Source organism: Ailuropoda melanoleuca, chromosome 4 (assembly GCF_002007445.2).
Source record: "Ailuropoda melanoleuca isolate Jingjing chromosome 4, ASM200744v2, whole genome shotgun sequence".
Taxonomy (NCBI): Eukaryota; Metazoa; Chordata; class Mammalia; order Carnivora; family Ursidae; genus Ailuropoda; species Ailuropoda melanoleuca.
Window position 1 is genome coordinate 37,693,538 of NC_048221.1, and position 72,089 is coordinate 37,765,626.

Genomic DNA, 72,089 nt, shown 5'->3' on the forward strand with positions numbered 1-72,089 from the left:
GCGGCGCGCGCCGCCTCCTCGTGCTCGAGGAGTTCAAGACGGAGAAGAGGCTGTGCAAGATGTTCTACGCCGTCACCCTGCTCTTCCTGCTGCTCTGGGGGCCCTACGTCGTGGCCAGTTACCTGCGGGTTTTGGTGCGACCCGGCGCCGTCCCCCAGGCCTACCTGACGGCCTCCGTGTGGCTGACCTTCGCCCAGGCTGGCATCAACCCTGTCGTGTGCTTCCTCTTCAACAGGGAGCTGAGGGACTGCTTCAGGGCCCAGTTCCCCTGCTGCCAGAGCCCCCAGACCACCCAGGCCTCCCTCCCCTGCGACTTGAAAGGCATTGGCTTATGAGGGGCTCTCCAGCCACGTACGCCCCACCCAGCCTTTCCCTTCGGCTCGGACAGTGACGTGGTCTCTCCCCTTTCTGCCCCCTTATTAATTTTCTAAGCTGCCTTCGACATGACTCTCAAAGTGGATAAGCACTTGGATTGTACAGACAGACTACTTTTTTCGGGGGGGGGATGGGTTTCGATGTTCCAGCCCCACCCCGGCTCCGTGCATTTGTCCTACTAAGTATATTTTCATCCTGACAATAGGCCTTGGAGTCTTTGTACTGGTACTGACGTCTTTTATCCCATGTGTTCCTTTTCCTTCCTTCTTTTTTTTTTTAAATAAAGGCTAAACTAATTTTCTTCATGCAACGTTTCCTAAAGACCATGGCCAGTTTTCTACAGAAGCTATTTTTGACAACCTCAAGTGGCATTACATTTTGCAGTGAACTAGAGGAACCTAGGGGGACCTCACAGGTTTGATATCTTGAGGGTCTTCTGTTGGAAGCAGGAGAAAGGGGGGCAGTTGTCTTCAGTTCCCTCTGAATTGCCGGCCGGGGGGTCAGTTGTGCTGCCCTGGTTTGTTGAAAGTGTTGAAAACTTTGTTCGGTGTTGATAATGAATTTAAAGAGCAGAAATGGGAGGGTAAAGTAGCAAGGCAGTGTTTTTAAAGCAGTAACAAGTAACGAGATGTGTCTCCTACCTTACTTTCTACTACTAGAAAATGCACATCAGCAACAACTGCTCTCTGTATTATACCAATCTCGAGTGGAAACATTTCTGTAAAATTGTAACTTTTAAAAGAGTAAAAGTGTTTTGGTTAGTGATGGTGTGGAGAAAATACAGTATTGCATGTTATTGTACTGATTGTGGTTCATGGATTGGGAAGGCTCTGAGAAGCAGAGTATGAAATCAGAATTGCTTAGGTATTTTTTGCCAATAAAAATTAAAATGCGTTTATGGAAGCAGCTTGTGCTTTGAGAAGCCCAGTTTTATTCCGTCTTACGAAACTAATTTCCACTTTGAAAATTGTTCTTTTGTTCATGGTTGGAATATAATGATACCCTACTTCTACAAGACAAAGCATTTCCTTACAATGTTTGCTAGGTTAAGCTGTGCTGTTCATCTGATGGATATTTTAAATTAATAATGACAACCATAATTTTAAATACTTGTTAGACACATTGTAATCTTAAATGGAAAGACTAAATTCTGCAAGTACTGTATAATATTTTTTGCTTATAATGCTACATTTTTATTAATGTACCTTCTGTTTTGAGGATTTATATCTGTATTTCTCTTTGCATTATACAAATATACCAGTATTTTCATTCTGGAGTGGTTTTTTGTTGCTGTTGTTTGAGGCTGTGACTGGTACTAAGACACTTCTAAATATGGTATTCATGTTTCATTATCCTTTTAGTGCATGCCTGTTTAATTTAGTTGACCATCATCATATTTAAGACTTTTGGAGTCTTGTTAACTTAAAATGCAAGATAAAAATCTGCAAATCTTCTCTTTAAAGGAAAGAAACAGTAGATGTATATACTGCTTTTATAACTTTTTTTTATGAACATACAAAACGTGTGAGCATTTTGATAAAACTAAATAAGGGTGCCGTAAATATACTGAAATTTCCTATAGTTGAGCATAATCTGAACTATTAAGTGTTCAGTCCCAGAGGCTTAAGTCATAATAAGAGGGTGTGGCCAATTTATCTCTGACAAATGCATTATTTTGTCTATAGAAGACAGTCTGTGAAGATGGTCTCATATTTGGAAAATATGAGTAAATATTACCCTATTTCTCCCCAGGTCACGAGACCAGACAGATGCTAATTATCCAAGGGCGACTTGTCAGAAATCTTAGCTAACTCAAAGACAGAGAGGCCCAGGAAGTAAACCTCATCTAACCCCCCACCCACCCTAGTGATCCAAGTTAAAAAAAAATGGAAGTCACAAAGCCCATGTGATTTTCAGAATATTTAGCACCTGGCATGGCTCAGGGACCGAGTCATCTGACTCCTGAACACATCCAGCCTTACACAGCAGCCCACCTGTGGAAACAACCTGCTGGCCCTGTATATATGGCTTTGCGTTCATGGATATTTTTTTTCATAAGAGAATTGATAAGCTGGTGATTCTCAAATTTTAATGTTCATTAGAATTAAATGAAGTGCTTGCAGAGTCCAGAGATTCTTATTAGGAGGGGTTGAGGTTGGACCCAAGAAAGCACATCTTTAAGAAGTGCACCAGTTGGCTGGAGATATATCAATGGCCTTCGCATTCAGATTTACTTTAGATGCCATGTCTACAAACTCGGTTATCTGGTTTTGCTTTTGTTGTGTTTCATTCTGATTAGATGGATGATTTCTAATGAGAGTTCAGGTGAAGAGTAATGAGAAATGACAGCCAACTGTAAAGGGAACAGCAGAACAAAGAGAGGCAGAGAAACGAGCTGTCTATGGGACTAGTGTGTAGAGGCAAAAGCCTCTCACACCTCAACAGCTTTTTGGATCAATGAATCTATTAACATGTACTTTGATTGCCAATTATATTAATAAAACATCATCAAGAAAAAGTTTAGCTGTGTTTCAGAAGACTCTACTCATTGTACCAGCACAGGTACAAGGTCTTTGGGGAAGACTTCCATTAAAATAGCTCATTTGCTTATTTGGTAAGTTAATTTAGCACATCTCCACCCTGCGCCCCGCCCCCAATGAAGTAAACAAGTTGTCACTGCACTTGAAGCAATAGAAAATAGATTTCTTGTATATAAATCTTCATCAGCATGGGCTGGCATGGAACTATGGGTCAAAAATAAGAATTTTTAGGTGTTTTGATATATGTCTAAAAGCTTTGCAGAAAAAGGATTATCTATTTACATTTCCACCTGTTTTTTTTAAAAAATGAAATACCTCAAGTGGGAAAGCATGTCACAAATCAATAACCATAATGACAATAATCCCTATATCCATTATCCAGCATTGACAAATCTTGTCAGTTTTGCCATATTGGTTTCCACTGCCCTTTTCCTTCCTTGACTCTTTTTTTCTTTTCTTTCTTCCTTTGTTCCTCTTCTCTTTTATCCTTTCTCCATCCTTCCCTCCCTCCCTTTCCTTTCTTTCTCTTTTTAAGAGAAATAAAACACAATTATTTTTGCCAAGGCTTTGGTCTCACCACCACCCCCTACCTTCTCAAATGCCTGCCTGCTAAGAGATAAAAGGATCCTGGGTCCTAGGGCTGAGTTAGGGGTTCCTTTTGCAGGGAGATGATTGGATGGGCAGGATCGGGTCTACCCTTTCTGGTCTTTCTAAGGACTACAGGATAGCATGCAAACTTCTTTGCCTACCACAGAAGGCCTTTCATCATCTGGCCCCTCCATGCCCCTGGCCTCATCCTCTCTGTGCATTTCCATCTCTTCCTTTTCTGATGACCTTTGTATAAGCTCTCCTTAGAAAGCCCATGTCCCCATCTCTGTCCGGGAATCCTTCACCAACCCCTCCAGAGTAGAGGCAATATTCACAATATTTATAGCTGGCCTATACATCCACACCCCTGGGTCCTGGCTGACCATCACGTTTGTGTTGGCCCCAGATCTAAGATTTCCACTGCCCTTCTTGGCCCAGCCACCCTTCCTCTGGGCTCTCCTGGCACACTGTGTTTACCTGCATGAATCCTCCTGTGTGCCCATGGCTCCCAGCCGCCTTAGGTCTCACCTTTTCCCATTCCTTTCCCGAGCCCTGTCTTCCAGCCGTTCATCAGTGCCAGTGCCCTGAACAGATCGTACTGTGTCATACCAACATGGCTTTACATGTATTGTTCCTTGTGTCCAAAGTCCTCACTCCCTCATTGCCAACTCAATTGCTACTAAGCCTTCAGATGTAAGGGGTGAATTCCTAGACATAAGGGGTGAACTAGCCTCCGCAGAGAGGAGGAGATCATTCTAGGGCAGACCCTGCAAAATTTCCAAGTCTCCAAACCCACACATTAGATCCAAGTGTCGTGGTGGGTGGAGTAGCAAACATATTGTCTTCCTGGCATTTTGAGTTGTCTTCGCACCGAGGTGGCTGATGTTATAAAATGTAGCGGATGCAAAATACCGTTCTCTAGCAGAAGTGTCATTCTTTGTCACCTGCCAAGACTGCTGAGTTTCAGGATCCCCCCCCATGACGGGTAAAGGAGGTAATGGGAAACCTTCTCTACCCACCCACATTCTAGACCACTGTTGCACTATTATTTAGCTGATTCTGGAGTAAATGGAAGTTAAAGCAAACTTGATCTGAGTCCAGGGGGTTATGCCTTTTGTCCAACTTTGGCAAGACTTTTGGGGTCCAACCCAGACCATGAATAGAGCTCTCTTTTTTTCCCCCCATCCCCACCGCTTCCTTTCTTTTTGGGATGCTTTTGGTGAGGATTAGATGCTTGGAGCCACAGCAGCCATCCTGCAACCATGAGAAAAGATACTGTCAACACAGTGAAGGTAGCCGACCAGAAAGATTAAAAGAGCAGGCATCTATTTTACCACTGTTGAGTTGCTTTACCAAACAAGCAACCTCATATCTATAGACTTCTGGTCTTGAAATAAAAACTACTATGCTTCAGGCACTAATATTGTTGCTTTCTGAAGTAACAATTAACTGCACCAATACTTAAAATAGTCAATTCCCTCCACTCCTTTGACAGGTATGCTAGATATCCTGGAGCTGTATTTACAAAGTTAAAAAAAAAGTTAGACTTATTTAATTCACTCTTTCCAACTATGAGGTCATTCAGCCTGCTGTTAACTGTTAAATTAACCTGCCTCTGGAAAAAGTAGATTTGACTTGATTTCTTAGAATTAGATAAATCTGGAAGATTAAAAAGATACTTATTACTAGGCTGGCTTTGATCAGTGTCTGTTTCAGATTTTGATTTCACAAATCTAGTTACAAGAAAATGGAAAAGCACTTGCATGAATCCATCTTCAATAATCAGTAGGTATCTTAAGCTAGTAAGAAGCCAGTTTCTGTGTTGGGCAGTGCAGGAGGACACAGGTGTATGGAAGGTCCAGTTATCTTGCTAATGAGTTAGCACGCCAAGTGGAGAAGCCTGGCAAACGTGCCCCAAACCACAAATCAAGTCAGAACATAATATATGCCAAAGCGAGATCTAGATAGAGAGCTTGGGGATAATAAGGAGCTCAGACACCACGATCAATTGTCTGAGACAGGCCATAGACGTTCTATCTCTGGTTACCCAAGTGAGGAAAGCAGGACAAAACAGAAGACTGAAGCAAAAATTGTCCAGTTTCCATCTTCCCCTCCACCCAGGTTCTTAAGTTACCTTCTGACTCCCACATCCTCCCCACTCTGGTGTCCATTTTTAAAATAAATCCCTCTAGGGGCGCCTGGGTGGCTCAGTCGGTTAAGCACTTGCCTCATTAAGTGTCTGCCTTCAGCTCAGGTCAAGATCTCAGGGTCCTGGGATCAAGCCCTGGTCCTGGAATTGAGCCCCAAGCCAGGCTCCCTGCTCAGTGGGGAGTTTGCTTCTCCCTCTCCCACTCCCTCTGATCTTCCTCCCTGCTTGTGCTCTCTCTCTGTGTGTCTCAAATAAATAAAATCTTTAAAAAATAAAAAATTAAAGTAAATCCCTCTAAGTAAAAAAAAAACTACCTAATTCTCCCCTCAGCATTTTCTGTTCCACTTCTCTCTGAAAGTTCAAGTGCCAGTAAAGAATGTGGTCATTTTAATGGAGGAAGTTCGTTACACAAAATCTTGCCTCAAGGAGAGCCAGCAAAGACATAATATTGATTAGAAGGTCAGAACTTAATAGAAATCAAACAGGTAGTCTTTAAGAAGACCATTCTACTTACCCCCCCAAAAGAAGAACGAGAAGCAGGTTTACCCTACCGGAAAGGGTTATTTTGTGCTTTTGGTCAAGGAAAAGTGAGGGAGAGAGACTTAGTAGGTATTTAACTCACTCTGTGGCCTGGTTGCAGTCACGTCAGATAAGGAAACAGCCTGAAGTGTATATCTACAAGTCCCAAGTCTTGAAGTCACTTCAAATTACAGTGAAAACAAGCAAAACTATTTTAAGTTGCAATGTCAAGGCATAAATGCAATTCTCTTACATTAGGGAGACAGGTACATTAAAGCTATTATTATTTGGATTCTAGGAGGAATAATTTAGTCATTTATAAATTAAGATTTAAGTGGCCAGTCTACACTAGGTAGAGAAAATGTAAACTGTTGGTTAAGTGTATGTTTTAAAATTTCCCTGATTCATTTCTATTACCTGAATTATGCCAGTCTGTGTAGCTTTCTAGGATGGGAAACCTTATTTTCTGCCAGGCTATGATATCTGAGAAGCACACACTGTTTTTCAGTTAGGACCTGTGTTGGAATCTGGAGAGTGCAATAAATGGTTGCATTTTCTGGAAATACAGATGTGCTGCAATTTCAAAAGGCTTTGAAAAATTATTAAAATTTCAAAGCTGACTTAATACATGCCTTATTAGAATATTCTCTAGAGATCATGAAATGTAAAATGCATGAGGCGGAAATTTTCCTTGTCTTTTCATGTAACGTATTTATTTTTTTTCCCTTTTATTTCTCCATATAGTTCCCTCATGTGTTTCCTGAGCACTGACCAGTTTGCATGGCAGTGTGCTTCGTAGGAGAGGAAGAAGGAGAGGAACTGGGAGGAACCCCTGTCACAGGTATTCTTTCGGCAAAGTGACATCAAGAGTGAAACTGTACAGTGTATAATTCTTCCAACCCCCAGTCACTTTAATTAGCATATCTATCTTGAGGAATTATGGGATACCCAGAGCTATTTCTAGAATTTGATTTGCATAATTGTTCTAATCCTTTATGAGTATGGTGACATGTGGTCTGACAAAAGATTTTTTTTAATTTCTAAGTTACCTTATAAGTTTTATAAAGATATTAGAATTAAACACCTTTAGATATATATTTAATAACCTGCCTCTATTGAAAGAAACACAATTATACAAAGGCATAATTAGTCTTCCACTAATGGCATATTACTTTACTTTTTGCTACTTGAAAAAACAGCTTTGTTCACTGAAAGTTTGTCATTTAAAGTTTTTACCCTGCACCTCTTGGTGAGATTAAAATTCACTTAAACATCCTAAGAAAATTTATAGTTGTAATGGACCTCAGTGACATTCCCTGTCTCCAAAATTTCTTAATCCACAAATAGACAACATATTTGAGTTTAAAACAGCGACAGCAAGAAATGGATTTACACGGTTTCTTGGGTTTGGAATATTAATATTCTCATGACCAAAGTATCTAAGTAACTTTAACCATTTCTGATTTGGGAATTCCTCCTCCATTTGGTTATCGTGTTCTCATTAAGATATTATTTCAGGACTGTGATGAAGAGGAAAACCCCAATTCAGATGTTTGAACACTGACCACTTTTAAGCCTCACATTCCCCTTTATTTTTTCACCGCAGCTGGACTAGCCAGGCCCAGCAGGTAGGAATTCTCATGTTGGCCCTGCCTCTTGGCCACAATAAAAGCTAAAACCAACCAAATGGCCTGCCTATTGTCACCTGGACTGACTTGCACCTGCTCTACTCTCGCCAGAAAAATCCCATAATATGAGTAATAAATCTTGCCATATCCTTCAGGTGTGTGCCATCAAATCAGTTTTGGGTAGGGGCTTTATCCCACTCTCTGCAGGACAGTCACTAAAGGAAAACACAGAAACAATGTTTTTAAGATCACAGAATCAAGTATAAAGTACAACAGAACAATGCGTTTTTAAAAAGAACGACTCTATTCACATTGGTTAGGGCAGAGGTGTTTTACAGAGACCCGAAATAAGAGTGGCTTAATTGTGCCTCTGGGGCTCTGGATGACTGTTTCAGGACATCATCCAGTGACCCGGCTAGTGGGCCAGCTCTACTCTCTTCCCCAAACGCCTTCCACTCTTTGGGCCCAAAGCAGTCAGATTCATCGTTGCATTTCCCTATTGGGGAGGAAGTGGAAGGCAATATCCTTTTAAGCAAGTGAGGCAGAGGACTTCTGCTCACATTCCGTTGCTGAACTCAGTCATATGGTTACACCTGGCCAAGGGCTACTGGTGAATGAATCTCTAGATGTCTAGATGAGTGGCCATGTGCCTAGCTAAAACTTTTGGGGATGAGGAGGAAGAAGAGGAGAGTGGGGGAGAGAGAGAGAGAGACAGAGAAAGAGAAAAAGAAAGAGAGAGAAAGAGAGAAAGGAAGGAAGGGAAGGAGGAAAAGAAAGAAGAGAGAGAGACTGTGAGAATGAAGGACTGAATTATGGAAGACAGAGAGACAGAGTCCACCAGCCACATCTTCCATTCAAGGATTTTCCCCCTCCTAACCAAATCCAGGAAAATTAACAGAGAATATTAACATTTGCTGTCCAACGAACTATTGGTTGCAGACAACATTCAACTCCCCAGAACCCAATCACAACACCATAGTTCACAATATTCTTCTGTGAATCTTTTACTTTGAGCAGCAAATATTTTCTTTTAAAATTTTATACAGGAGCAAATATTCTTTCACATATTCACATTCCTGGCCCTGAAATATTTTGCTCCTCCATTCTGAACTCCAACTTGGGATTTCAAAAATGCATCTCAAGAGTAAGTATTTCGGGCACAGGCTGGTCAGCGAAAGAACCTTAGCAAGATCCAAGCAGAGAGGGGTCATGAAAAGAAAAAGGATTGCTATCCTCGGTAACATACAAGACTGTGGCTGTCTTCATCTAACAGGAACCAAACTTATGTGCTTCAAGACAACACAGGAGAGTCGGAGGTCCTGGCGGAAGGGGCGGTAGAGTAGAGCTGGCACTGAGATGGGAACCGTGGATAAGATACTGGAGGTGAATATATGAGGCTGTCTTATACAATTTTGTTTACTTTTATGTTTAAAAATGTCCATTATAAAAAGTTCTTGTTTTGCTTGGATGAGCCACATACACTCAGACCGGCCTCAGCCCTGCGGATAGGGAACAGGTCCATTCCCAGGCACGCTGAGAAAACTCAATTTGTGAAGCCTCTCAGTAGCTATTCAGATCTAACTTAATATAAAAACACCATCTCCTCCAACTTTTTCTTATAAAGCTTTTGAGTTTCTGCAACAAAAATGTTTTTCATAAATTATATCACATTTTAATCGAGCTGGTGAAAATCTGGATTTAAACAATGTGGAAATTTGCCCCGCAGTGCACTCTAAAGATGTGAGATCTTTCACTTCCGACCGAGGTTATTTTATCTGAGCCCTTTGCCTTCAGCTTTCAGAAGGGTGGCTTATAAAAAAATGGCTTCCTTGAAACAGTAAACTACAGAGCTGATGTACAACTGATAGTTCTTTGGTCGGCTCTTAAGACGTATCCAATGTTGGGGCGCCTGGGTGGCACAGCAGTTAAGCGTCTGCCTTTGGCTCAGGGCGTGATCCCGGCGTTATGGGATCGAGCCCCACATCAGGCTCCTCCACTGTGAGCCTGCTTCTTCCTCTCCCACTCCCCCTGCTTGTGTTCCCTCTCTTGCTGGCTGTCTCTATCTCTGTCGAATGAATAAATAAATAAAATCTTTTAAAAAAAATGTATCCAATGTTTACCTTTTCACAACTTTGAATACAAACGATAGTTTCTTATTTATCTTATTTTCAGAATACCGATTTTGTAGAGCCCGGTTTGGAGGTTTAACTTCTAATACTGTCATCTCAAATTTTGTTTGATACTGAAACAGAATTTATACAAGCAGACGGAAAATATCTTCAGACTAAACCAGTGGCTCTCGCAGGGGGACAGTCTACCCCTACCCATTCACTTGGTAACGTCTAGAGACATTTTTTGGGTGTGACAGCTCAGGGGATCTACTGGCATCTAGTGGGGAGGGGACAGGGTGCTGCTCGACTGCCTAGAAAACACGGGACCGTCCCTCACAACGAAAAACGGCCTGGCCCGACCTGGCCCAGAATGTCTGTGGTGTCGCTATTGAGAAATCCTCCACTAAAGTGAGTGAATGCCTGGAAACACCCCCACAGCTGCCATGCTGGGGGCAGACCCTGGTTTTGCCTGGCAGGCACAACTCATGAGTAGGGGTCCCAGGAGCCTTCATAAGGATGAATTCGCCGTAGACACGAGGGTGGATGCTATGTAGACGGTATGGATTAGACCGTGCCTTCTATCGTCAGAAATCATGCTCACACTGTGCTTTTCCACTTTCTGGCTTTTACTCTCTTGTGGCACATCCAGGTTTTATTCAAACGCTTACTAGTGTGAATTATTCAGTTATAAGTCGCTGCAACAGTGGACTTCCTAGAGCCTTTTGATGATTTATGGCCCCAGGAAAACGGAATGTATATGGGAGGCGGTATATGGGAAAGCGGGACTGGCAGAGGAAAGCTGTCACGGAGGGTTGGCCTGTAGGAAGAGAGCCATGGCTCCACGCCCTGCCTCAGGACGAGTGTGAGAGCCTGGGGGCCAGCTATGACTGCGTCCAGGCCTGCTTCCCTAATCTAATTCCAAGGAACTTTGAATAGACTCAAATGAGCTACGGAACTGCAGCTAAAATTCTCACACGGGACCCTTCTGTGACTATCCTTCTAGAAGTCGTGGCGGGGGGGGAAATAAAACAAAGAACAGATTCATTTATGCTTAGGATCATAGGAACTTCTGAGGGTGGCAAGAAAAGGCAGACATTTAGCTCCTCTCCCCACTTCTAATCTAACTAGAAAGGTGTCTCCCCAAGGGGTGTCCCAGGGAAGCAGCAGCTTTCCTATAGAAGCATATTTCTTTATTCTTTCTCAGTGGCTCTCAACCATGGATGCACCTTAGAATCAAGTAAATAGCTTCCAAAAAAAAAAAAAAAAAATCCAACACCCCGGCCTCACCCCAGACGAGCTACACCAGAATCTCTGAGGGTGATGGATGATGGAAAAAACAGGAGTAGTACTTCAAGAACAGCATATTAATGGCACCTCTAGTTTTGGGAGATGTGTGCTCTGAAACTGCCCTGATTTGGGGTGGGGGGTGGGGGTTGGGGAAGTAATAAATTTACCTAAGGATCGTGTAGTTAAAGATACTAGAAGAAATACAGTTCTCCTTTGTGCAGAAGGGATCACTGACCATTAACAAACCAGGGGCAAGATGTGAAAGAACCAAAGAAATATTAATTCTGAGGATATTACCTGAAATACATGGGCACGTGTTAAAACATCAGAAAAGGTTTTCAGTGAATTTTTAAACAGGGATCTTCACTACCAAGAAAATGTCCTGTTTTTAAAATTAAAATGGTCCCCAACTTAAATCTTCTCCAAAATTGAAGTTAGGAAATTCTGTGTGGAATGAAATTTCTGATATTAAAACCAATGAAGAAGAAAATTGGCTTACATGTGTGATCTCTCCCTGGACTGACTTTGTAGAGCACCAACCACAGAACAACACTGAAACGCTGGGAAGGGTAAAGGTCTTCAGTCAGATAAGAGGGTTTGTAAGGAAATAGTTTTGGCACAACCTTTTCCAAAGTTAAAAAAAAAAAAAAAAGCACGATGCTTAAAAGAAAAAAAAAGAGGTTGAAGTCAGAAATGATAGTTTTCATGAAAGTCAATATTTGCAAAGGAATCCAAAGGTCCACTTGAGTCTGGCCAGGAGGTGCTGGCGTAAGACCTATTTCTATCTTAGGATGGACAGAATCCACCCACCATATTTACCCCAAAGCAGATCGCTGGCTTTAACTTCTCCCTGTGTAAATTCTCGCTGGCTTTAACTTCTCCCTGTGTAAATTCTCACTTTGCCTTACCTTGCAGGCATTCTGGCCTATGAAGCCTGGCCAACTTCAGTGAGAGAGCATCCTGGAGATGGGAAGAAACAGTCCACAGTCTTTGTAGTGCAAGACTTTGTGTGATCTGTATACAATTATCTTAAAGAATCTCCATGGAACATGATTACAAGTCTTTTGAAACAATTATTTGAAAGATGTTAACTTTGGAGACAAGCTAAAAAAAAATACTAACTAAATAAAGCTGCACACTAAAAAGAAAGGAGTTATTCCCCAATAAAAATAATAACCCAGTGGAGAGGTAAGAAATAATAAAGTTCTGCAGCGAGCAGGTCAGGAGACGCCGTTTTGAGTGTCCCACACACACTTTACATTCCTTCTCTTGCCTATGTACTACGGTCTACCTCTTCGTAGTCTTTTTTTTTTTTTTTTATCAAGTTGGTATATGTAAAACTAAAATTTTATAGAAGTTTGCTAGATGTTTTTTAATTTGGGGAAAATGGATGATTGACCCAATCAAGTGTTTACGACTTCTGGAAAAGTGTGTCTCAACCATGATATGAAAGCGACATTTAGCAAAACTGTTGAGGTGCATTTTGTTACCCATAATGCCACTTGCTGAAGTCTATGTTTTTTCCAACAGACTCACTGAGGAATGCTTCTTGCACACAAACTAAATGGAACCAAAAATAATACTTCTATGCCCGGGTATGGTAATGAGTACAGCAAAATCCCATATATTTACGGGACACGTTAGCCCCTAGGGTAAAGTGACATACAACGTGCAACTGTAAGCCTTGGCTGAATAAATAACTACAAAATGGACAAATTTTTCTTTCTTTTTTTTTTGAAATGGTTAGTGGGTTGGCATGGTCAAGTTTAGTCAGACACATTTCATAAGTTGTTTATTTGCGACGTTGATTCCATTTACAACACTTGGTGGGGTTTTTCAAGGTTTTTCATCACCGTTCGGCTAGCATCTAGCCGCCTGCCTAACCACTCGTGATAAACACGGGATCACGATCTGTGGAATCAATACAGTGACATCCCAGGAGTCCATTCCTGATTACAGACAGTTTTGCACGTCACAGTCTTCCTTCGTGTTCCAAAACCTCACTATTTACACATTATTTGGTTTTTTGGTACGGCCTTAAAATTCATGCAGACAGAACTTTCCTGTATGTAAAGTGAACACAAGCACATCTGGTGAGTGCTATCTGACCAATGTTGGGGTCTTTGCCCATTTTAGAATGGGAGCTAATAGAAATCTGCTTGTAATAAAAACTGACAACAACTGTGACAAAAATAAGGATATAATATTAAAATAAATCAAATGATATACAATACTGTCATTATTCTGATACAGAATTTTTACACAGCAATATTGAGATAGGTACACATGGCAGGATGTCAGGTAATCCATTATAAGAGAACTTCTGGTTACAAATGAAGTTTAAGTTACAACTTAATACCGATTTTTAAATGGTAATGAGGGTTATGCCAGATTAAAATCAATACTTCCTCTTCAAGTGACATTTTCTGGAATATCTCTGAGACTTAAAAAAAAATAAACTTCATAAAAAGAAAGAGAAATAGATGTAATGAATTGGAGAAGTGTTTTTCTTTTTTCTTTTTTTTTTTTTAAACCAACCCAAATCTAGAAATATGGACTAAATTGACCTTCTATTCCCTCTGGACTCACTCACACCTATCACACAGTGGACCTGAAGTCCTGTCTCATGGACAGGTTCCATGAAAGGTTGGAAGCACCCCAACCTCTACTCTGTCTAGAGGAAGTCTGGGGTGTCTAGTCAACTACACACCCTTCACTGTTTAAGTATCAGGCAAAAAGCCTGATTCTCAACAGTGATCCTGCCAGCAAATTAGAGGATATAGAACAACCCTGCTCCCCACTTTAAAATGCTAGAGGGCTGCTGAGGGAAATGGTGAAAAATTAAGTGAGAGCCTTAAAATTTTTTGAGGAGAGAAAAGAGACCTGAGGGTATGTGTATGTGTGTGTGTGTGTGTGTGTGTGTGTGGACAGGGCTGGGGGGAGGGGGCTTAAGAAAAAAAAAAGTTTCTGTGACGAAATATCAAATTCTTATTCTCCTCATTTCTGTGAAAATGGGTGAATTATTGGCATTAAAAGAGCCAAGCCAAACCAAAACATAAACAGGAAAATGAGAACCGGTTCCATAATGCCCTGCATTTTACATTCGAATCCAAAATTGTAATCCTCTCTCAACTGGAAAAAAAAAAAAGTCATTTAAACATCAAAGATAGAAATGTTACTTGGAGAGTTGAGGAAGCAACAGTGTTTCTTTCTGGCATATTATTTGTTTGGCACAATCACAAGTAAATAGACTTTACAGACATCATGTGGCTGCTCACATTTAAAGTTCCTACTCTCAAGTGATTACTTTCGGGCTAAACAAATAAATCGATTAAATGAAGTCCGTAAACAGGCTAAGCCCGGCATACATGGACACGTGTGATGCATTCTCCGCCCAAAAAATGGAACCTAAGATAAAAGAGGAAAACGGAGTCAGAGCAGGAAACGTTAAAAAACAAAAACAAAAACAAAAAACTATTCTTGAGAAATCCCTTTGAATAAGAACAGCTAGTGTTATATTGAGTGTTAACTCTCCAACAAGCAATACACTCGGCACTTTATGTATTTATCCTTTTTCATCCTATAACCACCCTGTGAAGATGACAAATGCTTTCATTATACCCATTTCACAGGTGAGAGATTGAGACAGAGAGATCAGCAACTCGCCCAGGGTCACAGACCCAGAAGTTGAAGCTGGACTGGCAGCTGGACCAGAGAGAACCAGCTTTTAACCACCAAGCTATACTGCCTTTTACTTCTTCTTTTTAATTCTTTTTACAGCATCCTACTAACGAAGCTCCTTAAGGAGGGCACGACACGAAGGGTATGACCACATTGATATAATGAATAAATATGAAGTCAATGACACTGAGCAGTATGTAAACTCACGTGTCTGCACACAGATGGCAGAAGGGGTCAAAATTCTGGGGAGTGTGGGTAGGGGAGGAACAAAAAGGAAATTAGGGAAGGAGGCAAGCTTGAGTGGCAGAAAAGGAACAAACTAAACCTGGCCTAGGGAGAGCCAGCAGAGAAAGGTCGGCTTCATTCCAAGAGTCATCCAAGTGGTATTTCTGAGTCTTGCCCATGCCATCAATGAAGCTGAGTCCAGGAGGATCAACCAGCGACTGGCATGGTGGTCCTCTGTCTCAAGGGGCAGCGGAGTCCCTCAAAGTATGTATATGTTTCCAGAGGCAAGAACAAAATTCATTCTCTCTCTCCTGGGAATGGTGCCCTCTTGAGAATCTGCCTCCTTGGCAAGTTATAGGGAGAAAGTTTAACCCCAGGCCTGGAGGTGACTGATAACCAATGAAAGGGGATGGCCAATTACTCTGGTCCAGGGTCATGTGAGAGACAGAAGCTTTAGAGACTCATGCTTCAGGGATCCTTCCACAGCTTATACAGAGCAGAAAAATGCATCTTGTTCCTCAGATGCTTTGTTCGCTATCATTCTAGTCTATTTCCTATTCTATGCCACCAAAAGAGGCCGCCCCATACCAATGATCTGTCCTAATGAGAAAGTCTGAGTTGCTTCTTCCTGATGCCTTCTAAATAATTTTTCTGTACATAAAAAAATTTTTTTTTCCCCTGCAGACAGTGACAGAACCATTCTAACCTTATTTTGGGGTTGAACTAATAGGACAGACCCAACTGTATGGAAGTCCAAACAGTAGTCAGTGCTCACTATGCTGGGCAGTATCTTCGGGGGGGTACCATGCTCATGTGCTTCTTACCTCCCTTTTCCTTTTTCTTCTCTTCCTCTTTCTTCTTTCCTGCCTTCCATTTCCAAAATGGTTCTGGAAGGGCCAGGGAAATGATTGAGATCAATAAATACAAAAGGAAGAGAAGGAAGCAACAGGTGGGCATTGATGGGCAGGTGGCAAACAGGCAGAGTCACCCCGGGTTCCTCTGCCTTTTGGCAAGGGCCTGATTTTGAGGGCTGTCACGACAGTGCCTGCCTGCATGTGCCACAGCCGTCAGCTCCACGCACGCTTGTGCTCAGAATGGTTCTGTCACTGTGTGCGTCAAAGGGCACATGGAGGGCTAGCTGGTTCGTTGGCGCTGAGAAAACGTCAGAGGAGATGGGTACAGCCACACTGGCTCGGACCATTACAAATGGACAGCATGAGACGTTCTAACCCCTGACCTCTGGGATCTTCTCTAGCCCTGAGAGTTTGAGAGGTTCATTTCGTCACGCCTAAATTACCGCACGGGCCAGTGGTCCTCAGCTGGGGGGACTCTGCCCCCGAGGGGATGGCTGGCAGTATCCAGAGACAATTTTGTTTGTCACAACTTGGGGGAAGGGGCGTTGAGTAGTGGGTGGAGGCCAGGGGTGCAGCTAGACGGCCTCCAATGCACAGGACGGCCCCCCACCAACAAGGGCTCTCTGGCCCGAAGTGCCAATAGTGCCGATGTTGAGAAGAACGAACAGAGGCAGCAATTGTCAAGGTAAAGGAGCCTGAACTAAGTGTGAACTGTAACTATCACGACCACGTCAAACCGTGACACGCGGACACCGCCAAGCGCGTTTCCTTTATTCGCTCTTCAGCAGGTGTTTGCCGTCACCGACGTATCAGCCCTTACGTCAGGTGCTACAGATACGGCGGCGAGCGAAACAGGAAAGGCCTGGGCCCATCACGGAGCGCGAATTTTCATGACGGAGGACAGATAACCAGTAGATGGTTAGAGCTCTGAAAAAGCGCCCTCAGTCAAGAAGGTGCTGGCGGTCCTGTGACATGTGCATCCAGACACCATGGGCGCTCTCTGGCCTGTCACGTGCGTCCTTAGTGCCTTGAAAACAGGAGCAGAGAAAAACAACAGCGGCGGCCCGCCTTGCCCAGGCTCCCGAAGGCCTGGCGTGTGAACGTCACACCAAACTTCACGTGAATGCCAGATTTTCCCCTGGTTTTGCCACAAGCTAAGTGGCTTCCTCTTGAGGTGAAGTAACACGGCTGACTGCGGTCGCCCAGCTAAACGGGAATCTGTCATAACTAAACCCAGTCCCACTTTCTTCCAGATTTTGCTCTTTTCTCAAACACCGCCATTCCCCCAACTCCAAGCTCTTCGAAGAAAGGACATCTTATTTGTAAACACATGGCACTTAGCCTGGGACACAGGGGACACCTAAGCAAATACTTGTTAAAAGCCTATCTCCTGCCAACGCTCCCCCCTCCCCCAGGACGTGCTCTGCCTGAAGGCAGGGGGGTGGCCTTCCCAGGTCCTGTGGCTTCTCCTTACTCCACACACCCCTGCCCAGCACTGAGCAGGCCCAAAGTGACTCACGCCACCAAACTCACAGAGATGGACTTGCTGGGAAGCCCAAAACGCAGAGGGCCTTCCTGGGTACAGTTCCCTCCGGGGCCTAGGTAGCGCCCTGGCAACGCGCTCACAAGGTCACCTGTTCCTGTGAATCTTTCAAAAATATTGCAAATTATCCTTTTTCTTATTGAGGGTGCCAAGGCAGTATCGGCCTCAGCCCAGACGGCCCCAACAACCTTAACATCACGATTACACTGTCCGGCAGGGCTCTTTATCCCTGCATGCCCTTTTCTCATCCTTCTCAAGCCCACTCCCCTTTTCCAAGGTCTGATCTGTGCTTCTCCGCCTGCCAAGCCTTTTTTATCCGCGCCCACTCAAAGACGTCTTCTTCCTCTCCTTCCGTCTGCGAGCTCCTAATGACAAAGAAGACCATTTCTGATGTTTTGCACTTAATGGATACTTGGCAATCTCTCCACTGGCCCCTTCATTTCTAGCTCTACATATATATATTTTTTAAAGATTTTATTTATTTATGTATTTGAGAGAGACAGCAACAGAGATAGTGAGAGAACACAAGCAGGGAGGAGAGGGGGAAGTGGGCTCCCCGCTGAGCAGGGGAGCCTGACATGGGGCTTGATCCGAGGACCCTGGGATCATGACCTGAGCTGAAGGCATACGCTACACCGACTGAGCCCCCCAGGTGCCCCCTAGCTCTACACATATTGTGTGACAAAGTTAATAGGTGTCTAATAGCCACAGAGACAGGAGAAAGTACATAGAAGACGCATCTTCAGAGGCACAAGGAGAGCCCAGCAGCTAACCATTCAGTTCCAACTTGATGGTTTATTTTAGAATCAACTCAATCCAACATTTCCAAAAACCCAGAATTCCAAACAGCAGATTCTAGAAGTAATCAAGTTAGGACCTATAGCACTTTCCACAAGGCACGATTCTGATCCATTTGCAGCACTTTTATAGGGAAAATAGCACTGATACAAAACACGGGTATCGTTTGTGATTTCTCTCAAAACAGAGTCACTTTTGCTAAAGAAAGAAATATGAAGAAGGATACACGAGGAAAACCCTGGTCATGTCCCATAAAAAGCACTGGTCTCGTGTGGGAAGGAGGTTTGGGGTAGGCAGAATGAGTGGAAGGGGGGCAACTGAATGGTGAAGGACGGTGATCACTTTGTACTTCAGACAGATGTCAAACTGCAATGTTGTACATTATGTATCACTGAAACTTATATAATTTATATACCAATTTTACCTTAATAAAAAAAATGACAATTTTATTTTTAAGAAAGCCAGTTTTGTTACCATAACTTTTGTCAATAAAAGTACACAGCTCAAAAAATTTCAAATAAGGTAATAGCGCATAAAATAGAAACTAAAAATCTCACAGCTCCTGTCCCCCTCTCACAGTTTCCAGCTTTAATAATTCGGAAGATCGCCAATGTATTTTAATCCAGTCAAGTCTTAAAATGTTTCTTCAAATTTTTTAAGAAGGAGTATATATTCATACAACCCCAAATAATGCAATGATTTATCTTCTTGTGAGTAGAGGGTTAACACGGGATCTGGCCTTCCACTGCTGTGTCCTTGGAAAGAGTAAAGGAAAACAGGGAATAGGGGGGTTAGCCTTTGGCTTGTGTGGAACTTGAGTTGGGTTGGGGAAGCTGTTGGGATGCAGGCATAGGCTTCTGCGTCTAGAGGGGTGCAAAACATCTGCAAGAATACTGCAAGTGTGGTAGCTTCTGTGAGTCAAGGGGACCCCCCCACACACAGGCTGGCTCTCTTCTGGGGCAGCTACGAGCACTCCACGTGGAAGAGAGGGCAAGCGAAACTGTGTGTTTGGGTAGCTGCTGAGCTCCCAATGCGATGCTGCTGCTATGTTTCCTATTCCTGTCCTGTGAGGCGAAGTAGACTTAGTGTTCGGCCAGGGGTGCTCGGCCAGGGCAAGGTCCATCCCCCAAACCGTCAGAGGGGGCATCCTGTCATAGTCTGGGGACGTAGCTGGTTGTCATAACCAAGAAAGGGAGACTACTGGCATCTCGTGGGGAGAGGCCAGGGATGCTGCAGCTAACCATCCCATAATGCGTAGCATGGTCCTCGGGCCCACACTGTCCACAGTGCCCCGGCTGAGAAACTCTGTATTCGATTACAGTGTATTTATGTGCCCTGAGTCGCTCTGGCAATGAGCCTGTATTCACAGCGATGCTACTGCCCTGGGAGAGAAAATGTAGATAGTGGCTCTTGACATCTGTGATAGGAAAGATGGGGGAGTTAATGCATTAAGCTTTCATCCACCCATCTTCCACTAAATTCTGTAGTTACATTACTCATATTTTAGTTAATATTTTTTAAAGTTATACTCTACCCTGAAAGTATGTTTACAATGTTTCATCATAGGTTGGTTCTAGAACAGAAACTGCTAATGATTTTTTAAATCTTCCTTTTCTTCTTCTTCTTCTTTTTTTTTTTTTAACACAGACAAGTTCCAGGTTTTAATTTGAATTTGTTTTTTCAGAAAAGGAAAATATATTGGTCAAGTTTTAAAGTGTAGCAAACAAACAAACAAAAAAACCCACCAGAAAACAAAAAGTAAAACTGGTACTAAAAATGTTAACCTAAAAAGTGAAGCAAAAACAATTTTGGGAGAGGAGACATAGTTGTTTAAATTGAAAAAAACTATAAAATGATACACAATAAAAATAAACGTATTGCCCACATAATTGTAAATGTCCAAAGCCAAGCAGCAATGAGAATGGGATGGAAATGGCTAATCTTTGTAAACTCTGAAAAGTGTAGGTATTAATAGAAATAGTAAACTAGTGGGGTTTTTAAGCAGCAAAATATTCCTTGTAGACATACGATTCAGTAATTCATCCCTAACTGTTAAAAAATTGTTAAAAATGAATACATGTTAAAACTTACATCTGACTAAACGTATGTCCTTTTCTTAGGTAAACTGATCTTTTATTCTACTTTTCAATTACCAAATGTAAAGTTAAAAACTGTACAATTATAAAATTACATCCTAGCAGTCACTGTAAACTCCACAAATTAGTTGATGCATCTGAAATAAAATAGTAAACGGAACTCTGTGACTATCAGTTCCTACCTATAGTTTGCAATCTCATTCATCGAATATTACTCACTTTATCCAGATAAACAGACATTTGTGGCTATGACTAAGTCAAGCCACAATGGAAAGTGTAAAATTTAAACAGGTGTAGTCTTCACTTATTCATAGTCTTGTGTTTTTCAAACACCAATCCCTGTACCACAACCAGGTAATACTCCTTTAAAAAAAAAAAAAGGAAGAAGAAAGAAAAGAATGAAGACATCATATTAAACTAGAGTTTTGTATGCAGTGCCTACACGTGTAGCATTTACTGATGAGCCGTTAAACTGTAGTCTGAAGTTGAATACTGTATATTACATTCACCAGGATGCATTTATAAAAATTTTTTTTTCTCAAGTTGTTTTGAAATAGAATATAGTAGCGAGATAATCTGGAAGTAACTAGACTTTTACCAGGATAAGTTAATTTCACCCAGAACAAGTAACAACTCCGGGACCTTTAAAAAAAGAAATAATGTATGAAAATGTATTTTCAAGACAGAAAAGTATCCAGTTGGGAAAGCTGTAAAACGGAGCTCTAGAAACACTTTTGAAGTGGGCATCTGAATGGGGGAAAAGTTAAGATCTGACATAAAACCTTTTTTTTTTTAAGTCCCTCAGTTCTCTTATCACTTAATTCTACTATGAAAAACCATACCTTGTTATTAAAGACTTCATTATTAAAACTGTGACTAAAAACAAAGTCGTAGAGATGTACCTGGGTTTCCAGGAGAAGAATGATTTTGTTCGCTCTCAGAAATGACCTTGCACTACGTACACCTGAACACTGGAAGTTATCCAGGCACCCAGGGTGGGGGTGGGGGAGAATTTGGTTCTCTTATTAAAATACCTCGGACTTGGAAAACTCATCACAACTACAGGATGTGACAAATTCCCACGAAGGACCGTCACCTCTCATCCCGTACAAACCAGTTTTGGTTCACCGGAGCTCAAAGCGTTCAGAGGAACCGGCCTTCACGGTTAGCAGAAGAGGATGGTGATTGACACCACACAACCAACGGAGCGTCAGACAGACATGAAGTCTGGTGCTGCTGCTGCTGTGCCCCCTCTCGCCTGGTGACCTCGGCCAGTCACTGAGTCCCTCTGAGGCTTACTGTGGTTGTATGCAGAATGTGCCGGAAACAAATGCATTTCCCGGGCTTGTTGTGTGACATGAGAAACGCATATCCGACATTTAGCACAGGGTGTCTGGGACGTCACAGCCCTCAACAAGGAAAAACAACGCTTTGCTATGATGACAAAGAACGGTGGTGCAGAACGTGTCACGCTTCACTGGTTTCAGCAAGCAGGCTGCACGACTCGTGGTGTGCAGGGAGTGTAAGGGTATGCTAACCCTGCGCAAAAACAACAACGTTCTTAAAAGGTTACGAGCGAACTTTTCAAGGACAGTGGTTCAAATATACAAAAGTTGGCTCGCACTTGATAAGGGTGATGACAAAAGTGACATCAGGGCCCAAGGTGGCTGCGCTGGTGTCAACTCCTCACCAGGAGCTTGGCATTGAGACAGACCACTAACGGTTGTCAACCTTTCCTGTCTTGCAGCGGCCAAGAATAAAAGGTGCGTGTCATGGGTGACAAGGACAGTGAAGGGGAGGGACAGTCTCAACAGAACAGGAAGTGTTTCTCAAGGAAACCACAGGAAAGCCAAACTCGGTCTTCAGAGCCACCCAAGCAAGGGGAGTCCCTATTACAGCTCACAGAGCTAAACATAAGCCCATTTATTTCATTACCTTCCCTCTGAGAAAGTCAAAACAGTAACTGTCATCTGCAACTGTCGAGGACAGGGAAGAGGCTGGGCTCGACTGCAGCTTTCAACCCTAAACCACATGTGGAAAAAAAAAAAAAACAGGCAGAAGGCAGAGTCCAGAAGGTAGACTACTTAGAAAACATTCCCTCTATTTTAAAACAGGAGTATATAAGGTGTAGAGAGAAGGCTGCAGACAGACTGAGCTCCGCCTCCAACAAGCCACCTGGCCTGGGACACACCCTTCCACAGCTCAGGACTTCTCTTCACCGCTGGGAAAAACCAGGAGGTGGCGCTAGGGAGCAAGGCACTGCCACCTGGCGTCCCTGGGGGATCTTTCTGAGATCCCACTACTTTAAGTTTTGATTGAGAAGGGCCAAGACTCTCCAAGCTCCACACAGTTTTCTGTTCCTTCCTATCTCTAACCCACCCCGTTCCTGAAGTAATGTCACTGACTGGCCCTTGTAGACAGGAGCGTCTGCCACGTGACCTCGAAAGCTCCATCCAATCCTGCCACCATATGGTCATGTCACTTATGGCCAAAACCATTCAAAAGCATTGTTCAGGGGGTGCCTGGGTGGCTCAGTTGTTAAGCATCTGCCTTCGGCTCAGGGCGTGATCCCGGAGTCCTGGGATCCAGCCCCACATCAGGCTCCTCCGCTGGGAGCCTGCTTCTTCCTCTCTCACTGCCCCTGCCTGTGTTCCCTCTCTCTCTGGCTGTCTCTCTCTCTGTCAAATAAATAAAATCTTAAAAAAAAAAAAAAAAAAAAAAAAAAAAAAGCATTGTTCAGGTCATCGGGACACTAAGCTGTTAGATAACAGAATAAATTGGAAAATTAAATATCATTAACCTCTAGGATTATGAACAGTGTATGGTGTAGATTGAATGAAAATAAAGGACTTTTAAATTAAGATACAAGGATAACTGTTATCATTGATGATTTTCTGCAAGAAACAAAACACAAAGTTATTTACTTCTGCCTTATCAGTGGGTCTGATGTTAAAAATCTTTTCAAGAACTTCTGTACTCTGATTTCTCCAAAGAAGCATACACTGTATTATGCACATATATTTTTTGTCCGAAGTCATTTTTAGGCAAATTCATGTGTGTGAAATTATTTTTCTGAAATGTTTCTAATGTCACGAGGGCAAGGATATGAAAATGATTCACTAGAGTAAGGATGGTAGACAAGCCAGTTCTTCAAAATGGGAGGGGCGAGGGGAGAGGAGGTGGTTTTCCACTGTTATCTTCTCTAACTTAGAATTTCAAGTACATTACCCTGGGTTTCATGTCATACAGGCCTTGCTGGGAGTTGAGTTATCGCAACATAAGAGAACCACCATGAATACAAATATATATACTAACTTTACGAGTCAGCGGATGGCAGCTGTCTCCCACTTTGCCCATAGGTGTGCAAATCCTTATGCTCTTAACCCAGATACTAACAGCGCAGCACATGCCTCCACCACACTGGGGGTCCTTGTCGCAGGCCTGAAATGTAACAAACAAACAGGTAAATATAGATGGTGGGGAAGACTCTGGCTGAGGAAATCTAAAATTAGCAGTGAAAAACGCTCTTTACGTCTCCAACCACTAGGATTTTAATAATCACACATATGAAAAAGAGCTGTAATCTTCATTTGCTTGCACATATTTACCATAAAATCTGAACAGAAGAGATTTCCCTAGTTTTAAAAAAAATGGTCTGAAGAATGGCCCACACGTTAAGAAAATCTTACACAGAGAAAATCACCTCTCTTTTTCTAGTGTTTTGTGGCTGAATTGGCTTTGAATTTGAAAAACGAGTCTGCATTAGTCTTATACCATACATGGCCATTAGGAACTACATAAATTGAATCACAAGATTTTATGACTATTAACCGCAGAATACATTGGGCCCAATTTTAAAAAGGGATTTAAACGGTCTCTAAATCCGGCATGAAATGCTCCAGACCCATAAAGGCACTGATGTAAATTTAAAAGTGCTCATTTTCCCTGTCAAATATTTGCATTTTGGTTCATGAGACTTGATGTTTCTCAAACCACTGGCTTGATTTTCACATTTCCTCTTTAAAGAAAGAAATTTCATAGGTTGGGAATGGACAAACCAAGACTTTTGTCTTAGGTTACTCTTTGTTGGGGATGAGTAACCTGCAAAAAGAAATTATTGCCTTAGGGTATACACATGTGTGTATTACAAAATCAGTTGAACTATTTTTTAAGATAAATCAGATTTAGAAACCAAATGACAAATAGAATTATCAACAATGATTACTCAAGGCATCTGTTCCCAATATGAAAATTGTAAATACAAATAATTAAAGAATCAACTATGGAGGAGTTTTTATACTCTATTAAATAGAAATAAGTAATGCAGTCTAAATTTATTTGCATGAAAATAGATCTGAAGAACAATTGTTCCTTCCTAGAACCAACAAAAAATAGGATGCTTTGTTTGAATGGAGTGTAATAATCTGTTTTGCTAGCGATAAGGTAAAAACATGCTGTGCTATATATATGTAAGAAACTAAAAAGTCCATAATTTAGACAAAAATTTGATTTTTTTTACGTCTATTGGAAACAACTAAAACATTCCTTCAAGGTTTTTCTCCTTCAAAGTTTTGGGGCCAGCCACAAGTTCCCAAAGCATAAATATATGGGCACACCCTTATTCACTGTTTTTTGTTAAAAATTACCAGCTATCCTGCTCTAGGGTTGGTTTATTTCCCTCGTTAGAATTTTTTTCTCAGTCTATTTAAAACAACTCTATGGACAAAAACTACAATTTTCACCTTGGGGAGTTAGGACATTCACAGGAAAACATCCAAATATTTCCACTTTCCAATTTTTAGCCGTATGCCAGAAATCATGTATACGCAGCCATTATACTCCATAAATGAGAGGCTCAGTACGTGATCTTTTCCAATATGGCTTTAACAAATCTGTGGAACATATATCAATTTCAAAATAGCTACACTTATTACTAAAAAAAGTAAATATTTAAGGTGGAGGTTTCAGGCAGTATTTTCCGTCAACAAATGCTCCAGACCTACAATTCTGAAGCCTCACTAACCCTTTCTATAAGACAATCAAAATCCAGCCAGAATCTTCCAAAAATCCAATCAATCATTTGGATGTTTAACATCCTGAAGACGATAAGTTACCAAGTTTTTCATCTGGCTCCAGATGGTTCCTGTCAGGAAGACATAACTACATTTCTTTATTGCCACGTTGCTTAGAGAAATTTTTTAAAATTCTCTTTTGGTAATACTGAGTTAAAACAACAAAAACAGCACACAGAAGTCCACTCTCAGCCTCTCTAACAGATGAACATCCCATGTGATAAAATTTCATTTTTGTAACAAAAAGCTTCACTTCTTGGAAATATTTGCAAAGAAATGCATAGGTTGATATATTTTTAATTAGACCGCTGTTTCCTAATGCCCTTCATCCTTAACCTATTGCAGATCTATTCAAATAGTGTTGTCCTGTGAATGGAACAAAAAGATACTTATATTGCAAAGGAATTCTGGGCTCAGAGGATTAGGAGAAATTTAAAATGAGCCAGCAGGGGAAGAGGGGGAAAAAACCCAATCATGTTCCAACTCATATATTAGAAAGACCTGTAAAAAGTTTTTTTTTCAACCACACTGACTGCCTGACACAGCTATTCAAATAGACTTTTTAAAAACCTCTATTTTAATAAATACCACAATGTTTATAATAACTATTGGATATAACCAAATGCTGTTATTGTACAAAGGCTTTCAAGATGCTATAAACCTATGAACTAACTTGGGTGACTATGTAGCTTTATTTTCTCAAGACAAGGACACATTTCCCTCACATTTCAGTATTTCATTATGTATCATCAGTTCAAACATAGAAGTTTGATTTAAAATCCCATAATGTGCACTTAGATAACTGAAGTAATTGAGTGGAGGTGTAAAATAATTTCAGACTTAAAAAAAGATAAAAGCAGTTGAGCAACCAGAAAATGGTAGCTATTTTGCATTGTTGATGTAAAGTAGACTACTGTAAACTCATCCTCCAGATCCACGCACACAAAATCGTTGGTGGGAGTAGGAGAACTGACTCAGATGCCACCTTCAAAAATGAGGACGACAACTTCTCTAAGGTGAAACAAACATCTACGTTGTAACCTACTCCATAATTATGCCTGAGCACTGGAGGTGTTTTATCAGGAATTGAAAATGGAAAACTTTTACAAGGAAAAACCTCAAGAAGCTGGGGGAGGGGGGAAGCGCCCTGGAAACCAGAAGGAAGCGTGCACATTGCTTTTCAAAGCGCACACAGGGCCTCGAACCAAGTTATTTCAAGGGGTTTCTGCGGAGGGTGCAAGGGGAGCAAACTCCTTGACCAGGGATTAAATCTCAGGATTGGGGGATATTCGTCTTGCCCCTGTGCATTTCAGAAACGACCTCCCAAATTTTAAGGTTCGAGGTTGGAATGCCTTGAATAAGTGCTAGAGAAGACTCTGAAAGCAAACTTCTTTGAGATTAACAGAAAAACAGGCCAAACTCGAGGAGAGAGCTTGCAGGGGTCTAAGAGGGGAAGCAAGGGGGAGAAGGTGGTGATAAGGGAGATGGTGACACTTCGGTCACTTTTTCTTCCACGGCGTGCCCAAGGTCCCGGGCCGTCCGCCGCTTTTGGAGCATGGCACCTCTCCCAGAGCGCCAAAGGGCGACTGGGGCAGATGCCCCCGCCCGTGGTGCCCCTCCCCGAGCCGCTCCCCGGCAAAAAAAAAAAAAAAAAAAAAAAAAAAAAAAAAAAAAAAAAAAAAAAAAAAAAAAAAAAAAAAAAAAAAANGGCGGACAGGTGCGCCCGGGGCCGCTTACCCCGGTGATGACGGCCGCGTCCCCGGCGGGGGGCGTGAGCAGCAGCGGCGGCAGCAGCAGCAGGAGCAGCAGCGGGGCGCAGCGCGGGCCCCTCATGGCGCCCTCGGGACTGCGCGGCGGTTGGGGGCCGTTGGGGGCNGCACGCGCCCCAGCCGCTTTGTGGTCTGAGACACGCTCGTTCAATGTCCTGGTTTCCAAAGCTCCACGTGCTCGGCGCCGGCGCCGAAAACTTGCAGCTCATTTGCTGTGCAGATGTTCAGGGAGCGCCTACTACGTGCCAGGCGGTTAGACACCCGGGGGCGCGGGGAGGGGAGGGACGGGAGCCTCCCAACCCGTTCATTTGCTCAGCAGGTCTTCACAGGGCGCCTGCTGCCTGCCAGGTACTGGCCACTGCGGTCTGGCCTCATGGTCCAATAACCGCACAGAAAAGACACACATCAAACAAATAAACCGGGAAACGTGGAAGACAGGAAAAAAGAACAAAGGGCAAGCAAAATCACCCCTAATCCCACATCCCTGACGACATTGTGGGGTTTGTCCTTCCAGCTGTGGGAGTCCAATTTCTTTCTTTCATTTCTAATGCTTTCCCTTTATGCTCACATCTGTTCCCGACCCTCTCCTCTCTGATTTTCCTCACATGCATTTCCTCCCTTCTCTAACATCGCGCCAGCTCCAGACAGAGCAGTTCAGGATGATGCCAAGGGGAAATGAGAACGCCTGGCTTCGGGGCCGCCAGGCTGAGGCCCCCTGAACTGTAGGTAGGCAACTCTCTCTTCTTTCACTTTCTAGCCCAGGAAAATCACCCTTCGGCCCTGGAAGATGCCATACAGCATCACTGTGATGAATTCATTCCCGTAAACAGGGCTTGAGTGCCTACTGGGTTCTAGGCTACCCATGAGAGAAAGAGTGACACATTTGCCTTCCATCTCTGACCCAAGCCTAGTTCCAAGAATCTCAGCCTGTTTTTCTTCAGTGAAAACGATTTCAAGAATACCTAGCTGTGACCATTGCCAGCCTTGCTTGCGCCAAAGTTTTGGGAAGCCCAACTTCGTTCCTGAATTGTCAGAACCTCTGGGTTTCCCTGGTCCCTTAGGGACCAGAAAGTATTGAAAAGCAGATGCGTCTTTCAGCCTCTTTAATAAACGTAGTGAGGAGAGTTGAGACAAAGTTACTTTCAGACTGTGGGGTTCCCCATGCCAAAGCATTCAGACTAAATGTGGAAAAAAAAAAAAAGGGAAGGCAATTATCTGAATGTTAAACAGCTGAATATTTGGAAAACCAAATTTTTGACTGAGTTTTAAAATCTTGCTTTTTGCCTGTGTTTTTATGTTTGAGAAACATCCTGAAACAAAACAAAACAAAAAAAGAATTAAACTTGTTTTAACTTTAAAAAATTGTTAAAATTGGACTCGAAGTAAAGTAAGTGGAAACAGTAGCAAGTGACAGATTGGTGGAAAGTTTCCTTTTCCAGTCTCCATGCCAACGCTAGCATGGGAATGCTGCCGGGTAAATGTAAAAACCAGTCAACATGGATTTTAACATTCCTACAATTTTTAAAAAATGGTCTATTTCATATTTGCTACGATTGAGTGCCAGCTTGGGTATTCCCTGCTTCTCCAAGCATAGAAAACAGGATATGTGTACACAGGAAAATCAGATTTCAAAAGTGGATGGCTTCATACATGGCTGTTGGGAAAACAATCCTCATTAAGGCTGTTTTGAAACAAGGTTGGAAACACTTAAAAATAGGGTTGGTTGGTTTCATGTTGTTTCTTTTGATCATGTTGTTTCTTTTAATTGTTTTTAATGCTTTAGAGGAGAAACGATGGCCCCTGATATGACAAACCTTTGCATCTACGGCCAGCTTAGAGAATTAAAGTCTGAACGTTAGTTCCATCTTACAAACGAAAGATGAAAGGTTGAGTTTGGATTAGTTCATAAAAATCAGGTGGGTAGGTCAACTTAACGCTGAGATGGAAATTGAAGAGTAGCTTAACTATTTTATTCTATTTATTACTGCAGACTGTTGATATTGCCACACGGTGAGTTCAGCTCAGGGATAACTGCATAAGGAGAACCAAATTTGGTGTAGTTCCGAGTGTACACTACCATATACTAACAGGCTGTCAACTGAACTGAATTGAAGGGTCAATAAAGCCCACAGGACCCCAAATTTGTGAATCAGACCAACCTGGATTTGAATCCTGACTGACCATTGGGCAAGCTGCTTAAGCCTTTCTAAGCTTGTTTCCTCACCTGTAAAACAGACACAAAATACTAGCCCAGTGGGGTACAACTTCCATGGGGTTGGAAGAGTAAAACACCTGTAAAGTGCTTGCCATAGTACCTAGAACAAACCAGAAGTCCTGTTAGCATTACCTCTTATTAAGTCATATTATTTGGTATCCTCTGATAATTTCAGCCAACACTGATAAATAGTTTTTTTCTGTTTCGTCCACCAGATTAGATTATGCTCCTTATAATTGGGCTCCTTGTGTCTAATTTCCCACACATCCCTCTTGGCACATAGCACAATGACAGGCATATAGCAGGCCCTCAGTGACTAATGATCAACAGGAATATATTCTATGGAAGATAGTCTGGAGACAAGTCACAGGAAAAAGATATACAGCACAGGCACATTTAATCTGCATGAATCAGTGAAATGTCGTCATCAAATAGCCATAGGGATAAATACTTGTCCCAGGGCAGGTGATTCAGCACACCGCTCTAACTCGGGGGACATCATGGAACTGAACTGAGGTGAACGGGGAGACGCAAACCTGTCTCACTGCAGTGACCCAGGGACCCAGGTTGATGACGTCTCCACCTCAGCATGTGCTGCATGGGGAGAACAGGTTCCATCGCGTCTCTCCCAAAAGCTATGTTCACGTTCTAACCCTCAGTACCTGTCAGTGTGGCCTTGTTTGTAAGTAGGGTCTTTGCAGATGTAACCAATTTAAGATGAGGTCGTCCTGCACTTGGGTGGGCCCCAAACCTATAACTGGTAATCCCTGTAAGGGAATGGCGAGGGAGATCTTGACACAGAGACACGGGGGAGACACATGGGTAGATGGCCATGTGAAGATGGGGGCAGAGATGGGAGTGATGGCTCTACAAGACAAGGAATGCCATGGATTGCCAGCAAGCCCCAGAGCCTGGAAGAGCCAAAGAAAGAGGAAGCATGGCCTTGTTGACACCTTGATTTTGGACTGTTAGCCTCCCAAACTGTGAAAGAACAAATTTCTGTTGTTTTAAGCCACTCGGTTGTGCTACATTCTTTCGGCAGCCACTGGAAGCTGATACAGGCTGGTGGAATTGGAGAGTTGCCTGCCAGCTTTCAAATGCCTCTGCCTCGAGTCGACACCTATCACTTTTGCTCTCATTTAAATGGCCAAAGCAAGTCACATGACTTAGCCTGTCTTCAAAGGGATGGACAGTGTAAATCTGCGGGGAACCAGAAGTCTGGTGAGCAAGGCCACATGTTACAGGAAAGGAGTTTGGACTCCTGAATGAGCATATTGAACTCTGGATGATTACAAATGATAATGTGTTATTTCCTTTGCATTTCTTTCTAGTTCATTATTTCTTATGCTAGAATTATACAAAGACTCTGCAAGAGAGTAAATGTGTAAGCTGATATTTTCTTTTGGGTGGGTAATAAGCCATCATTCATTCATTCAGCAGACATTTACGAAATACTATATGCCAGATATTGTGTGAGGCACTGGAGGTACCATGGTGAGCAAAACAGATGTGAATCCAGCCCCCTGGGAGCTTACAGTCTAGTGGGAAGGCTGTGAATCAAATAATCATACAATTACATAATTACAGGAAACAAATGTAGTGCATTAGGACATGGCATGGGGGAGACCTGAAGATTTTCTTAAAGAAGGCTAAGCTGAGATCTGAAGCTTGAGCAGGATTTAGCTGGGATGAAAAGTGGGAGCAGCAGGACTGGAGGGTGCTGGGCACTCTAGGCAGGGAAATCAGCTTGGGCTGGAGACTGGAAGGAGCATCTGTGTTCAAGAAGCTGAAGAGAGACCAGTGTGGCTGGAAGAATGAGCCTAGAGAAATTTGATACGACTCTGGGGCCAGAGAGGTGGTAGGGATCCAATGTAAGGTAAACGCCTTGAAGATTTCCATCTTTATATGGCCAGGGAAGATGGAAAACATAAGGGTGAACCAGGCACAATGAAAATAGCTTTTGAAAAGAAGACCCTCACTGCAGTGTGATGCAACATGTCCAGAGCCAAACTCCTTGTGTCCCCCACCCAAACCTGTCTTGTTGAAGGCAACTCTGTCCTTCTGAGGATGACCTTGGAGTCATCTTTGACCCTTTCTTTCTCTCACACCTCATGTCCGATCTATCTGGAATCATGTTGACCTTGCCCTCAAAATATATCTAGACTCTGACTGATTTGTCCTCTCTTATGGCCACCCTTCTTGTTCTGAGCAGAATATCATCTCCAGCCTAGATTGCTGCCATCAGCTCCTGTCTGGTGCCTGGTTTCACCCCTGCCCTCTACAACCCATCACTGCCCCAGCTGCCTAAGCTCTTCTTTTAAAACATGTCAGGGGACACCTGGGTGGCTCAGTCGGTTAAGCAGCTGACTCTTGATTTCGGTTCAGATCATCACGTCGGAGTCCAGGGATTGAGCCCCTGAGTGGCTCTGTGCTCAGCAGGGAGTCCGCTTGGGATTCTCTCTCTCCCTCTCCCTTTGCCCCTCCCCGGGCTCACACACTCTGTCTCTGGAATAAATAGAAAAATCTTAAAAAAAAAAAATTGTAAGTCAGAGCTTTTGCTCAAAACCATGCAGTGGTTTCCCATTTCCCTCACAGAGACTTGAGATCTTCAGCTTCACCTGCTCTGACTTACCCCTTGTCTTCCTGCCGCCTCAGCCATATTGGCCTCCTGGAGTTCCCTGAACACACAGGCATGCTTCCACCGTGGGAACTTTGTCCTGAAACTTCCTTTGTCAGGACTGCTCTTCCACCAATAGACAGGAATGCAACTGACTCCAGAGTCCATGAATGCAACTGACTCCGATTTGCAACACCCCAGAGTCCCTTATTCTACTTAGCATATTTGGCTTTCTCCTATAGCACTGAACATCATCTAGCATATTCTGTTATTTACTTATACGTTTATTGCTTTGTCCCACCTACCCTACACATAGGTCAGAATAGAAGATCTGTGAGGTCAAGACTTTTTTTTTTAATGTCTTTTGTTTACCAATTTATCTCCAGTGCCTGGAAGAGTGCCTGGCACATAGTACGTACTCAACAAATACTTGCTGAACAAATTACTGGGCATGTGGAGAAAAAGATTGCGGGGGGTGGGGGGCAGGGGTAGGATGGATGAGGATGGATCGGATGGCAGGTTACTGGAGGGGTCCAGGGGGCTTCGGCTAACCTCCCTGTCAGTAAAGAGGGACAAAAGTCAATTGATTCACTTAAGAAGTGAAACAGATAGAGTTTACTGTTGGTTAAGATAAAGAGTGGAGAAGAAAAAAAAAATCAGATTTATCCCCAGGATTCACCTTGTATCAACACCAGCAATGCTCGGGATGTAGGAAATGTACCCACGTGTGGGGAGAGGCAGTCAGACAGGCCTGGGGCACAGAGAAGAGCCTGGGTTGAGGATAAAATTCTGGCCTGTTTCCTTTAAAGTCTTTTCTTTTGTCTATATAGTATAACTGCTTCACGGTAAAAATTTAGGTTGGGGGTTGGCAAACTGTGACCTACTACCTGTTTTTATAAATCAAGTTTTGTTAGAACACAGCCACACTTGTTTATGTATTGTCTCTGACTGTTTTTACACTACGACAGCAGAGTGGAGGATTTTTGAGAGAGAGATTATGTGGCCCACAAAGCTAAAAACATATATAATCTGGCCTTTTATAGAAAATTTTTTATCAAAAGTTTGCTGACTCCTGCTTTAGAAAATGAGGAGGAATCTGGAGTTTTTCTACTGTTCCTCAGGGCAAATTTGTTACCATGAGATTTTCCTGGGCCTCATATGGGCTGTACTTTAGATATTCTCTCGGTTTATCAGTTTGATCCATCAGCTTACCGCGTTTGGGAAATCACCCCAAATGCTGGCGTCCTGATGGACCCCGAGCATATTCACCTTGTTATATGTACTTCGACTTCAACTGCTTGTCACTTAATAGGTGCTCAATGAATGTTTTCTGGTAGAGCTGGAGGAAGAAGGACAATAAATCTGTTTGGTCTGCCATGTTCAACTAGAAGCCTGAAACATTTTTTCAACCATATGCATCAAGAAAACTTTTTTTACTCTTGCATATGAAACTCTAGTTTTTAAAGTGATTCCACCTTGCTCGGAGACTTACTTTCTTATGTGTCTTCTTCATATGACTTCTGATTATTATAGCATAAGAGGTGGGACAGTTAACTTCAAAGCTGGTTCCCATTTGTCTTAGTAAATGATCTTCATTTAGATGGGTTAAAAAAAAAAAGTAAAATTGGGGCATCTGGCTGGTGCAGTCAGTTAAGCCTCCGACTCTCGGCCTCTGCTCAGGTCATGATCTCAGGGTTGTGAGAGGGAGCCCCATGTCAGGCTCCATGCTGGGCACACAGTCTGCTTAAGATGTCAGTCTCCTGGGGCGCCTGGGTGGCACAGCGGTTAAGCATCTGCCTTCGGCTCAGGGCGTGATCCCGGCGTTATGGGATCGAGCCCCACATCAGGCTCCTCTGCTATGAGCCTGCTTCTTCCTCTCCCACTCCCCCTGCTTGTGTTCCCTCTCTCGCTGGCTGTCTCTATCTCTGTCGAATAAATAAATAAAATCTTAAAAAAAAAAAAAAAAAAAAAAAAAAAAAAAGATTTCAGTCTCCTCCTCCCTCTGCCCCTCCTGCGTGTGCATGTTCTCTCTCTCTAACATGCATAAATAAAGGAAAATAGATATTCTGCTTGGTTTTTCACTTTTAATCTTTTATCACCTAATATTACACAGTGGCTTTTCTTGTTAACAAACCCATTTTATCAGTCTGAAATATTTTTTAAAAATAAGAACCAGGCTCTAAATGTGACATATGAAAAATGAACTGCTTTTATAATTCTAAATAAGACATCTATTTTAATCTATTTCAATGCTGATGATTTCTCTTTATTTTTAAAAATAAATCACCGTGCTTCAATTTGAAAGCCAATTGTCTATGGAGGCACTGAAATTATTTAGTCTATTCAAGTGATAATGTACGATAAAGTTTACCTATTTTTAAATAGTTGAAATATAACCCAGGAGAGAGAGTTTTCTTAAAACAATTAGTATAAAATGCATCTGAAAGAATAGGAGGGGTCAGGATGAATAGTTGTTTCTAAAAGATTTAGGTTTTATTCATTATAATGCTGAATGTATTTAATATTCATTTTTAGCACTGAAGATGGGCCTTAAGGCTAAGGTTTATATATCATGTACTTCGCTAAAAGGAAGAGATTGTTATGCAAATCTGTAGTATATTTAGTAACTTTCCCCAGAGAAAGAGAAAAAGCTCCTATAGTAAAGAGTTTTAAGATAACAACCAGGGCTAGGTAATTACTTCTTTATTATTTTAGATCAACATTTATTAGCTATCCCACGCAAGTAAATCTCACTTAGCAATTTGTTTTTCTCCCCTAAATTTGGATCATATTTTCTACTGAGGGAAATGACTTGGAATAATAAGGCATCTGGGCATAGGAACTTAAGGCACAAACCAGTTCACAGAGCCTCTATTTCTAAATGTAAAGGCTGACTATTTCTAGCCTTTGCGTATGGTAAATAAACATCAATGCAGCTTGTATAAGACCCCCAGTTACTCTATGAAGTAGCTACTAGCACAATCCTCATTTTACAGACAAGAAAAGTGTGATTCAGAGAGATGAACTGTGTTGCACAGAATCATGATGATTTCTAAGTAGTGGAGCTGGGTTTCAATGCCGTCAGTCTAATGCCAAATACTTCAGTTTTACAGCTTTGCCTCCTATTTTTATGGTTCACATAAACATTGCCATACAAAAATTAGGTAGCCAATAACCAGAAGCAAGAAGCTATCACGATGGTGTGAATTTTCCTCACACTCATCTCAAAGCCTTCCTTCTCTCTCTCTTTCAACTCAGAGATCAAACTCAAGAACAAAATGTCAGAGAGCAGGTACAATTCTAGATTTTTTGTTTGAGGTTTTGTCCAGAGGGATTCCCTCAACAACAGGGAAGGTTCAGAAGAGCTACTATCTTTTATTTTTATTTTTTATTTTTGCAAGTAAACAGGTGATCAATAGTTCTGTTCTTCAGCTGCATTTGTCAGAGTTCGAAGAGAAGACTGGTACTTCTGCTCATAAGGTAACTGCCTTGTCAAAGGCATCCTGCTTGCTTTAGGAGGCAGGAAGAGACCTCTTAAGACGTCTATCAACACATTAGAGGCCCTGAGAAGTCCTGCAAAAAGAAACCAGCCCACCTTGCTGCAACCCAGCATTTCCAAACTGTTTGTTAATAGAGCACTTTCTGCATGTGTCAGGGATAAAATTTTAGATAAATCTAAATCCCCTAACTTGACCACATGCTAGCCTTAACAAAAAACCCACTAAATTTAGAAGAAGTGCTTTGAAAATGTAGTTTTAGATGAACTCGTCAATCAAATACAAGGAATGCTGAGATATTCTGATTCATCTAACTTGCTTTACAGACAAGGAAACTGAGAATCCAGAAGATAGCATCTCCTAGGAACCGGGAGACAGAGCTGGGAGCAGATCATGGTTCTCCCTCTTCCTAATTCAAATTTTTCCCAACTATACATGCACCTCTTTGAGTGCAAAATAAACACATTTTCCAAAAAAAGAAGACTACTTGGTGGAGATTCCTGCCCTGTATGTTGAGCCATTATAGCTGCTGGTTCCACTGTCCTTACAGTGAGAGATGACCATCAGATTGTGCATTCAATGTGAAAGCACCCTTGGTCTCTATCCACTGCTGTCATTTGCCCTTCACATGGTCCGGCAGAATTTGGGTTTGTTAAATGTATATATAAGTATTATTAACATTTGGTCTGTCAATTAGCTAACAGGATAGCAAAGTCTTGGGGGGTGGAGGGTTTTGGAAAATGACTTTTGGTGGGACAAACCCTCACTTGGAGAACCCTAAGTGGTAAACTGCTAACTCATTTGTTTACTTCTAAAATGTCTTTGAACTGATAGATGCAATTCTCCATAATGAAAGTATTTCCAAGCCCTAGCCAATGATCCGTAGTAATTGTGCTTTTATGATCTTATTACACATTCTCCCCTCTGCTTCCTCTGTGTTTGTCTATTTAATAGACCCCCATCATAATAGCTGGAGGTGGAGGAGAGGGTGTGAGGTCAGAAGATGGGTTTACTGGGGTGCTTCGAATTGTTTTCTTCATAGAGCAGGTGGGGCTTCAGAACCCCGCCTTGACTGAGGTGCTCATAGTCTTCTTAAAGCTGATGAAAACCCCCAAATCTTATCCCAGCACAAGTTGCTTGCAATCATTTAGTTATTCTTACATTAATTAACAGCTAGTCTGATTTGCAAATTGATCTCTTCTATATTCAGTTTGTGTAAAATAGTGGATTTCAAACTTTTTCCCCCCTTAACAGAACACTCAGGTTTTGGTAAGAATGCTGTCAGATAAAATTCTTCCTGATTGCCTTTCTTTTCTAGTGCTTTTATATGCAGATAAGGCAGCGGGAGCTTTGAGGAGAGAGCATAGGCAATTTTATCCACACACTGGGTCCCTAGGCACCGTGAGAAAAGTGCCCTGAAAACCAGTCTACAGCACATGCTGGTACCAGACCATTCTTTTTAGAGCAACCATCTCAACCATGTTCAAAGTCCTAAACTGATTTTCTTTTATTTTAAATTCCAGTATAGTGAACACACAGTGTTATATTAATTTCAGATGTACAATATAGTGATCCCACAATTCCATGCATCACACGGCGCTCATCAGGACAAGGGCACTAAGCTGATTTTCTAAACTCATAGCTTACCTCATTAAATCTACACCCCTCTGAAAAGCACTCCAGGCTCTCCGTGCTTGGAATCCAGCTCCCTGGCTTGCAGTCTCCCCTTAGAACTCCAAGCAGGCAGATTTGTTTCCTGACATCACACAAGCCATGAGCATCCCCGCTCCTGCTATCACTCCTGCAGGACCGCCCCTGTCCTGTCTTACTAGCTACTCGCTCCTGAAGGCCAAAGCGTTGCACCTGCTCTTATCCACGTGACTGCAATCCGCATTTAACTTTCTTTTCTAAAACTTGAGAGCATTTGGAGTGCACCCCTCAACCACTCGTAAGATACATCTTGATCTGAGTCTGGGCTCCTTTACCTGCTAGGTTCCTTCACGTCTCTAAGCTTCATCTGTAAAATGGGGATAATGATGGCTCCGTGCTTAGGGGGCTGTTATGGGAACTAAACGAAATAATGACTATGATCCATCAACTGCATCATCATAAAAGCGCAATAACTGTAAGCTATCAGTATCCTCACGCCTCCCTAATAGGTAGGAAATGATAGGTAGGCAAGAACAAAAGGGCTGAGAGTATTAAAATGAGATTAAATGAGAAAGCAGACTGCACGGCATACTTTGCTTGATACCTATTATATTACCGTGATGGTGATGAGATCTTGTTTTTTTGACTCTGCATGCGCCTTTCTGAGGGATGAGTACCCATCTCTAATCCAGCTATAAACACATTTTCCAGATCATGGAGCTGTGGAGTAAGGAATAAAGGAAGTGACCTATCTAAATATTTAAAGTGCTTAGCACAGTGCCTGACATATAAGCTTTTGAAAAATGTGAGCTATTATCACTGCATATTCTTTTGTATTATTATATTTCCTCAGAGGAAGCCTACCTACAATTTTTCTGTTTTTCCCCAATATTAGGCCTCTGGTGGGTATGTTTTCATTATTGAATATTTGTCCCAATTATAAGGAGCCATGATATCAAGTGATGAGCTCCTGAACTCAAAGAGTATACAAGTCGTCTACAATATACTCTATATTTGGAATGCTATTTACCTTTCTTAAATATCACAATAAATTTACCAAAAGTTCTAGCAAATTTGGGGTTTAATCACATGTGTCACAATTTGGGGCCTACAGTCAACTGCCCTCCCTTTCCCCCTCCTGCGGCATGTGCAGATTTAGCAGACACAGAATCCACTCAGAGATAGAGGATGTAAAAGCGAACAGGCAGAAAGGCCTTCCAGTCTGGCCTCTGAGGCCTGCTTGTTAGGGTTTTTACGCCAATCGTATTTGCAGAAAGGCCTTCCAGTCTGGCCTCTGAGGCCTGCTTGTTAGGGTTTTTACGCCAATCGTATTTGGAGAGTGCCACTGTGGGGTTAGATCTGATGGCAACCAGTCTTAGCTCCGCCACGGACAGCCTGACCACTCCTGGGGAAGACACTTAGGCTAAGAGCGTCAGTTCCCTTATCAAGAACACGGAGCTAAATACCTGCAGTACGGGACTGTTATGAGAAACAGAAGACAATGTGCCTGATGCAGTCCAACGACCCAATGAGACATTTGCTCTTATCAAAGGAAAAGGGTATTGTGTCAACATCAATGTCGTGGTCCTGACAAGGTGCTGTGGTCATGCACTGTGCTACTGCTGTGGGGGCATGGGGGGAGGGTACCCAGGAACTCTGTATGATTTTTGCTATGTCTCTGAGTATAAGATTAGTTCCAAATAAAGAGTAAAAAGAAGAAAGAGAGGAAGGAAGAAAGGAAAGAAGGGAGGGAGGGAGGAAGGAAAGAAGGAAGGAAGGAAGAAAAGGAAAGAGAAAGAAAAGGAAAGAAAGAAAGAAAGAAAGAAAGAAAGAAAGAAAGAGAGAAAGAAAGAAAAAGAAAAATGGGAGTCTCTAAATACAAATTCAGCAAAGCTGACCATCATCAAGCCTAGGGGCTTCTGGCCTGAGAATCTGCCCGTCCAGCTCCAGGGACAGGCAGGTCTCCCTTGAACTTGGGGAACAGCACAGTCAGACCACACAAACCGCTGCCCTTGCCCTGACTCCGGCTCACTACAGCCCTCTGCTTATACATGCAGGGAGAGGCCCTGGGAACCAGAGGGCCTGAGTGCCAGTCCTTGGGCAGTGAGGGTTTTCATCCTAAAGCAACAGATCGGCATTCTGATTTCATGAGCCAAAACTGAGGAGGCCTCTTTATCCTAAGTGCCCTGCTCCCTCTCTGGAGGTGCAGACAAGCCAGGGAGACACTGGACTACTGTCACTGGGTCAAGGTGAGCGGTCACCTGTGACCCCTTTCGGGACACAGCCAAAAAACCTTCCCCTAAAAGTGCATTTTCTCCAAGCTCCACACATGGAGGGTTTTACAACTTTTCCAGTTCTGGTTTCAGTCACTCCCAGAATGGCACAGTGTGATCCAAAAGAATTTTCCACAATGATGGAAATCTTCCATATCCTCGCAGTTCACGACAATACAATTTGCCTCATACGCCTGCGGAGCACTTGAAATGTGGCTGGTGTAACTGGGGAATACATTTTTCAATTAAATTTAAATTTAAATAGCCACATGTAGCTAGTGACTGCTGTATGGTACAGTACAGGTACAAGTTAAAATTCTGCTACAGCGCTGCAAAGATTGCTCACACGTAAGGCTGGAAAAGAATACAAAAGATATACCAATATCTCTACTCATATCGTTTTTGTACAAAACGTCTTCTCCAGCCTGAACAGTAGGAGAAAAGTGCTCGGCCCACAAACACTGAGGATGACCTGCTTCTATGGAAGATACACTGGCCAGAAAGACATATTAACCAGTTCTGATAAAAATGATAAGAGCGACCATTAAAATAAGCACTTACTAGATGTCAGAAACAGTGCTAAGTATTTAATTTGCATTATCTCCTATACTCCTCCCCACATCCCCAAACAGTTATTAGACTCACATGTAACGTGTACTGAGCATTTCCCACGTGTCAGGCATGATGTTAAAACCTTACATGCTTTACCTCATTTAATCCGTACACACCTATGAGATAAGGACGAATATTGCCCCATTTACAAGCCCAGAGATTTCGTGCAAATTTCTTTTTTTTTAAATTTTTTTTAAAGATTTTATTTATTTATTTGATAGAGATAGAGACAGCCAGCGAGAGAGGGAACACAAGCAGGGGGAGTGGGAGAGGAAGAAGCAGGCTCATAGTGGAGGAGCCTGATGTGGGGCTCGATCCCATAACGCCGGGATCACGCCCTGAGCCAAAGGCAGACGCTTAACCACTGTGCCACCGAGGCACCCCCGTGCAAATTTCTTAACCTCAGAAAAACAGAAATATATAACCTACACATAAAAGTATAAAATATGTATGTACATAAAAAAATTAGAATAAATGAAGTGTCTCTGTAGCCAACAGCCAGCTGTGGCATTTGAACATGGCCGTGCTCCCGAAGCCCCGGGGTGCTTCCCCAAATACATAGCCTCAAATTTTTGTCTGTTAACCATTTCCTCGGTTGTGTTCTGTCGTTTTGCCAACCATGCGCAGTTCCCTCGATAAAGGTGGATGCTTTCGGCTTCTAACTCCATCCCACAGGCATCTCTGAGCTCTTAGTCTTCTCTAGGTTCTGCAGAACTTGACTTTCTGAATTCCTCAGGAATCTTCCAAGGCAAGTAATGAAATCCAACGCAAACCGGTTTAGGCAAAGAAAGAATTTACACACTCGAGAAACAGAGGACCAGGTGTGAGTCCAGGCTGGTCTTCAACCCTGTTTTGGGTTGGGTCTGTCTTCTCCTCTGCCAGGCTCTCTTGAATGAACTAGGATGAACTAGCATTTCCAGGATGACACTCCCACTGTTTCTTATTTACCAAAAGTGGGGCTCTTCACCTGCCTTCTGCCCCAACAATTCCAGCAGAAATCCCAGGACTGAGTCTCTGTGGACCATTCTGGGGTAGGCATTCATCTCTGATCCAATCCCTGTAGACACAGGGATGGCAAGTGCTGTTGGACATGCCTCTGATTTGGGGGTGTGATATTGATACACGTATGAGGGTAGTCCCACCAGACTGCTTGTACTTAGGGTAAGAGGATCTGGTTTTCCTCAGGAAAATAAAGGTGCTGTTAACAAAGGAAGAGAGGGGGGACATGGCCAGGCAACGGCAAGAGATGTGTGCCCTGCTTCTGAGCAAAGAGGGTCACTCTGTACACATCTCAGCTACTGATGAGCCATGTACAGCCTCCCAAGACACAAGAAACAAGATCACTGCTCCTGTGTACGGCGGACCTTCTTCACCTCTTAGGATATTTAAAAAACTTATTCTATTCCAAAAGGAAAACATGACCGAGGACTTTATCTTTGGGTTTTCATTTTTCCATGCAATACTCTTTGACTCTAAAAATGCACTGTATTCATTTAAATTGGATAGTTATGTCTCTAACTTCCTACTTGATGACTACATATATTCTCTCTATACCACAGCGAGGTAAATTAAAAAGAAATTAGTGGGTGCTATTTCAGAGATGTATGGCACAGAGATCAGCAGAACAAGCCAGAAACAAACACAAAAGCAACCCATGATTAGTCATAATAAAGATTACCACCAAACAATGAGACTTTATGGGGCTAAAATGATGAAATATTTATAGATCGGTTCATTTTGTTTGCCACTGCAAACTAGTTTTCATTTTTCACATTTCTCTTTCTGCTTCTATTAGAAGCCATGGAAACAGCCCCCTCCTTTTCTCCCCTATGCAAATTGACTCACCTCAGCGTTTACTGACCTTTCCTTGGCCTATTCTCTTTTTGACTGTGGCCATGTCAGTGGTAAAAGAATGCAGAAGACCTGATAATGAATGCTTTCAGAAGATAACAATGTCAAAACCTGACCTTGAATCAATGATAGACAATTGTTTTGTAGAATTCTAATGTGTGTGTGTGTGTGTGTGTGTATATATATATATATATATATATATCAATGACTATTTTCCTTCTTGAAAATAATTATATTCCTATATTCCTCAACAAGACTTTTGGAAGGAAAAACAGTATGCCTCTTTCTATAGACCTATCTTCCCCAAATTTGCATGTAAATCACATTTTTGTAAACTGAATCATCATTTCAGGTCCAGGGTAACATGAAAAAATTTTCAGTGAATCATGGAATAATTTTAACTTTAAAGGAAAAAAATACTTCTGAGCTATCCTATGTAAGTTTCTCCATTTGTTGTTTTGGAAACTGAGATACATGGTGAAGAATGACTTACCTATGGTACCTTTAAAGTGAGTTTCTTCTGTGATTTGTATTATTATTATTATTATTATTTTGATAAAGGAAGATTTTGTTTTCAATGTTTACTTAAAAGAAGGTAGGCCTATAGGAACAAAGGAAAATTGTTTTCTTCATAGCCCTCTTGCAGTTTAAATATAATTTATCATTTTTAAAAAAGATTTTATTTATTTATTTATTTGACACAGAAGAGAGAGCGCACAAGCAGGGGGAGCAGCAGGCAGAGGGAGAGGGAGAAGCAGGCCCCCCACTGAGCAAGGAGCCTGATGCGGGACTCCATCCTGGGACTCCAGGATCACAACCTGAGCTGGTGGCAGATTTTTAATGGACTGAGCCACCCAGGTGCCCCTATAATTTATCATTAATTGTAAAGTTTGTAGATAGAACTTAGAGGTTTTAAATAGCATTTTGAAAGAAAAAGATCACAGGTTAAACCAGTGGCATTCAACTGGGTGTGAATTTGGCCCCCAGGGGACATTAGTAACCTCTGGAGACATTTTTATTTGTCACAACTAGGGGGAGGGGGTGCTATACAGCCATCAGTGGGTAGAGACCAGGGATGCTGGGAAACATCCTACAAGGCATAGGGCAGCCTCTACAGAAAGGAATGATCCGGCCCCAAATGTTACTAGTGCTGATGTTGAGAAAGCCTGGGTTGAATGAACCCATTACTGCAGGTGAAGATACCCACAGAGATAATAAACCATGTTCTTGCACTTGGTCTGTTCAGTGCTATTCTATTGAAGTGTCACAATGACCCTGTATCTCTGTAGAGAAGCTAATGTGAGAAACCTTCCAACCTACTTCTGTATTTACCCTCTGCTTCTTCCTTCCTATGAAATTGATCTTCTCTTCTAGAAGGTCAACCCCTCCTCCAAAGCTTGGGAGATGCTTAAGATTAAATTCGGCAGGAGAACCTGGGTGACTGAGTCAGTTAAACGTCCAACTCTTAATTTCAGCTCGGGTGATGATCTCAGGGTCCTGGGATCGAGCCCCAAATCAGGCATTGAGCTCAGCGGGGAGTCTGCTTGTCCCCCCCAATCCTCCCCCTGCTCGTGCTCTCTCTCTCTCTGACTCTAAAATAAATAAATGAAATCTTTAAAAAAATAAATACATTCGGCTGCCTGTAACAGAAAAACTCAATTTCCTCTGGCTTCAACAAATAGGAGTTTTGTTTTCCTCACAAAATAGAAGTCTGGAGGTGACTATCCAGGATGATACACTGGTTCCATGATGCCATCAGAGACAAGGGATTGTTCCACCCTTCCACCCAGACCTTCTTAGAACTTTTGTCCCCATGCATGTCCCCTCAGGGTGGTAAGATCGCTGCCCCATCGACAGCCCTGGGGAAGAAGGGAGAAGAGCAAAGTGTAAAGGGTGCCTGCAGGCTGAGAATGTCCACCTCTGGTGATCATACCAACTAGATCCTCACCTGTTAGTCTCTAAAAATCACACTCCGTTCATTGCCCATGTGCACTTACCATATTTGATAATGACATCTATTTTCTTGCTACTGGTCCCTCTCCCCAACCCAGTAAATGCTAAACTTTGTAAGGAGTAGGCAGCAGCCCGGTCTGTGCTCTGCCCAGCTGGCCCCCCATCCTTCTTCTGGTTTCTGTGATTTCCTGCCCTAGACGCCTTATACCTTTGCTGCTAACAGTAGACCCGGGGGCAGGACTGCTCACAGGCTTCACTCTGCCTGTGGAGGGAGCCAGATAACCTGAGTGTTTCCATTCACAGGGATGGCCTGAAGCCACTGAGTGCTAGTAATGTCCTAGTTGTTGGAGACAACTCAGAGCTGTAGTTACTCTCCACAGCCCCCTGCAGGAATGGGCAGAGGCTAGGGTTTTGCCTGAGAGTACCACCTGGCTTGCCTTCTTCCTTTGCTTGCTCTGTCCTCCCAAACCCTCCCTCTGCTTTATGAGGGTCTCCTGGGAACACTGCCTTAAGAAATCATTTTCACCAGAATTTTTGTCTCATAGTCTCCTTCCAGAAAACAAACCATCTTATTTCTATTCACCAGCGCCTAGTACAGTGCCTGACACATAGTGGGTGCTTGAAAACCTCTGCAAGATTCTTTAGAGAACAGACAAAACAATGCTAAACTTGACCAATCAGTTCTAGTGAAAAGAGACATTTGAGTTCAGTCAAGTTCATATGTTTCAGTGACAATTATTTACTAATTCTCTATATCGGTTTGATTCTACTTAGTGGAGCTCAAATTCAAAGTAACCTAGTCAAAGTTGGATATTAAATTTTCACTTAAATTTGAGATGATGGATCCATATTATATGAGATGGACTTAGAGTTTAAAATGCATCTCATTCCTCAATTAGCGTCAGGTGCCCACTGACAAGCACAGGAGTCTCACCCTACTAGATGCCACAAAACCTTCCTTTTGGTAAGCAGGCTGGCTACAATGGCATCCCAGAAGCAAAGCTACAGGTGACATTAAACGAAGTTACTACAGATGAGAGTGGAGGTTGGGGAAGAAGGGTGAATTCCTATGGGGAGTTTAAATCTATGCAGAAATTTCCTGGGTCCTCAGTGCTCATAGTTTCTGTTTGTTATGCTCTTTCTAGTGCTGTCTACCCTTCATGGTCCTGGGTGCTCCGCTGCAGGTCACGGCGCCTGAGCCCTGGAGCAACGCCTCTTCCCAACCACAGAGAGCAGAAGCTTGAAAGAAGGGAGTCTGAGATTGATAGGTACTGTGACTGAATTTCAGTTAATACCTTACTTCGCATTTATATGACTTTACTTGGAGCTGAACATTTTCCTGTTACAACTCACTCTTGGCGTTGGAGTTGGACTCCTCAAGTTCAAATCCCAACTCTGAAACATTCAAGCTCTGTGATATGGTGCAACTCATTCAATCCCTCTGGGCTGCAGTTTCCTATTTATAGAATGGAGGGCACATGAGAGAAAGAGGTTTTGATCTTTTTTGACCCTTACTATCTTCCTAGTGACTAGGCAATGCCTAAAATATGGTATGCACTTCATAAGTATTGCCTTATTACTGAAGGGGGTGTTTGTGAAGATTGAAGGGAACAGTGAATGTAAAGGACTTAGAGTGTCTGGCACAAAGCAACCTCTCAGTAAATATTAGCTATACACATTTAAATGGATATATATATATCTATTTAAATATGTAGTTTTATTTTTTACACCTGGTAACATAGTTTCTAAATCTAATGCAATGGGTTAGAATTCATGCTTTTGATGAATAGAAGCATCTCCCTATTTTCTGACAACTATAGCACATGTAGTCAATATTGTTGATTGTCCAGTCGGCCTCCATTCACCCGTTTCTTTCTTCTTAGCAGATCCCAGATTCTGGCCAACTATGCACCAGTCCACATGTCTCACCACTCAGGAGAACGGAACCCAAGACTAGGTTCTAGGAGTGGATCTTAAGCAGTCTCAGCCAATCACACACCATCCCTTCCTTAGCTCCGATTCTGTGTTTCTGATTGGTTACATAACTAAGGCTGGCCCAATCAGAATGAAGGAAAGATTTGTTGGGTGTGGTTTTTCCCTCTACCATCAGATGGTTGAGAACAAAGAAGCATATAGATCCAATTGCTACTGAAGGCAGACCGGTGCAATCACGTGGTACTCCAGAATACATTTCAATCATCGTGAGACAATGGAGCAGAGAGATGGAGTAACCCAGCTATTTGATAGTATCTTTGATAGTTCCACTCTTTCTAGTTACGTCAGATAATATATTGCCTTTTTGCATAAGTCATTTAGGATGGGCTTTTTAGTACCTCGCAGCCAGAAACATTCTACCTAATGGACTTTAAAATTATTTAGGGGTGATAATAAAAGTGCCTTCTTTAAATAATAATAGTAATGGTAGCCAACACTCATCACTGTATCAAACCTTGTAAAAAAGTCTTTGGCTATTTTACTTATTTACACTTCTAAACAATCCTATGAGGTAGAGATTGTTATTAGCCTCATTTTCAGATGAGGAAATCTTTGTCCAGGTGTATGTCAAGGACACACACACACACCCCCAAAACGGGTCAGTGAGAGAGCTGGGATTTCAATACCGGCTGTCTGGCTCTGGAGTCAAACTTACACCTAGCACTAAACCCTACCATTGAACATCCAGTATTTAATAGTATGAAGGTTCACAATGACACATATATACACCACCACTACAACCACCACCACAATAAAACAAGAATAGAATATACTTCCCTTTTTTAGGAAAAAAAAAAGTATACTAAATCTTTCTCAGGAAATAATCAAACACTAGCTCAACTTTATTGCTGGTGTAGTCTTTTACATAAATTTATCCCTTTTTGAAAACATGTGTTTGTCCATTCAGTCATTCATTAAATATCATCAGGCCCTTATGGGTCAACTGTTGTGCCAGGTGCTGGAAGGACAGAAGTGAAAAACTTCCTGTCTAGGAGGAAAGACAGACCAGCCAAACAGTGATCATCAGGCCAGGTGAGGAGCACTTAACAGGTGAAAAAACAGTGCCTGCACCATGGGAGCATTGAAACATGGTGCCTAAACCAGTTGGTGCAACAGTGGTGTCAAGGAATGCTTCTGGATGAGACATGAGGCTTCCCTCGGGGAGACGCGAAAGCACCCTACAGAGGCCTGCAGGAGGAAAGAGAGAATATGGCATGGTCATCATGCTGCAGAGGGTGGGAGCTGGGCAAATGCTCACAGAGCGAGGAGAGCAGACTCTAGAGCCAGGGAGCTAGACAGTGGCCAGGAAGTTTGGTTTGGTCTAAGCACAGGGCCTTTAGAAAGTGCACCCTGAGGCAAGAAAGAAATCACTGACACTTAATGTGGGAGATACAAGCCCAGGGAATTGGGGTAAGTTAGAAAGGGAAGTAAGGCAAATGCAGAAGCAGAGCCGTGTGAGGGAACTGTAACACATGGTCTTGGTGGCCACCATGTTATAATGAGCGAAAATCAGACACATCAGGTAACTAACTCAAGCAAGTGAATCTGCTGGGGACAAGGGACTTTGCTTGAAATGTTGCAAGAAGAAGCCCCTCTTTATCACAGTCCACAAAAGTAGCAAGAAGGGGAAACTTCTCTGCCCAGCTCCCTTCCATCTTCTACTTTACTTTATTCGAGGGATATCCTTTGGGAGTTAACTTCTCCGTCTTTCTGTTTGCATCACCTGGCACTGCCTGGGAAGCCAGATCTTATGCCCCATTGTGCGGCATTTCATGGAATTCTAGAAGTGGAGGTTGGTGTGTAAGACTGGAAGGCCATGCACGCCCACCCCTTCAACTTGGGCCCCAGCCAGCAGAGCTGAGCTCTTTCAGAAAGGAGAAAGTTAGAAGAATCTATAAAGGTGGGGAGGTTTGTGTGCAATAGTCTTTTTCCTGAAGGAAGCTCTGAAGGGCTTTAAGCCTCGGGCAACCATAATCAGGTTAGACCTTAGAAAGCTCATCCAGGCTGCATTGTGAAGGGGGGGGATCTGAAAGGGCAGATCTGAGAATGTGTAGAGCACACTGCAGCCTGGTCTAAGGGAGTGGGAGTGGGCATGAAGCCAGGGGGACAGGCTTGACCAATATCAAAGCGGTTGATTGTACTTTGTACCAAAGTGGATGTGGAGGGTGAGGGGAGAAAGATGGCTCCCAGCTGTCTGGCTTGGGCAGCTGAGGATTAGAGTGTGCTGCCATTTCCTGAGATGGGGAATGGATAGGAAGGAGAAGGCGGGAGGTAGGGCACAGTGGGGAGGAAGTAGGGATGGTGAATTCAGTTTTGAACATACTGAAGTTGAGAAACCTGGGACACATCCAGATGTGCTTTAAGGCTGTTGGTGACACAAGTCTGGAGTTCGGGAATAATAGCTCAGCAGAAGAGACAGACTTTTGAACCACTGGAGGTGGGTAATAAAGCAGGTGTGGGGGTGCATGAAATGTGTCAAGGAGAGCATGTCAGAGAAGAAGAACAGAGGATCGAGGCCCCAGCCCTCTCAGGCTCCACAATGCCAGAATACAATGCCTGGACAGCCAGACCAAGAGGAGACTCCAGAGGAAGCCAAGAAAATGTGACCAGAGATGTTCAGCTCAGGAGAGCTCATCAAGGAAATGGGGACCGACGTCAGCTGCCTCAGAGGACTGAACTCAGAAAAAGAGCAAGAAGTGTTCAATGGATTTAGAAACGAGGAGGTTACTGGTGTCCTTGTTGAGAGCAGTGTCGACGACGTGGGTTGGATTTGGGGCGTATAGAAGCAAAATGTGGATAAACCATCCATCTCTCCTGCAGGGCTTACTTACAGTTCAGAACGGTCACTGTGATTAGTGATGATGCACAGGTAAAGAATTACAGAGCAAAAGAGGGTTCCTGTGGATTCTAGCTCCTTAACCTGCTTTATGTTTTTTCACCGCATTTTTTTACAATGTGAAATGATACTACTTACATGTTTGTTTGTTGTCTCTCTCTCCTCTAGAATGGGAGCATCATGAAAGGTTGAAATTTTGTCTCATTCATTCTTGTATCCTCAGTGCTTGGCACCAAGTAGCCATTTAATAAATACTTGTTGAAAAAAATATTTGTTGAATAAAGAGTTGGCTGAATCTGATGAAAATATGTAAAGGACAAAAATAAACATAATGAGTTTAGTTTTATGGACATATGTTCAGACTCTTTAAAAGGAGTTACAGATGAGTGTTCAAATAAGAAAAAGCAAGTTGTGAGGATGCCTACAGGATATCCCCTGGGGTCAGCCTCCCAGACTGTACTCCTAATTTAAGTGCAAATTAACAATATTCAAAGGCTGTGATGCGCTTCCAAAAGATTTTTCTTTTGTTTTGTTTTTTTAAGATTTTATTTATTTATTTTAGAGAGAGTGAGCAAGTTGGGGGAGGGACAGAGGGAGAGAATCCTTAAGCAGATTCTCCACTGAGCAGGGAGCCCAATGCCAAACTCGATCCCAGGACCCTATCATTGACCTGAGCCAAAATCAAGAGTCAGCTGCTTAACTGACTGAGCTTAACTGACAGGCACCCCGAAAGACTTTTCTAATCTGCAACTCTCCTATAGACTTTTACGGAGAAATTTTATTACGAGTTAGACCCTAAACTGCAAAGTAACTATCTTAGGGAATAAATAAATAAATAAATAATAAATAAATAAATAAATAAATGTGTGTGTTTGTGTGTATTTATGTTTGTGTGTGAGTGTATGTTTCCTGATTTTAATCAACTAAGAGAGATAACTATGTACTTGAATTTTGAAGCTTACATATCCATCATCTTGCATTCCTATTAAAGGCAATAACATATATAATACGCAACAACTGTGTCAAAGATCTGCTTAACTGTATCGCAGTAGAAAGACCTATTTTCTACTCAATCAATTTTAGGGGAAGTAAACATTGAAATGGTAATCCCAAGAAAAATGCTTTCTTTTGCCTAATTTCTGTTATTTCTATTTTCTACCCTTCTTCATGTTACCATGTTTTAACCAAAATCAATTAATTATATGCTTTTAAATGAAGTATTTCATAATTTACCAGGTCCAATTCTGTTAGTGACTCAGTATGATAGACATGCATTCAATTTAGTTTGTGAATCCTGGTCTTCAAACCTTGTGATTTCAGTAATAAGGATGAAATGCGGAAACATGGAAAGAAAATCTCAATTTAAGGAGCATTATTCTTCATGATCATAGTGGAAATTAAGAAGGAAAGAGTACCACTTAGAGGATGTTAACAGTGTCAGTAGAAAAGCAAAATTCATAAAATCAGAATGATTGGAGAAAATTCATTTGCTTTTGAGTGGATTTTACAAGTACAGGTGTGAAATAGTTAAACAGTAATACCCCAGATTGCCCTAGCTGGCTAATTTCAGTTTATGGTAAATCAGGCTGTAAGAACATATATACCCTCAAATCTCAAAGACTTTCAATCATAAAAGCTTATTTCTGATTCTCATTATGTACCTATCTCAGAACTGGCTTTAGAGAGTCCTACTTCAAGTATGGCAGAGTAGGTTCCAAATAGATTGCTCTTCCTGCAGAAAGTGACTCTGAACTCTGAACAAAATACATTAAAAACAAAACAGCAACAAAAACTACCCAGAGTCTATGGAGAGTGAGCAAAAGCAGGCAAATTTTGGAAAGGAGTCAAAACTTGTAAGAATCATGATCAGAGGTGATGATGACATGAGTTTCCCATTTCAGCGTGCGATCAGGCTGAAGTTGCAGCCTGGATGGGCTAAAATTCTACTAGAAAATCTGCTGTCTTTCTGGTCTGAAGGACCATAGATTCTGAGCCGGTCATTGCTGCTGGAAAGTGAGAAGGGAATTCTAGAAACGAGCAAGCCAGAACAGAAGGGCCACCAATTCTGTGCCTAAAATTTGCCCCAAGTCTCTGACCCCTGAACAATTTGTGTGGCAGACTTAAAGCAGCTTGGAGGAAAGCTAAGACAAGTGCACTGAGATGAGAGCTGCTACCTTCCATAGGCAACACCATTTGAGTCTGTCCAAACTAATTGCCTGCTAAAACAAAATCATCAACACTCTATAGGGCTAAAACAGAAGCAAGAGTTTCTGTATTATTACCAGAAAGAAGGCAGGAAAGGGGAAACAGAGGAATGAAAGGCAGTGAGGGAAACAGAAAAAAAACAATAGAATGAAATATCTAAATGAAATCATATTGATAATTGCATTAAATATTAATGGATAAATATTTCCATCAAAAGGCAGAGATCATCACATCTGGCTCATCACTCTGATCTAAGCTACAGGGAGGACTTTCTAACATGTTGTTTCTATTATAGAAGAAGGAAAGGAGGAGTAAGAAAAATGCATGATGTTTCCTACAGCTTCTTCTCATAAATGACAGCCACCATTTTCACAAGCATTTCACAGGCTAAGGCAAGTTACATGGCCAAGCCTGATTTCAATGGAGCAGGAAACTATAATTCACTCACAGGAAGAGGAAACAAATATTTTAAGATAAATAATAAAATCTACTCATGAAGAGAAGTAGTTTACTACCATGGAAGAGTAACTGTCTTAGGGTGAATGATTCCTGCATAATGGGAATATTCTTAGAGATTATAGACTCTCCTGAAAAAAATCTAGCATTATCTATGTAACCACAGAAAGCTCAGTAACTAACTTGCCTGCCAGATCCATAAATTTTTCTCAGAGATTCTGTCTCTTGCTAAGTAAACCACATGAAACGACTTCTATGGCCGTAGCTGTTTGCAGCACGGGCCAGGTAGCCACGCCCTGGTCCATGTTAGGTCATTTGGATTTTCCAATCTGGTCTGTCCTATTAGCTCCTTGAACTATGGGGCCAAGCAAAGCCAGGAAGATGAGATGGAAGTGTCCGACTCTTGTAAAGGTGGAGAGAGAACACCAAACAGCAGAAAAATGCTCTAAGTTCTTGATATAACCTTACCTACTTTTGTTAATTTCTAGAGCTTAACCTAACTTGAGGGGATTTGCGTCATTCCTAAAGCACCACTCACACTGTAGTCTATATAAACAGTGCTAGAGATTCACTTGGACTAAAATGTGAATGTTGCCCCTGGAGTTATACAATACTGCAGACCTGGGTTTCTTCTTTTCTTCTGCCATTACAGATAGAAAGCTCATGGAAGTTACAGAAAGGAAAACCCACAGACTACAATCTTGGGGCAATAGGCAATGACCACAGTAATTTTGTTGAGCATATTGAAAGAGAACAAACCTCCAATTTGTTGCTTCGATCTGTGCAGCATCAAATTTGGAAGAGAAATGGCTAGTGTTATGGAACACAATGCATGGAGACCAAATGAAGTGTGAACTGTGACTAATCACAGACTGCATTTTTTTGCAAGTTTGGTGCAAAAATCCTTGCTAGAAGAGCCATTTGTAGTTATTTGATAATGCTTTCTTCTTTTCAAACATGAAAAAATATCACTCAGTACATATTTTGGGTATACACATGCCTCTCATTGACTAATTTATCTTCATATTTTATTCCTGGATGGAAATTCCATATCCTGTAGCCTTAGTTCTTTGATTTACCTTCCAAAATTGGGTAAGCATGTCTCCATTAATTTGATTTTACAAACTTGTCTCTTTATATAGTGAAATATCTAAATATAAATTTAGAGCCTCATATATTTTAAGAGTTTTGCCTTCCTTTGTCACATAATTTAAAAATATGCCATATAATCTTATCTCATACAGTTCAAAACAGAAATACAAAATGTATAGACAAAGGCTCTCCTGCTGTTTTAAACACCATTTAGCAAGTCTTACAGTTGAAGGGTTTGCCGACGTAACTATCACTTCCTTATTATGGTGAGTATCTGAATTTTTTTTTTTATAAACCAGATAAAGATGCTTCTATAGCCAAGCACAGCATGTATCTTTCAAAAATCAGTTCTAAGCCCCTTGTTCTTAATCCTGTTCCAGTATTTTCTGGAACCCTTAGAGCACAGTAAACTCTCAAAGCCTACACTCACGGAGAGAAACACAGAGCAAAGTTCTTTCCCCAGTCATTCTTAGTTGGCTTTGGTTTGCATTTTTTTACTTACAACATGCAAGTGAAATTTAAAAAAAAAGCTTTTTCGTATTATCAAGTTTTCTCTATTCATTTACCTAAATGTAGATATTTTGTCTCTGGGGACTGAATTGTATCAGATACTTTTCTTTAAATCATGTCATCATCACCTGAATCCTGTTTAGAAGAAAAAAGATATATTCACAACTTTTCTTAGCATGCCTTTCTGTATAATGTCCTAGCCCGTTGTCTTGGACTAACAGTTGAAAATTATAGCACAGTACAACAAAGTGGATCAGTTGATAAATGAACTTGACCATCTTTTGCAAAATTAAAAGTACCATATCAATTTAAAGTGTTGTTATTGCCCATAATTAAGGAGACAAAAATCACCACCTGAGGCTAAATTCAATCTGTTACCCAGTGGAACAGATTGTAAAAATAGTTCCTTACAGCTCTTTTGAACTCTGTAGGGGTTTTTTTTGTTTGTTTGTTTGTTTTTGTTTTTTTAGAACAGCTTTGCACATAAAAGGAAATTGTTTCTGAATGCTAGCTAATTTGGTTTTGCCTGATGGTTATAGGACTGGTTTAAATGCTATTAGTGGGGGCGCCTGGGTGGCACAGCGGTTAAGCGTCTGCCTTCGGCTCAGGGCGTGATCCCGGCATTATGGGATCGAGCCCCACATCAGGCTCCTCTGCTATGAGCCTGCTTCTTCCTCTCCCACTCCCCCTGCTTGTGTTCCCTCTCTCGCTAGTTGTCTCTATCTCTGTCAAATAAATAAATAAAATCTTTAAAAAAAATGCTATTAGTGAACCCTCAGATAAGTTTCATTCAAGAATCAGAGTTATTTACTGGAAGAGGCCTGATTGGATTTGCCAATTCCCTAATGTGCTCCCTTGATAGAGGAGGAGAGGAGTTGAAAGTCAGTTGAACCTCCCATCTAACTCAAAATACATTTGTTCCCCTCAAAACCACAGTTGGTCTTCTCCGAACCTTGGCTAATTTCACTCAAGGCGTTAACACTTCCTCCCCTCTGTCAGACAGCCCATATAATAAGGGGACTTGGTGGGCTCCACACTTTTTCCTGTCTAGTTGGCTTCTGTCTACAATATTGTGAATAGTTTCACTGAAGCACTTAAGCAGTTCAAGTCAGGCAAGAATTACAATCAAAGGTGAGCAAAATTCATTAGGCATTTATTAGTTGGCATTTAGTACCTTTCAATAGCTTGAAATGGGTTTTAAAATAGCTACATAAATATTTCTGTCACCCAGCATTGTGGGTAAGCTGAAGACAAATCACTCCACCCAGAACTGGAAGTCCTAACTTTTTAACCCTAAATTAAACAATGACAGCATTTACTGGAGGAGGGGGAGTTCGGGGGAGACACCTGTCTCTGTCATATACTAGCTGGATGGACCTTGGGCAAGTCAGTTGCCTTTCTTAGGCTCAGTTTGCTTCTTTGTAAAATGGGGGTAATAGGGCTTTTATGAAGAATAAGAGAGATCTTATTTGAAATGTTAAATAGTATGTATGAAGGGGTTGATAAATACTTGTTACCATTATCCTGCGGTGTATCAGATTCCTCTGAAAAACAGAGCCAACACTATGTCTGTGTTTGTGTCTGTCTATCTATCTATCTGTCTATCTATCTATCTATCATCTATCTATCTATCACCCAATATCTGCAGAGTAGGCTGGCGGGCTGGAGATCCAGGCGAGAATTGCAGTTCCAATCCTAAGGCAGCTTATGGCCTCCTTGGGGGAGGTCAGCCTTCTTCTGGCAAGGCCTTCAACTGATCAGATGGGACCCATCCACATTACCAATAATCTGCTTTACTCAAGGTCTACCAATTTGTCAGTGTTAATCTCATCTAAAGAATACCTTCTCAGAGACATATAAAATAAAATAATGTTTTACCAAGTATCTGGGCACCATGGCCTAGGCGAATTGACACATAAAATGTACCACCACACACAGTAATGAGAATTCAGTGCTTTGTGGGTGCCACTGTGGTAAGCACTTTACATTTATTAATGTATCTACTCCTTCAGCATAACTCTTTGAAGTAGGGACTGTTTTCTGCTGTGCAAATGAGAAACCTTGAGCACAGAGGGGCTAAATAACCGGCCCAAGGTCAGGCAGCCAGGGATTTGTGCTCCTAACCACTGGCCTAGACTGTCAGCAACCTGAGGGCGGAGCCGCAAGGGGGTGGCACCTGCTGTGGCTGGCATAAAGCCGTATGAACACCTGTTAAGTGGACACCCAAATGGCTCACTCAGGTAACCTCTTGGATTCCTCTAAGCAATGGCATCTTTTCTCTGAATTGACAAGCTGTTTTGTTTTTGGTTTCATCTTGTGGAGGAATCCTTAAAATGACATATTCTTTTTATGTCTAAGAAACTCTCCAGCAATGTGACAATGTCCTGTGTGAAAGGATTTAAATGTACATAGCATATGAAGTTGTCCATATACATAGGCTGTAAGAAGACAACGTAAGTTTCCAAGTTGACTTGTGTATGCCAAGGGAATGGCCCAGGCAGGGAGAAAATCTGGAGTTACTATAAAATATGCATCCATTGGTATAAAATTTCTGCTCAGACACTCCTAATATAATATAATATAATATAATATAATATAATATAATATAAAAATAATATAATAAGATACAAATATTCATTTGTAAGTTACATCACATGCTATTGTTTGGCTATCTAAGTACATTATAACCATACAGAAAGAATGAACTTTAAAAAGGGTGAGATAGGGATGCCTGGTGGCTCAGTTAGTTAACTGTTTGCCTTTGCCTCAGGTCATGTTATCAGGGTCCTAGATTGGGCTCCCTGCTCAGCGGGGAGTCTGCTTCTCTCTCTTCCTCTGCCCATTCCCCACTTGTGCATGCGTGCGTGCTCTCTCTCTCAAATAAATAAATAAAATCTTAAAAAATTAAGGGTGAGATAGGGAATAAGTGTTAATCAAAAAATTTTTTTTTCCTTTTCACATCTCTATGGCTCTTCTTGTGTTCTCCCCATTTTGGTTTCCATTGACTTAGAGTCTTGAGTAAATGGAAGTTTATCCCTCTACACAACTTAGTGAGAAATGAATTGATTCACCCAATCAACTTCATGTATTCAAGGAGATAATAAGGCTCAGCAGGAGAGTACCGTGAGAGTTAAATGAGATGATATATGAAAGTCTTTGACACAGTGCATGGCACTTGTTTTTATCACAAGAGACCTAGGATTGCATAGTTGTTAAGAGTACAGACTCCAGAGGCAGATGCTTGGTTGCAATCCCAGCTTCACCACGTACCAACTGTGACTGGTTAGGCAGGGTTGTTTTGTGGGTTAAATGAGTTTAAAAAACAAACAAAAAAAGAAACAAAAAACAAATAAGTAACATTCTTAACGAGTCCCTGGCATGTAGTAATCACTAAATAAATGTTACTGAGCATCACCACAAGGGCCCAGTAAACATTAATTGCTATTAGTTGTAAAAACCAATGTATGCTGAGGCCATTATATCTCTATCCCTATTACTTGGTTCACCCAAACTGCTATACGATGAAAACGTTCAGAACGATGACTTTGAAACACTGCCCCAGGATTTCATTCATTTGCGTACCAGTCACAATTTTTGCCCTTCCTGCATACCACCTGTATCATTATTTACTTAATATTTGTCTCTAAATAGAGTTGGGTCTAATGCCAAGACCTACTTCATTAGTTTTGGGAATAGTAATAGTAAAATCATGGATTTGATGTTTGACTACCATTTATTTTTCTGAAAATACATGACAATAAGCATATAACCATTTCCCATGCTGTATGAAATGCTGTGTTACACAATCCTTAAATTATGGCTGCCTTAATTATAGTCACTTCATGAGATCACAGAATACCAACATATGTTAGATATTGAACCAAGTTTCCTTCAAAACATCCTAGTTCTGAAGAAGTTTAAGAAATTGGAATTCTGATCTTTTTATTTTTGGATTCTTGATTGTTATTTTTTTTGGATGAGAAGAATTTAAATTTCTTCATTCTTCTTCATTGGGCCACTCATAATGATTATATTTTCCTTTAAATACCTAGGGCCTATACAAACATTGATCATTGTTCTCACAGGGATACTGAAAGTACCCAGTTAAAGTCTATCAAATTATCTACATTCCTGATGCATGCCATAGAGACAGATTAAAGTTAAGAGCTAAGACGAGAACTTTAAAAGAGAAATTCAGTAATACTGAAATCAAACCTACCTCTATCAAAAGTGTGGAACTGCGACCTTGAATTGGCCATAAACAATGTTCTAAGTAAATAACAAGTTACAATGAATTTGACCTTGTGATCTTCCCATGTTTGCCATCATTCTTGACTCTGGAAATAGACCCTTCTTCATCTAAATTGGAATCCCAAGCAGGTTTCTTTCAAGCATTCTGAACTAAAATGCTAACATCTAACATCTTAAAACCTATTAGATAGTCAGATGCTTTTGGTTTAAAATGGGAAAGCTAGGCCTTTGAAAAATATGTAAATGTTTGGACAAGTGAAAGTCATTTCTCTAATCTATATTTAAGGGTTCCATTCTAGCACTCAGCAGTGTTGTCTTTACTACAGATGCTAAAGCCATTATTACTGTAACTATTAGAGGGAAAAAAATCATTTGATCCAGATCCACACTTTTTAGTTGGTCGTGCTCTAAATCTATGTGACAAGATGAAAAGTGATCTCATTTAAGAAAATGTGGAATGAAATGGAGTATTCTTTGAATGAAACCTATTCCTAGAGGTCAGGGTTCCTCAGGTCTGGGACTGCTGACACTGTGGGCTGGAGAATTCTTTGTTCCAATGTCTTGGGCATTAGAAGACGTTCAGCAGTATCAGTGATCTCCATCCACTACATGCAAGTAACACCCTTCCCCAGTTGTGACAACCAAAAATGTCTCCAGACATTGCCAGACTTATCCTAGAGGCAGAGTCCCCCTTCATCCACTCATTGAAAACCTGCCACAGGTCAAGAAGAAAGCTCTGCCTTTGCTTCCCTGAACATCATGGCTGTGTTTGGGGGTAAAAGTTTACTTCTTCACATGCGAGTTTTTTGGCAGCTGTATTACACTATTCAAACTATAAATAACAGAAGGAAGGGAGAAAAAATCGAACATTTATTACCCGAAGCCATATAAATTCAATAATAAATAATGGCTCTCTCTAAAAATATGAGAAGTCTTTTTCAAAGTCATTAGTTCTAATCATAAATGAATTTAGCAGCATTTCTTTAAATTTTGCACCTTTGTAATGAACTCTGATAAATTCATGGAACTGGATGTTAAACAAAGAGATAGAAAGGTCTAATTTGCTGGTTCATTAAGCTAGCTTATTTCAAGACATTGTGCATATTGCTTTGAATTTCATATTTCTGAGCAGTGAAGACAATAGTAGTATCCATCTTTAATGTAGTGTGGCAGACAATTAGGAGCTCAAATGGATTAAATCTCGTTTCATCAGAGATACACGCAGTGATTATTATTTTATTGCCAAATACTGTCAGCATTACATTTCTTCAACAGCTATTGTGATACCTGACTCGCATGCTTAAATTTGCATTAAACATTGTACAATAACAACAATCATTTGGCCATTTTCTTATGCGATATTATTCGGTTCTTCCCTCTGTGTGTTCAACCCAACACTACTGTTAAGGGTACCAAGTTTTCCATGGACTTGATACACGACAGGCAGCTGTAGTTTTGAGGAAATGGTGTGGCCTTGGGGTCAGAAACACAGTCCTAATGACAGTCCTAATGCTGCCCCTTTCAACCCAGGAGACCCTGAGAAGTTTACCCTACCTTGAGCCATACAAGACAGATAATTTTCTTCGGTTGTTTTAAACATTTTTGTCAGAACTTTTAAATTCCCCAAACATTGCTTTTGGAAAGAAATTCAATTACACAACAAAAAAGCCAATTATACACCCCTTCATCTCCTTTGTCCAGGCTCACGGTCTAGCTCTCTTCAAATAACTAATGGTAATCATTTAGTATATATCTGTCCATACTTTTCAGCAACCTCCTAGGAATACCTACAAGTAATCCTACCCAAGTACAGTGTACTGTTTTTCCTTTTTTCCCCTTTTTCAAGATTTTATTTACTTATTTATTTATTTAGCGTGCTCGAGCAGGGGTAGGGGCAGAGGAAGAGAGAGAATCTCAAGTAGACTTCCCACTAAGCATAAAGCCCGATGTAGGGCTCAGTCTCACAGCCCTGAGATCATGACCTGAGACATAATCAAGAGTCAGACACCCAACCAACTGAGTCACCCAGGTGACTTTCTTTTTTAATAAAAAAATGGGATCAAACTCTCCAGATTTTTCTTTTTCTCTAACTTGCTTTTCTGAGTGATCTCAGACCTAACTATTGCTTAGATCTACAACAACTGCATAACAGTTTATAGAATAGATACTAATGTTTGTCCAACCATTTCCCTCCAGATTGATCACCCCCTCATTCCCATCCTTTGGCACTACTAACCATGATGTGATCATTGTCACTGAGGCTGGTTTCCTGCCTGCAACTGGAACTGGGAAACAGGTTTTTCTCCCAATGTGACTAACTCCTTGGAGGCCCAGTTTCCACAACTGCATATTGAAAATCACAACACCTGCCTACTTCCTTTACACACTGATACAAGGATGGTCTGAGTCAGCATAGGAAGATGATGTGGTGGTACTAGAATTAGGAGGGCCCTCCATACAAAAATCCCACTCAAGTCAAGCTGCAGCCTCTCAAAGCCACCTGCTTTTGTCTGTTTGCATGATCTAATATAAAATTTGTACACTTGTCACATGCTCCCCACCTCTTGAACATTTTTTTTCAGTAGGTATAACCACTTTTTCAATAGATAATTCACCCTTTCAGTGTTTGGTATTTAGTTTACAAAGTGCCATAGGAAGTGCTACTCCAGGGGTGCCTGAGTTCTGAGAGCTAGGCTAAAGTGTGTGCATGTGAGTATGTGTGTGTGAGAGAGAGACAGGCAGAGAGAGAGAGAGAAGGAGGGAGAGCACTCAGCAAATTCACTTAATGTCAAGTGACAGTCATCTGGTAAGCTTCACAAGAGTGCAGGCTTTGGAAACTGCTCATATGATGAAGGAATATTCTATACATTTAACATTTTACCTGGTACTATAATCATTTTAAATTATTCTACTAAAATATCTCATGATGTGCAATATAATATCTCTCTTGGACATTAAAAGTTTTAAAAAATACATCCGCATTTATATTGTATTGTTTACCACACCACACTTGCGCTCATGAAGCAGGAAAGTGTCGACGTGCAATGCCTGTATGTTCCACTGAGAGGCTGCAAAAGTGCCCATGACATTCTAGTGCAAGAGCTCAGGGGCTAGACTGGAAGTCTTTAAACTACGGTCTATGATCCACTGGGTTATGAAATGAAGTCAGAGATCAACATTGGTATTTTTAAATGAAATAGATTAGAATGCAGAATATTAGAGTGCAACACTCCAAATTATAATACTGTTTCGTAAATCTTTGCTTCAGAAATATTAATGGGCATTATGCTTGTTAAATGTTTTTCCTACTGTGGGTAGTTATCAAAAACATTTCAAAGTCCCTAGTCTGGTGATACTTCGTGCATGAGATCCATGGACAGTGACTGGTATTTGTTGTCTGGTATAGCTGCCTCTGTAAGCTATAAAGATGTGACCTGATGGGACTTTCTTCTGCCTTCTCCTTCTTCCCTTCCTCCCATCCTCTCTTCTTGGAACATGGTCTTTAACTTGACAGAGTAAATAGCATAACCTCATGTTGATATTAAACCTCAAGAGGTAGTCGACATTGGCAAGAGAAAAATTCGTTTGCTTGGAGAAGGCTGTGTTCTTAAGAGTTGAGTATGGGCTGAAAGACCTCATCTTGTTCATCCAAGTTGGGTAGGAACCCTGGAAAAAGGGCAGGGTCTCGAGAAAAACAGGTGGATGACAGATGTCCATTAGAAAGTGATTTAATGGGTATGGTTGTATTTTTCTCCATCTTCTGGCTTTACTGAAAATCTTTCTTTCTCGTACTTCCTGGATTCAATAAATATTTGAGCACTTTCTATGTGACAGGTTCTTCTCTCTGAGAATACAGCAGTGATCAAGACAGGCAAAATCCCTGCACTTGTGAAATGAACTATCTAGGAGCATGTGGGAGGAGAGACAGATATTAAACAAATGACTAGAGCATGCAGAATGTCAGATGGTGGTATAGACCATGGACAAAATGAAGAAAGGGGATATGTGTGTGTGGTGTGGTGGCTGGAGCTGAAGGTTGCACTTTTATAGAGAGTAGGCTGGGAAGAGAAAGCGACAGGAGACCTAAGGCTTGAAGAAAATGTGGAAGCAAGTATCAGAAGAAGAACATTCCAGGCAGGCATGTGCCTGGTGTGTGCTGGAGGGATGCAGCTAGCCTGGGTGACTGAGGTAGGAGGTGAGGTTAGAGGTACATGGCAGGTGGTGGTAGGGGTGTATATTGCATGGAGCCCAAGGACCATGGTGGGGACTTTGGGTTTTGCTCCAAACAAGATGAGAATTCACAGCAGGGTGTTGAGCAGAAGGTGACGTGATGACACTTATACTTTAAAAGGGTCCCTCTGGCTACTGTGCCCTGGACAGTACCTATGCGCTCTTCCAGAAGTGCAGGTGTAACTGGGGTAATACAGAGCAATACAGATGTATGTGAAACCACTGAAGCAGGAGGAAATTGTGCAGGTAGATAACAAATCAAGGCCCACTGTTCCCATCTCTTGTCAACTTAGTGATGAACCGAACCAGACACAGGAAGTTGGGGGTCCTTGGCGGCCAGCTAATTAGTGTAGATGGAGGATCAGACCACGTTCCCCTGTGAGGAAGCTGGATTCGGAGTATCTCCTTCCATGAAGTGTGTTTGGCATCAACAGCCCCTCCTTCCCTCCCACTCATGCTCTCTGCAGTGTGTTCCTGTCTTTGTTTGCTCATTTTCTGAAGGTAGGCCTCAGGTCCTGTGACCAAGGAACATGAGGTCCCTCTTGCTGGACTGTCAATGGTCAACCCAGCAGCCAACACCATGTTGTTCTGCTGTGAACTCACGGGCCCGTTGTGCCTCTGCCATACCACAGTTTCTGCTGCTGCTCCTTCTGGGGGAGGTAAGGTTCCCTTTGTCCGCCTATCCCCTTGGCAGGAAGGACAAGAAAAACCACCCCCAAGCACTCAGTAGTACCCCCCTGCATGACCTCTGTAGGCTGTGAGGGGGTCACAGTCTTTCTATTGCTCTATCACGGGCCCCTAGGTACTGTGGCCTGTTACATGGGTTGGTGGGGCAGAGCGCCCAGACAAACAACCCAAATGCAGCACCCCTCCTCCGCTGCTGGAGGAAGAGGGTGTCGTCAGACCCAAATTATTCCAAGGGCAGTCACTCTGTTGGCTTTACTTTGACTCTGAAATATGTGCTTCTGCTCCAGTTCTCCTGACATTCTGACCTTCTAGCAGCATGGGGACTGTCCTCTCTTCCACCCCAACCACGCAGCATGGGGTCTCAGCCTCCCAGAGCATAAGCACATTGTCAGGGAACATTGGTGGCTGGCCCAGGTCCCGACCACTGGGTTAAAGAAGTTATTACAAGTAAATCAATTGCTCGCAAAATGGGAAGTGTTTTGACCATAAATGTTGGTACCTATAAATAGCGATTTAACTTTCTTACCTTGGAAAAGGGTAAGTTGTATCCTGCCCTCAGAGAGGCCTTTGTAAATCCTCACTAACCTGCTACTTTCAGATACCTGGACCTTTCAGGTCAACAGATTTTCAGAGTTCCCCAGGAGGTGGCCAGTATGGAATCCTAGTTCCAATGAATGGGATTTTGTAGATGTAATGGGGAAGGCTAAAAAATAAATAAATAAAAATTAAGCTCTCACGGCTTTCACAAAATCTGCAGTGCAGAAATTCAGATGCCCTTTTGTGTTATATTAAATTGCCACAATGCAACTTGAGGTTGCTATGCGTTGTAAAAGATTGAAGGACTTTCATATCTTCCTCTCTCTCTGCTGGAGTCATGGCGCTTGCAGACAGAAAGCCATTTCCTCCCTGGTAGCAGAAGGGCTCTGGGGTGAGCTATCCCTCAACAACCAATTAATTAATTGAACACTGATTAATGATTTTTAAAATATTTTTTGAATTTTCAATGTTTGATTTTTCTAATCCTCATTCTTCAAAAAGGATTTTTCCTAACACATAGGCAAGTATCTACCTGCCTCCTAGGACTGGTAACTCTTAATATTTTGCTCTATTTGCTTCAGATGAATTTTTTCCCAAAGAAATAAAACATTATAGAGTCAATGGAAGCATCTTTTGTACTGTTTTCTTAGAGATGCATCTGTTTTTATCTTTTACTGCATTCTGTGTAACAGTAAGCAATATAAAGTATTTTTGAACTTTATTAAGGGATATTTTAAACATAAAATTAGAGGGAATCGTATATGAACCCCATTTGGGTTTTTGTAAACATCCAGATGAGTGGGATCATCTTTCACATAGACTCTTGCAATTTGATTTACACCCATCATTTTATTTCTGAAGCGGATCCTGGTTGATACCTGTAGATCCATTCCATTCATTCTAACTGCTCTGGAGTATTCCGTTATAGGCATGGCTACAGATTATTCTTCTGAATGTGGAATTTTAGGCGCTTTCCCACTTTTCCAACAAGCCTACAGTGAGGATCCTTGTTCACGTTTCCTTACGCACAAAGGGTTATTTTTAGAAGTGGAATCACAGAATTAAATGATATGCATGCTTTGAATTTTACTAGGTTTTGCCCAATAGCTTTCCAAATGGTTTTACCAAATTACACTGAATATAAAGAACTGTGGGTATGTTTCCCCACACCTTCACCAATAGTTATTACTGTTAGGATTGAACATTTTACCTATCTTAATGGCTGTGAAATGATATTTCTGTGGTTTTAAGTTGTACTTCTTGGATACCAGTGAGGTTGAGCAGTTTTTCAGGACTCCTCTTCTATGATGTACCTGACCATGTCATTGACCATATTATATTGGAGTGTTTATCTGTTTCTTGTTCATTGGTTTGACCAGGTTTTAATAATGAATGAGCACTTTGTTTAGACACTATGCAAGGGGCTACGAATACAAAATCAATGAGGCAGAGTGTCACTCTCTATATAATATATAGTGTCTATATATATATACATATATAATAAATATATATATATATATACATATATAATAAAGACAAGCTTTGGGTTCTATAGGACTGCAGAAGAGAGAGGTGCAGTGTCAAGAGCCTTTTAGTTGAAAATTATAGAACCCCAACTCAAACTAGCTTAACTAAGGAGAAGATTTATTAGCTCCTGTCAACTGAAGGTACAGCACGGCTGGATCCTCGGCTCACACAGAGCCCTCTGTATTCTCTCTCTCCATTCACCTCTTGTCTTTGCTTCTCTTTGTGTGTTGGGCTGGTTCTTTTGATGCAAACATGCTCTCTCTAGTGCCTTGTTGGGAGTTTGAGGGGTGGAGTGGAAAAATGACAGTTGATATTACAAGGACCAACTGCTTCTAGTTTTTGACAGAGACAGAGAGAAAGGAGACTGAGACAGAGTGACAGAGAGATTGGTTGATTAAGCTGTCTTACCTCAGTTTGGAAAATCCATGGAGAGGATGAATTCATGGAAAAATAACAGGTACCAAGAGTGGCCCAATCCAGCAATAGCACAACCTTGCATGAGGGAGAAGAGGAGTATGGGTGCCTGCATGCTTGGGGAGGCAGGCACCCTCATCCCCAGCCCCAGCAGAACTACATGGAATGGGGAGGGGTTTCTCATCAGGCAAATACTGAACAGACAAAAGCAAGGGATGTACATGACCGAGAGACCTTAGCGGAAGCCTCTAAGAGAGGTACATTTTTGGCCTCATCTGGAGCCCAGTGAGGTACAGATGCAGGAACAATGGATTTGGATCTAGGAGATTATGGTGTGAATTTCAACACTGCTACCTACAAGCTGTATGATTGCCTAACCGCTAGCTATTCTGAGCCTGTTTCTTCATCTGTCAAATCGGAACGGTTCTCTCAACTTTCTAGAGCTGTGGCAACGATAGATGTTATAGCCATCCACATATTTTTGTTGACCTCAGATTTTGCTGTATTCAAGTTGTTCCAAATAAATGGGACATTGGCAGCTGACTTCGTTATACTGAGATCTTTGCTGCGCTAGGGTATAAGGCTTTATTCTTTTGTATTAAACATTTATTTGCTTGTGCTAAGAATGATAGCAAGTGAAAATACTCCCAACATATAATGTGTATTTAATTGTTATTTCATTTTTAAAAAAAGATTTTATTTATTTATTCGACAGAGACAGAGACAGCCAGCGAGAGAGGGAACACAAGCAGGGGGAGTGGGAGAGGAAGAAGCAGGCCCACAGCAGAGGAGCCTGATGTGGGGCTCGATCCCATAACACCAGGATCACGCCCTGAGCCGAAGGCAGATGCTTAACCGCTGTGCCACCCAGGCGCCCCTGTTATTTCATTTTTGATACATTTCCATCGATGTCTTTTTGTAGTGGTAGTCAATCCTTTTAACAAATATTCATCTTCATTTGAGAGCAGGAGCGGATTCATTGGTTTCCAATATTATATTTTTAAAAGGGCATATTTTTAAGCACCAGTGATTTTTTAAAGTCTCTTTTGAGCTCCTGGAACATTGTTATTTTCAACTGGAATGAGAGAACATTTCTGACATATTTCAATTTCACCAAACAAGGATGCAAACACATGTATTACATTAAAGAAAAATACAAATGGGAACGGGCCTTTATGAATAACAGGTAATGATATTTCAAGGACAACTCAGAACCATTCATTTCCGATATTCTCATTACCATTCCCAGCAACAGGCATATATGTCTCTCAATTCCTGTGTAGTTCTGTTAATCTCTCTACACAATATTCAATTTTCTTACAACGATTCAGCTGATTTATTATTTCCCTCTTGCGTGTTAACTGCTAAAGATGCAATGTAACCCCATAAATTTGTTTCAGTCTTTCAGCTTCGGTACCCAAGGTCATTAATACCCCCCAAAATATCCTTTGCTTACATCACTCCTTTAAATGCGCTCTTCCTTGCCCAATGAGCTGTTACATAATTACATGGTGCCAGTAACAATATCATCTTGTTTTTATAGTTTTATGATTAAGGATATAAAAATGAACTGAATTGAAGAAAATGTTAAAAGATATTTGCAAAATATAAGAGATTGCTACCATGGTTTATCACATGTAAATGATATGGTATGCATACATTTAAAATTGAATTTTCTTAGTACATGGTTTAAAAATGTGTTCGAGCAAAATGTGCTATATTAACATGTGACCTGATGGCTCTTTACACCCAAAGTATGTCTTTTTTAGCTGAGGGTTAAAATGATTATGAAAGATTTATCTCCCCTCACCAATTATAAACAGGTGTTTTCTATTAAATATTCTCATCTAAAGTTACAGTGCTTGAGAAAGGGGAAAAATTTTAAATGGGACCAGCTCCCATATCATACGAATTTCAACCTGTTTACAACTTGAAATATAGTGGGGAATGGTTAGGGTTTCCAATTGTCCCAGTTTTTCAGGGACTGAGGGGGTTCTTGGGATGTGGGACTTTTAGTGGTAAATCCAGAAAAATCCCAGGCAAATTGGGATGAGTTGGTCTCCCTATTACTAATTTGGTCTCATTTCTTCATCCCCATTTCTCTGCATCCACATTTTTGCCAGGACTTTACTGTGGGCAAAGCCTATCTCCTTGTCCCTTGGTTCTGGGCTTGGCCATGTGACTTGTCTAGGCAAAAATATATGGGATACAGGACAGTGTGCCTCTTCCAAGGTTTCAGAGGCCCACTGCATTTCAGGTTTTCCTCTGTGTCTCTGCAATAGGCTCTAACTAGCTCACTGGCCCAAGGAGGATGAGAGACATAAAGCATACAGCCAGTACAGCAGACACATAGACCAGAGGTGAGAAGCAGAGCTGGCCAGATGAGCCCCCCCGAGATCAGCAGGACCCCAGGCAACCAGCACATGCAGGAGTTGAAAATGCTTACTGTTACAGTGCCGCTAAGATTTTGTGGTTATTTGTTATACATAACTATTACAATAAAAGCTAATTGATACAGGTGGTAATAAGTACTCATTCAATAAATACTAACTGTCCTACTAGGTGCTAGGCACCGGGGATGCAATGACTAGCAAGATGGACAGAATTCTTATTCTCATGGAACTTGTAGACCATGGCTGTGGTCCTTGAGACCCTTTTGGGAGGGTCTGCAAGGTCAAAATTATTTTCATAATAATACTGAAACACTATCTGCTCTTTCTCCTTTGACACCGTCTTGACATTTGCATTGATGATACAAAAACAATAATGGGTACAACTTCTGGTACCCTGGCATATATCAAGCTGTGGACATGGTCACTGTATTCACCGCCATTAGACACTTTCATTAAAAAAAAAATTTCATTTATGAATGTTCTTGATGAAGCAGGAAAACTTATTGATTCAATTAAAGCTCCACCCTTGAGACAAATACCTTTTTCATAATCTGTATGACACCATGGAAGTACACATAAAGCAATTCTCCTGCATACTAATGTATGTTGGAGTGGTCAAACAATGACTGAAACTGGTTACTCATTTAGATCGAAAAGTCAAATCCCTACCTCACAACATACCTCAAAACAGAATCCAATCCCACTGAAGATCTATTTTTTATTTTTGTTTTTTAAAGTTCTTTCTAAAGATTTTATTTATTTGACACAGAGAGAGAGAACACAACCTGGGGGAGTGGCAGGCAGAGGGAGAGGGAGAAGCATGCTCCCCGCTGAGCAGGGAGCTTGATGTGGGGCTCTATCCCAGGACCCTGGGATCATGACCTGAGCTGCCAAAGACGTTTAACCGATTGAGCCACCCAGGCGCCCCTGCCCACTGAAGATTTAAATACAAAAATAAAACAAAACGACACTAGAAGAAAATGTAGAAGGATGTATTTTTTTATAACCCTGACTTGGGACACTTCTTTCTCAGCATTATACAAAGGCCAGAAAACATGGGGGACTTCAGGTTTGTTTCTATATTTCACTATTGTTTTAATTTCTATGAGGATTTTTTAATAATAAAAATAATAAAACTAACCCCATTAAGTAAACAAAACAAGTCGATGCCAGCATTTTTCTTAACAAATTGCAACACGGTTTTTCATTGATGTCATATGAAGAAGGAACAAATTTGAAACACAATGATTACACAACTGATCACAGTTTAATGGCGTATCTCATCCGAAAGCAAGTATAGACAATCTGAGACTCTTCACACCGACTGTTATCCAAAGTCAGCATTTGATCCCCTTGACAGATATGGCTGATTATGCAAACTACATCATTTCCCTAGATGTTCCAGGGGGCTATGATTTTAAAAAGTCCATGACAGTTTATTAAAACCAAAATCAGAGAGAGTAAACACAATCTCACAATGTTCTGTTTGTAACAGTCAATTGTTAACAGCTACCCTTAATATTTTTCAGGCCTGATGTGTCTTATTCCTGGATCATGGCGCCAAACCCTATGGCTTCAAATTAATTCTTATTAAAGGACCATGCAAAGATTGCTTTTTAAGTGGCAGCCCACAAAAATGGGAAGGATATGAGTCAGGTTCTTAGGTTTTCACAGAGCCTCTGTTCGTACACACTCCATAAGCCGTTATAGGGATTAGAAAAAGACATCCCTCCCAGCAGACAAATTAGAAAAAGACAAGACTCCTTCTCTAGATGGAAGAATTAGAAAAAGACACCCCTTCCACTGGGTGGGGGCAGCAGAGCATTGGCTGGATTTCCGTCTCTTAGCTCCCATGGCTGAAAGCCTTTCGGGAGGGGTAACGCCCGGCCAGCTGTGTGCTATAGCCGCACATCTTCACAACACAAACTCTGGTTCTTGCTGTCTGGTCACAGAATCAAACTTTAATGAAGCCATAATGGAGGATATGCACACATGCTGTATAGTTCGCCCTTGACTTACTCGCGACAGAAGGCTCATTTGGACAGGTAGTGTGAGACAGAATGTTAAAGGGCCTTAATCTGAAAGCTCAATCTTGTATTATGTGACAGTGAGGATCAGCAAACAAGGGCCCATAAACCAAATCTGGTCTGTCACCGGTTTTTGTAAATACAGTTTTACTGGAACATACCCACGCTCACTCACGTACTGTCTATGGCTGGTTTCTCTCTACAACAGCATGGTCGTGGAGTTGTAAGAGAGACTGCAGAGCTCACAAAGCTTAAAATATTTATTACCTGAACCTTTAGAGGAAAGGTTTTGCCAACCCCAGTATTAGATCGCTAAATGGCCCTATCTCCATCATACTGTCGGCCTTTGCCTGAATGTCTTTAAGGACTTACACTTTATTTTTTTTTTAAGATTTTATTTATTTATTCGACAGAGATAGAGACAGCCAGCAAGAGAGGGAACACAAGCAGGGGGAGTGGGAGAGGAAGAAGCAGGCTCACAGCGGAGGAGCCTGATGTGGGGATCAATCCCATAACGGCAGGATCACGCCCTGAGCCGAAGGCAGACGCTTAACCGCTGTGCCACCCAGGCGCCCCAGGACTTACACTTTAATGTTAATCCCTCATCATATAAAAATGGCTTATGTAATAAAGATCCACGTTAATCACATTTCTGTATATGAAAAGCTGTCTTTTCAAATGATGATACTTTAGCCTTTCTGCCGATGGACGCCACTGAGAAGCCTCCTTGAAGTACTCACCGGTGGCATGTCAAGTTAGAATCTCCCCAAGAGCCTGAACCGCTGCGGAAGCTCTTCATCAGAGCTGTGAGCTTTGAGACAACCAATGAGAGTCTGAGGAGCCATCTTGAGCAATGGGGAAGGCTCACGGACTGTGCGGTAATGAGGGACACCAACACCAAGTGCCCCAGAGGCTCTGGGTTTGTCACGCATGCCACTGTGGAGAGGGTGGGTGCAGCCATCGACGCAAGGCCACACAAGGTGGATGGAAGAGTTGTACAACCGAAGAGAGCTGTCTCAGGAGAAGATTCTCAAAGACCTGGTCTGGTGCCCACTTCACTGTGAAAAAGATTTTTGTTGGCGGCATGAAAGAAGACACTGAGGGACATCATCTAAGAGATTATTTGGAACAGTATGGGAAAATTGAAATGACTGCTATCATGACTGAGTGAGGCAGTGGCAAGAAGAGAAGCTTTGCTTTTGTAACATTTGATTGTCATTCAAAAATACCGTACTGTGAATGGCCACGACTCTGAAGTAAGGACAGTCCTATCTAAGCAAGAGATGGCTAGTGCTGCAACCCGCCAAAGAGGTCGAAGTGGTTCTGGGAACTTTGGTGGTGGCTGTGGAGGTGGTTTTGGTAGGAATGACGACTTTGGTTGTGGAGGACACTTCAGTGGGTGAGGTGGCTTTGGTGACAGTCAAGGTGGTGGTGGATATGGTGGCAGGGAGGATGGCTATCACGGATTTGGTAATGATGGGAGCATCTTCAAATTTTGGACCCATGAAAGGAGGAAATTTTGGAGGCAGAGGCTCTGGCCTCTATGGTGGTGGTGGATAATACTGTGCCAAACCATGACGTCAACGTGGCCATGGCTGTGGCAGAAGGTTTTCATTACTGCCAGGAAACAAAACTTAACAGGAGAGGAGAGCCAGAGAAGTGACAGGGAAGCTACAGGTTACAACAGATTTGTGAACTCAGCCAAGCCCAGAGGGGGCAGGGCTTCACTGCCACAAAGAAGACATGTTCTGGACAATACTCATGTGTTTGGGCAAAAATCTTGAGGACTGGATTTGTGACTAACTGTATAACAGGTTGTTTTCATTTCTGTTCTGTGGAAAGGGTAAAGCATTCTAACGAAGTTCTTTAATGTAGTTTTTTTTTTTTTTTGGCACACTTGCTGTTGATTGCTAAATGTAATAGTCTGATCACAACACTAAATAAATGTCTTTTTAAAAATAAATTAAAATAAATTTAAAATGACAATAATTTACAACTTCAAATGCAGTTCAGCTTCAAGGATTGCATGAAACTAAGTGGACTTCTACAAAACCAAAGATGAAGACAACATCTGTTCGATTACCTAGCATTGCTTAATACAGAATTCAGGTCGCAAATTCTTCCATCAGATCATGAAAGAAAAAAGGTTGTCTTTGCAAATGAACTCTTTCATTGACTTTTTAAGACAAAAAGAACTAAATGCTTTGACTTCCTCTTGAACTGACTACTAGTACACTCATAGCTAAACTTAGGACTCACCTAAAGTAATTTCTCACATTTATGGAACACCAGTTCTCCTAAACTATCATTTGTTCTGTTTTCTCTTTTTTTTTTAAAGATTTTATTTATTCATTTATTTGACAGACAGACAGCATAACAGAGCATATGCTCAAGAGCGGGACAGGGTGGGGGCAGGGAGCAGAGGGAGAGGGACAAGCAGACACCGCACTGACAGGGGGCTCGAGTTCATGACCCTGAGATCATGACCTGAGCCAAAACCAAGAGTCCAGTGCCCAACAGACAGCCACGCAGGTGCCCCTATTCTGTTTTCATTTTTAATTGTCTTATTTTTATATTATATTATATTGCCACTATTCCTTTTTTAAAAGGAGGAAGTTTATAAGACTTATGCCACTAGTCATCTTGGTCCAGTGCTCCTTCCACCAACAGAATGGCACAGGGAAAGTACGTGAGTTTGGTGTCAGCCAGACCAGGATTCAAATCTTAGCTCTGCTCCTTACTAGCACCAGGCTCTTGGACAATATTCAACCTGTCTGAACCTCAGTTTCTTCATGAATAAAATGAAACAATAATAACTATCTTGCAACCTTGACAAGAGAATTAGAACACTAGGCAAAGTGCTGTTGAGATTACATTATACCATATGTTCCTACGTAGGATGCTTATAATATTAAATATCTATTCATTTTTACTTAAAACATCTAGAACTTGAAATAGCTCTGAAATGGGATCACATACCCACTCAATTACTTCAATATAATGTTAGAGGAGTACTTTCAAAAACA

The 72,089-nt window shown here is 41.7% G+C and overlaps 1 protein-coding gene across 2 annotated transcripts; it reads right to left on the reverse strand.

Annotated features, from left to right (window-relative positions):
- Positions 1–12,976: 12,976 nt before the first annotated feature.
- PROK2 (prokineticin 2) lies at positions 12,977–27,335 on the reverse strand. Of its 2 annotated transcripts, none has more exons than XM_034657220.1 (3): positions 27,204–27,335; positions 23,710–23,835; positions 12,977–14,605 (listed from the first exon to the last, which is right to left on the reverse strand). In XM_034657220.1, the coding sequence occupies exons 1-3, from the start codon at positions 27,297–27,299 to the stop codon at positions 14,501–14,503; spliced, it is 327 nt and encodes a 108-aa protein (XP_034513111.1). In that variant the 5' UTR covers positions 27,300–27,335; the 3' UTR covers positions 12,977–14,500. The 2 variants fall into 2 exon arrangements, with proteins under 2 accessions (XP_034513111.1, XP_034513112.1); XM_034657221.1 differs by lacking the exon at positions 12,977–14,605 and adding an exon at positions 14,613–19,053.
- Positions 27,336–72,089: the final 44,754 nt, after the last annotated feature.

Excerpts from the sequence above, each read along its gene's own strand:
- PROK2 (XM_034657220.1), bottom strand. The coding sequence starts at position 27,299 with ATGAGGGGCCCGCGCTGCGCCCCGCTGCTGCTCCTGCTGCTGCTGCCG. Across the intron at positions 23,836-27,203 it reads ACGCGGCCGTCATCACCGGG|GCCTGCGACAAGGACCCCCA; the intron begins GTAAGCGGCCCC and ends GTTACATTTCAG. Across the intron at positions 14,606-23,709 it reads GCCATCCGCTGACTCGTAAA|GTTCCATTTTTTGGGCGGAG; the intron begins GTTAGTATATAT and ends CTTTTATCTTAG.